General features: G+C 38.6%; 2 protein-coding genes across 8 annotated transcripts; both read left to right on the forward strand.

Annotated features, from left to right (window-relative positions):
• Positions 1-7,233: 7,233 nt before the first annotated feature.
• Positions 7,234-13,090, forward strand: LOC110684566 (ras-related protein RABE1c-like). The gene is made up of 9 exons (XM_021861006.1): positions 7,234-7,366; positions 7,449-7,575; positions 9,668-9,740; positions 9,820-9,920; positions 11,211-11,276; positions 11,489-11,586; positions 11,674-11,736; positions 11,817-11,912; positions 12,549-13,090. The coding sequence occupies exons 2-9, from the start codon at positions 7,503-7,505 to the stop codon at positions 12,630-12,632; spliced, it is 654 nt and encodes a 217-aa protein (XP_021716698.1). The 5' UTR covers positions 7,234-7,366; positions 7,449-7,502; the 3' UTR covers positions 12,633-13,090.
• A 28,441-nt stretch (positions 13,091-41,531) lies between these two features.
• LOC110684567 lies at positions 41,532-50,969 on the forward strand. Of its 7 annotated transcripts, none has more exons than XR_002503778.1 (3): positions 41,532-43,095; positions 43,169-43,262; positions 50,531-50,969. XR_002503778.1 is itself a non-coding variant. In XM_021861010.1 (3 exons), exons 1-2 carry the CDS (start codon positions 42,449-42,451, stop codon positions 43,006-43,008), a joined length of 471 nt encoding a protein of 156 aa, XP_021716702.1. In that variant the 5' UTR covers positions 41,532-42,448; the 3' UTR covers positions 43,009-43,262; positions 50,531-50,969. The 7 variants fall into 7 exon arrangements, 4 of the variants coding, with proteins under 4 accessions (XP_021716702.1, XP_021716700.1, XP_021716701.1 ...); XR_002503779.1 differs by having other exon boundaries at positions 43,173-43,262; XR_002503780.1 differs by having other exon boundaries at positions 41,532-41,766; positions 41,985-43,262.
• The last annotated feature ends 21,120 nt before the right edge of the window (positions 50,970-72,089 follow it).

Raw genomic sequence — 72,089 nt, forward strand, 5'->3', positions numbered from 1 at the left:
TCCTAATTGCATTAGGAATGATAAATCCATATTAGGCCCTCCTCTAGATCATTGGGCCGCATATAAGGCTCAAACCGGGCCCAGTTCAGTAATTTGGCCATAACTTCCTCAATATTCATCGGAATTGGGCTTATAATATATCGTTGAAAAGGTCTTTTCAAGCCCTATCCATCTACATTACTATTGAACCCATATCATGGACCAACCAAACTAGAATGCACGTTTTCTTAAAATAGGTTTTCAAAAACAGAGAGAAGAGAAAAGAAATTAAAACTATCCGCAACACTAAACTTTACACACTTTCACTTTATTCGATTATGATTCGACGCTAAAGGTAATCATCACTGAGTTTGGTTTTGGGGAGACACAAATGGGTGTCTACACAAAGTATAACCATTTATCAAGTAAATACATAATAAGTTTGAAAATTAAAAGGTATTCATGCAAATCTTCAATCTTATTAAACGTCTTATCCACACATTAAAATTGTCCCCATTTGGCGAGAATAAGTCGATTCCAAGATCCAAAGAAACAAAAAGTGGTTAAGCATGCTTTGGCTTGTCTTAACCCTCAATCTCCTAAGGTGCAACGCTTTGCTAATGGCTCCAAGCCACTCTTGGTTGAATAAATCGTCGCATCTAATGCTCTCTCAACAATTTATTCACTTTGCCACGACATGTTAGGACTCCATTACTCATATAGTTAAGTACAACCAAAACCAACTTGCATACCCGGTATGCCTTACGTTCCTTGGAGAAGTAGTGATGCCTCGCTTTGGCGTAGCCCACCACTACCCTCGTTCGGTTGGTAAGTGTTGTTTTGGAATGACAAGTTTTACTCAATATTTAGGGACCTAGGGTTTCTATGTTGGTTGATTTAAGTGAACTTAATTAATCATCACAACATTCAAAATCCTAAACATGCATCTAACATATAATTCATATACATGAACATATATATATCGAAAAACATAAATAGAGATGCATTTGGCAACTAGCATGACCCCTTTAGATCTTCAAATCTTCAAAAGGTCTTCATTTGCAACTTCATGGCTTCAACTTCCAAGACTTGACCAAAATAAATGCAACTACTAGTATCTACGATTTTGACTAATCTAAATATTAAGGTATTGTTCGCGTCGTTCGAAGTGCGCCTACGTTAAAGCATGTGGTGAATATGCTTGGCACTCATAGGAAGTGGGAATTAACATAATACGATAAGGGACACGAGTAGGGACAAGGAAAGTAGGGAGCCGCCAACAAGTTTTTAAGGAACTTGTAAACCGTTCACGGATCATAAAAGGCAACCACGAATAAGGGACAAAGATAGGCAACAACGATTGACCCGTGAAGGTTACACCCCATTCATAATCCATGAGATTACTAAATCCATATGGTTCGGAACCACGAAAGGAGGATCGGGGATGATGGTACGAAGTGAGTCATGGAGTCACATTCGTCCGTACTGGCCTCTACTCAATTCTTATAGTGAAAAGTGATTCATGCGATCTCAAAGGCATGCAAACAAAATATTCAATTTGCTCCAAACTATTATTAGGCTAAATTGGTTGAATATTAATGCAACATATAATTCTAAAATATTTGTGATCACTTGAATTAAATAACAAGATTAAAAAGGAACCTAAACCGGTTGTCCAAATTATCTTATTAGGCGTGATTTTCAATTACATATTCCTTTTAAACATGTAATACAGTGATCAATAATAACAATAGAATAAACATTAATATTGGAAGCAATTTAACCATAATATCATTAGTCAAATAAAATATAAAATAACCTAATCATGATGCTAGCAATATTAAAATAAAATAAGAGTAATTAAATTAATTAATTACTCACATTCCGCGCGTACCTTTAAATTGCTACATCATGAATAAACTGTTAGTAACTTCAATAAAAATATAAAGCAAATTAAAATTAAATTAAATTAAAATAGATTTGATTTGTTCCAAACCCTCAGTTAATTAATATAACTTTCACGCCTTGGTTTAAGGACAAAACCTCGGGTATTGTATGGACTCCTTGGAGTGCTTAAAGGAAGGAATACTAAAAGAATAGGGAGGCTAGTTTTTAGGCTAAAGAGGGAGAAGAGAATGATTTTATGATCAAGCTTGTTGATCATTGAAAAAGGGGTGATATGACCTCTATTTATAGAGAAAAAAGAGGGGTCAAAGAATTAAGATAAGATCCAAATTAAATCGGAATAAAACTCGATAGACAGCAGTTTTTGCGGTTTTTGTTTTTATCATATCTTTTGATCCAGAAATCGGAATAAGATATCGTTGGAAAGCTCTTGAAGTCTACTTTCTAACCCAATTAGAATCAGATTAAAATATTTTTTATAATAAAAGATATGGCCGAAATAGTGAGACGATGTCGGTTTTGGATAGAGTTTGACATTTTATTCATATCTTTTTCGTTATAGCTCGGAATTGATATTATAATATATGATTGGAAATATAATTTCAAGGGCTATCCAATAATATAAAATTTGGATAAAAACTATGACGCACAAAAAAAATATCTGTCTATCTTTGAACGTCTTTCAATTCGGATAGAAATAGGATTTTCAAAAAGAAAAGTTTTATTCAATTTCAAACTATTTAATCTTATCTTTTCAAAAAGGATAATTAAGATCTTTTAGAAACTTATAGAAGCTTCCAATTAATCCTAATTGGTTTAGGAATGGGATCAAATAATTTGGACCCTCCACATGATCATTGGGTCGTAGGTAAGGTGGGCTTAGGTTCGGTTTGGGCTCGGTTTAATATTTTGGCCATAACTTATTCGTTATAACTCGGATTTGGGCTTATAATATATCGTTGGAAAGCTATTTTCAAACTCCATCCAACTATTCAATCATTGGACCCAGATTATGGACCAAAATAAACTGGATCAAACGTTTTTATAAAAAGGACACGAAATGAATGATTTTAAAGGACACGAAATGAATTATTTTGGGTTTAATGGCACAAAAAGAGGAAAATAAGTTATGGTTTGGGGAAATAGTCTAGGAATTGGGTTGGTTTATGAAATGGAAATATGGATTTAAGCACTCCAAGATTAAATACTCAACCCGACCAATAATGGCGGTGAAAGGTTGTTCATCATTGGGTTTGGTTTTGGGGAGACATTTTTAGGTTTCTACAGGTACAAAAATACTCAACGGTACGCAGACCGTATTTAGATTTACAAAAATACATCACGGATCACAGCCCGTATTTTCTATCCTAATCGGGCCCCACTAGTTGACATTTCATAAAACCTGTGAGAGAATATACATTCCATTCATCCATTCACTATCTGTGAATGGCCCATGCATTTTACAACGATAAACAAGTAACAGTGCATAAACACGCGAGAATTAGTAAGTAATCTAGGTGGTTAATCCAATTAACACACCTAATTAAAACTAGTCAAAGTTATTTTAACCGATTATGTAAATAATCGCAATTAATATTTGAAGCTCCCACTAAATTCCGCATCCAACTCAATTAATCCAATTAATTAAGCCGGTAAAACCCAAAATTTGTCAAAATAAATTTTGCTAATACCGCTCAAAACCCGAGGCCTAGCCTCCAAAATTTATTAAAATAATTAAAACCAAATTAGATTAATAAAATAATTAAAACGGCAAAATAATCAAACACGAAGCCAACCGTACTCAAGTGGTTCACGCACTACATACGTGCCACATGAAAGTCAAGGTTGTCTAACAACCCGCACTATGCGGCTTGGCGCACGTGCCTTCACCACCCCACGTAGCACTAGCTAGGTAAACCCTAGTAGCGTTTGCTACGGGTTACAAGGTGCTAGACACGAGGCCACGGCTGCTTGCCCCTTTACACGAAGTATGCACCAAGCCCAAGCACACCATACTCGTGCACCACACCCGCGCCGCAGCAGCCCTTACACCACGCACCACAGCACGCACGCACACACCATCAAGGCAGCGTGCTGCTGCTGTGATGCTGCGCACCAACCACGGCTTAGTTGCACGCACCATCAAGGCAGCCCCTTGGCAGCCGCATGTGGGCTGCTATGCAGCCCGACTAGCGAAGGGTGCTTACACCTGGATTTGCATGTCATAGCCACGGGACTTTGATCCCAAAATTTCTGTGACATTATTATTAATTCTAAATTAATTTTAGAACTAATTCATTGAGCAAAATGAAAATTTAAACAAGTCTAACTTAAATAAAAAAATCATCCAAGTGCATGTAACCAAAATTATTTCCAAGAACCATTCTTTAATAAAATTGGTTTAACTTGGTGCAACAAAAAATAAGAGGGCAATTACTCACTATCAATTTAATTAATTTAAATTAATCTTGAGTTTTTGACAAAATAAAAGGGAGTTGGAAAAAATGATCATAAGTTCAATAAAGATTCCAACTTTAATACTTGTGAATCCTTGAAAAATTATATCTTCCAATATGAAGATAAACAAATTTCTATCACAAGTTTCAAACTTTATGATTCCAATCAACTAAAAAATGATTAAATTAATAAAGTTCAACAAAAATTCATGGAATTTAGTAAGTCAAAGTTTCAATCACTTAACATAATTAAAGATTGAATCTTTAGTACTTGGAAGCCTCAAAGAACAACAATTTCACACTTAATGCAATTAGTTTGCAATTATGTGAAAAATAAAACCAAACTTTCAAACACAAATTACCACAAGAATCATGCCTAAAGAGGTTTAAAATTGCATATAAATTATGTATTGAACCAATTACATAACCACCATAAACATGCAATTAATTTTTAAGGTTAGAAAGACTTAAAAATTTTTCCAAAACAAAAAGTTCTTCGAAAGTGCATTTTTGGTCGTTTTTTTGGCTAAAAACCAAGTCCTACAAGGGTAAAACCATTTCCAGAACGCCTTTTCCACCCAAAATTCACTATTTTTGGGTCGAAATCTGGGTTCGGGAGCTGAAGACAGCTCTAATACGAGGTTAAAATAAATAATACGAGCTACTAATCTAATTAGCAACTTAATACCAGAAAAATTAAGCCATAAAAAACACCTTGAAAAATATTATGATTTTAAAAATAAACGAGCGAGACTCCGATACTGTTGTTGGGGTTTGGTGAGTCCGACTCACTGCGAAAACAAACCCAAAAACAAGACCGCACTCGCAATAAATAAAACCATAAACATAATTAAATTAATCACATGATTAAGACAAGACAATTACCTTTGGAGCGTTCTTCGCCCAACCGGAAAGGACTCTTACTTCGAAAGCAAGCATCGAAATTACGACGGCCTCCAACGATAATCCACCCACAACTCGACCGCCGAAAACGGTTAAATGCCCTGGGTTAGCAAGGCCCGACCAAAACCCGAGTGATTAATGAGTTCAAAGGTTTTCACAATGGTGATGCCTTTTTCAACTCTCACTCAAGTGATTTTCCCAATACCCCAACTTGGGTATTTAGAGAGTGAAAAGCTCTCCCATCAATGTGGGAGAATTTGATTTTCCCATTTTATATTAAAGCTAAAATAAAATTAATAATCAAACTAGTAATAAATCAACAAGTGGCAAGCTCATGTGAGAGGTTAGGTGAGGACCGTTTGGAAGAGGGGGAGACCAAACTTGCTCCCCACTCCCACTCCCAAAACCGGCCAACACAACACCTCACACACCTCTCACCATGCGCCACATGGCACCCACCCTTGGGCATCAAGGCACCCAAGGTGGGTTGCCTTGTCCGTGGCTACCACGCCCAGCAGGCCCAGCATAAGCGTGCGGGCTGCTTACACTGCCAGCCAGCAAGCCCAACATGCTTGTGTGGGCTGCTTGCGCTCTCAGCCAGCGAGCCACACACCAAGGATGCGGGCTGCTGCTGAGAGCTGCGGCTGGCCTTGCGCCTTGGCCCAGCAGTGCTAGGTAGCACGCATTGGCCCAACCATGCTGATGCTAGCTGCTGTGGTTGGCGCGGCTAGCCTTGCGATGCTAGCATTGGTGTGGTAGCACGCACCAGCCAGCCTAGGCTCGGTTTGGTGCGCATGCTAGCCACCATGCTAGGTCATATGCCCCTAGCACTCGGTTTGCTCGGGGCATTCCGATGCTAGGGGTAATTTGGTCTTTGTTGATTTATTACTATTTTCATGTCTCGTCTTTTACTATTTTTCGACTCGACTTCCGACGTTCGATTTCGACGCTCTAAGCTCGAATTCCCGACGTCTAAATGTTAATTACTCGGTTGACTTATTAATTCCTTCCGGATTAATTCGTCGCTTCGGTTCGTTAGTTGCTTGGGTGTGACCCGAAGGGTTTAGTCACGATTAAGCTGTAATATTAATTATGCAATAATATTACTGATCGGAAGCAGCCTCCACCCAGGCATTACGATCACTTGACCTTACTGAATATATTAGCTTTCTAATAATTTTGAACCCACTAACGGAATAGTACACTTGTTCGAAGGACACCATTCCTTTCAAGTAAAACAATAATAATTCATTAATACACTAAACTTTTATAATCTACATTACTTCGTAATAAACTAGTAAGATCAGTATGACTAAAGTTGAAAATAACATGATATGTATTTTTAAAATCGATGAGAATTTGTATATAATATAATGCCTAATGCCTAAGTATGAAGTGATGAAGTCTCGGCTTGATATAAAACTTGTTAACCTGCAAAAGGTTAGCAAGTACTATGAAATTTCAAACCAAAATCGTTTAACTGCCCAAATCCAAACGACCCGATTAAAAACCGACTTTTTGAAATAAAAAACGGTTCCGAACCATAATTTAGTAAACATGAAATAGAACTGATCCGAATAACGTTAAAACGTATAAAAGGCGAACCCATTAACAAACCGAACCAAAATAAAACTGAACCGAAAAAGAACCGAACCGTTTCTAACTCGAAACCGTTTCCAACCCGCAACTGTTTGAACCGGTATAAAAACCGTTTACACCGAACCATTAACAAACCGTAACCCGTCTGCACCGAACCGTTTACTTCCCGAACCGTTTACAACACGAACCGAATTAAAACCGCTCAACAATAAACCGAAACCGAATCGAACCGATAACTATTTCAACCGAACTGAAACCAACCCGCGAGACATTTAACCGATTTCAAACCGACCCGATTTAATACCGAACCGATTTTAAACTGAACCGAACCGAACCCGAACTTTCAAACCGTTTTGAGAGTGGTCGTATAATCCATATTTTGAATTGATACAAAGTTTTTAGCTTGAAGCAAAATATCTTGGGCGGTGTGACGTCCTCTTTTGTTAGTTTCCCCAGCAAGCCAGCATAATACAAGTATTAGATCGCTCCCTCATTTTCCTTTTTCCATCTTTTGCTTCGATCCGGTAAATTTCTCCACTTTTCCTTCTATAAAATTAGACTCTTTTTTCAAAAATTGCGTAACTTCATTATTTTTTAATTTTCTAGGGTTCTTCGTGCTCGTCAATTGAATTTTATTAGAGGTCGAAGAAGATCAAATCAATGGCTGCTCCACCTGCTAGGGCTAGAGCCGATTATGATTATCTCATTAAACTTCTCTTGATCGGTGATAGCGGTAATTTTCCTGATTTCTAGGTTTTCGTTTTTAGTATTGATTTTTTGTATTTGGAATTGATTTGTTTTTTGTTCATTCAGATCAAGCCATTTTTATTGCAGATTTAGGAATTTGATTGGCCAATTTTAATTTTTGTATGCTTTATTGATGAATTTATTTGGGCATTTTTGATATATGATGAGAACATTTTAGCTTATGGTTTGTTGAGGATTTCTACATTGGTGGTAGATTATTGGGGTTCGAGTTTCGATTTTGTGATGCCCACATTGCATTATGTGATCATTTTGGTATGCATTATTGTAAAAGTTTTAGTAATTGTGCTTAATTGGATGTGTATTTGACCTGAGAAGAGTTCTAAGAAGAATGTAAGTTGTGAAGAAGAGGTTGCTAAATTTGTTTTCACAATGGCTAATACATAGGGAACTTGTGTCCTAATGTTATCGAGTATTACTATGCTTCGTAAGGATTCATGAGCTTGGCTTTCCTGCTTTAAGCAATGGGTATGGCGTAGCTAATATGTCATTCATTTTGAATAAAATGTACTTGCTTGACTTTAAGAATTCCGGAGTAGTATTAATGTGTCCTCTTGTACGATGGTAGATACTGCATGAGGCTTTAGTTGTGTTATTATTGAAAATTCACTTAAATATTTGATATTGTCACAAAATTTATTAAATTGTTACTTGTATATTTTAATAATCACCCAAATACGATTTTTTAGTTTTTTGGTCTGGAATTACCTCGTTATGTAACATTTTAAGAAAACTTAGATGGCGCTAATGGTCATTCCTAAATGACAGCTAAAATACACTCCATTAGTTGTTAATTGAGACATACTATTGTACTGAAGTAACTATTCTTATAAACGATAACATAAGGTCTTAGGAACGTCCATGGTGTAGCTATTTCAAGGGTCTTTGCAGGACAGTTAATTCCAATTAAAAATTGTGCAAATAGTTAGTGTTTAAGTTGTTTGATGGATAATTAAGCGAATTTGATATGTTCAGAGATGTGAATGACTGTTAATCCAAAACATCTTCATCTAATATGGTTGCCAACTTGCCATGCTGGACTAATTTACCTCCCCTTTGCCGCTCTTTTTATTTTATTTTTTTCATCTTTGTATCACCAAGGATTTTATTAGTAATCAACTTAAAAATGCTCGAACTAATTGGACCTAAAATTAAATAATGCTGCATTTCAAGGTGCCCAATTTGATGGGTTTTCTGAGTCAGTATTTTAAGAAATGTTGGTACCTATGCGCTTAATTGCTCACATCTATTGAGGTATAGTTAAATGTATTGATTTTTCATAAGAATAATTGATGGTCATTTTGACAATTACATTTGTGTGTGTGTGTGTTTTTTTTTTTTTTTTTTTATAAATTATCTATGCAGGTGCGTTGAATTCTGGTTTTATACGGCCATTTGTCAAGGCTGTCATTTTTTCTCTTTCCTCATAATTGTGCTTGAGAAGACTGATGTCTTGTTTAGCAAAAGTAATTGTTATAGCTGATAGCTGTCTATTGTGGTTGTTAGCTCTGTTACAATAGTTCAATGTTTTCTATTACAATTACTAGCTGTTTGATTTGTAAGAGTACAACAATTGAAAATTTTGTTTATTCTGCCTATGAATGTGCTGCCTCTTAACTTATATTGGTTTCTCAAGGGTATTACTTGATTAAAGCAATGTTTGTATAAGTCAACTGTGTCTGTTATCACATGTTTCTGTCATCTTTTTTCTGATTCATAATGAATCAATTCTTTTGGCAGAAGAAATTGTGTTTGTTCATTTGCTCAAAATTTTTAGTTTCTATATTTTAAATCTGGGCATGGAGCAGGCTGTCAATTGTTAGAGCTGAATTGGTTAGGCTGGGATATTTTTATTAGCTTCAGTCAGCCACTCAGCCCTGAGCTTTAGTTGGGGGCAATGAGCTAATGAGAATCATTTCATGCAAAGGCTTAGTATTGGCAATTGTATTACCTATGCTCTCCATTTGTATTGTTATGTGCTCTCTATATTTATTAAGTTTTTAGATTGTTAAATGAAATTCTGCTTGGTGTTAATTGTTTGTTTGTGACATATCTGTTAGGTGTGGGTAAGAGTTGCCTTTTGCTGCGTTTTTCTGATGGATCTTTCACCACAAGTTTCATAACAACCATTGGGTAGTTTGCTTTGGACTTGGCTATAAAAGTTTTTATATTCATTATATGCTTTGCTTTAACATAAGGCCTCTTTCCACAGCATTGATTTTAAGATACGAACCATAGAACTTGATGGAAAACGGATCAAACTTCAAATTTGGGATACAGCTGGTCAGGAACGCTTCCGAACAATTACTACTGGTAATTTTATATTTCTCCCTAGTGTTTTTATGTTTTTTTTTCTTTTTCGCACGTCTTACCTTTTCCCTCTGAGAAATTAAAGTAAGAAAGTACAGCTTAGAAATTAAATTTCAAATTAGTGTAAGAGAAAATTAATCTAAAAATAGACTATCTTCTAACCCTTCTTTGGTATAAAGGAAGCATCATTTATAGGCCTTTATGCTATTGTGGGGAGATTTTTTTTTTTTTTTCAAGATGATAGGATCTCTGTTTGCCCCATGGTTTTCCTGTCTTTTCTTTGAGGATAGGGGATGTAGTTTGGTGGCTTGGGGAAAAGTAGAGTTGGTATAGAATCATCTGGTATGTAGGCTTTTTTTTTTTTTTTTTTTTTTTTTTTTTTTTTTTCAACTTTTGGATACTGTGGTTGACTGGTTGTGGAATTGGAAATTCTGTCAAGGTCTACTTCAAAACTTTTTGTTTTTCGATTATTGTTTTTTTAAAATTTATTTAGTGTCCTCATAAGCTGCTTTCCTTGAGATATGGCCCGGATAGAAAACATTATTTTACATTTTGGATGATTGTGTTTTCAGTCTCTAAAAGAGTAGAGTCAGCATTTGACCATTTGTTTTTCTCACAACAAGATGGCAAGTTGTATTATTTCCATCCTTGTAATTCTGGTAGACGATTATCTTGTACTATTTTTGCTCAAGCTTCATAAACTCTTCTGAAATAAGTATTTGATGAAGCTCATACCCTACTATTTTGGCATGAAAACAACACCTAGTTGGCGATAAGATTTCTGAAAACACCATCAAAATACAATCCTTTGCCATCATGCTTCTTTAAGGACGAGCTTGGAATTCCAAAAAGGGGATCTTGAACTTTATATATATGATGAAGATACTTATATGGAGAAGACCATATCACCTTTTTTGTGTTTGTCTGATTTTGTTCTTAATCTGGTTTTGGTCACGTAATTGAATTGATTTGGAATATTGGTTAGAGCTCTATCAATTAGGATGCTGTAGAAGCTCATGTTTTTAACTTAATGTAACAGAGCAGGCTATAGACTTCTTTAATGAACATTTGTGGTAAAGTCTTCAATAGTTATATAACATATACTACATCATATGGAGTTCTTTTTTTCTGGTATATACCCTTTTTAATTCTCTTATACATGGCTTTTTGCTTGTGGTTTAAATTGCCTGATCAATGTTATTAATTATTGCTTTGTTATTGGATTTGAACATTATATAAGTTGTACTAGTATGAAACTTTGACTAACCTCTCACCTCGTCATGTTTTGTGCAGCTTATTACCGTGGAGCCATGGGCATTTTGCTGGTGTATGATGTTACTGATGAGTCATCTTTTAACAGTAATATCTTTATTTCATTTATACATTTGACTTTTGTTTTTCCTTTACTGATAGTTTTGTCTACTAAAACTGTGGGCACTCTTTGATATGGAAAAATGTTGTGAGCACTTTTGTTTTCATCTATGTATCGACTTTTCTTGTCACCTTTAATCGTAGTGTTTTGATTGGCTCTTTGGATGGTGGGAATACTAACATAGCATCTGTATACACAGATATAAGGAATTGGATCCGAAATATTGAGCAACATGCTTCAGACAATGTCAACAAGATTCTGGTTGGCAACAAGGCAGACATGGATGAGAGCAAAAGGGTAATTCTTTGTCCCCCCCCCCCCCCCCTCCCTTCTCAGTTTGCTTATAATATGCGTTTGGTACTGATTTAAGAGTTTCATTTACAGGCTGTTCCCACTTCAAAGGGGCAAGCTTTGGCTGATGAGTATGGAATCAAATTCTTTGAAACAGTTGAGTAATTTCTTGCAGGTGGTCAGTTTTTTTAGGTTTTAGTTTATCTGTCATGCTTGCTGAAGTTATTATGTAACAGAGTGCTAAGACGAATTTGAATGTGGAGGAGGTCTTCTTTTCAATAGCAAGGGATATCAAACAGAGACTTGCAGAATCTGATTCCAAGGCTGAGACTGTAAGACCTCTAATCGATTTCATTTTATCTGCCTTGTAAAAGAAAATCTCAAGGCTCTTTTCTATAAAACAACTTGTCTGAAATCTTATCTGAACTTTTTTTGTCTTAAAATTAAAATTATCTGTGTATGTAATTGTTCGGGGAAAAAATTACTTATTTTGTCTAAACAAAGCTTATTTGTTGTATTTTTTTACCATATATTTTTATAAAATTATCTAAAAATATTGTTTGAACTTCTGTTGTCTAATTAGTCTTTTGAACAACCCATTTTCTCTTAAACAAGTAAAAATAAGTTAAATAGCCTAAGTGTCAAATTGATGATGCTGGTGAAGTGGTGAGCAGAGTAATTCTGCCATCGTAGGGGTTCTGGTCATTTTAATCTTGTACTTTGTTAGTAGAAAAGATTCATCTACCTGATGTCTGGGTGATGAGCCTTTATATTGATTTTGAAGTATCTGTTGAAATATCTTCTGCTGTAAACTTAGTTTGATCCTGATATGCCTCTTGCAGTCTTGCTGTTTGGTAAGTTTGATTGTTGTTGGACAACTTGAGACAGTTTATTGGATAATTGTTTTAACTGGTTATCATAAAGTTTCTGCAATTAAGGTTTGATATGTTATTGTGTTTGACATGCAGCCTGGTGGCGGACTCAAGATCAGTGCAACAGACTCAGGTGCCCCAGCCCCAGCCGCTCCCAAATCCGCTTGCTGTGGTTCTTAAGCTAGTTAAAAAAAAATTGGCACAGGATGTGAAGGAGTTCGCCTGAAAAACTATTTATGATGCAGTATCGCGGTTGCCTTTAGCTCTCCTAACCATTAATTTTCTGCTATCATTTCCAGTGTTAATGGTAGTTCACTTGTATGCAAAATTTATTATGATATCTTTCTCTTTACTTTATTGTCCACCCTTCAGACCTCACTGAGAAAATTTCCTGCTTATTCATGTAGAAAGTAAAAGCCACATGTTTAAAAATGTTTTGGAAACTAATGATGGATCCTGGCTTCCTCGGGAGCTCTTGTTTTTCGTTTATGGATCCTTAAGCTGTTTAAGGTTTTCTTGTAATTATTTTGAAGGCACTAGTCTTTCTGAAGGCTGATGTTTCTAGTTTGGTTAAAAAGAAATTGTGTGTAATTCGTAAGGCATTACATGTATATTCATCATTGTTTTCAGTTGATACATATCTTGAGTTAAATATTAGATGCTTCTAGGTGATGAATGATACAAATCGTGACATGCATTGTGTCAAGAGAATTGCTAATTGATGATCTATACAGAGGCAACACCTCAACAATGACTAGTATAAGAAAAAATGGTTGTGAATGTGTTATTAGTGGCAAAATTAAGACTTGATGTTGAGTTAGGTTTGATATCTAAAAACAAAATACTAATTAGCTCGTCATGTGTGTGGTTGGCGGCCACTTATAAAAGAATAAAGTAACCCTTATAACACTGACCATGTAACCCATATTGCTCGAGCAACCCTTATAACACTGACCAAGTAATCCTATAAAACTAATAAAGTAACCCCTTTAACATTGACCAAAATTTCCCTATTACACTAACGAAGTAATCCCTTTAACAGTGACCAAATAATCCATTTTACACTAACAAAATAATTTCTTTAATGGCTGGTCACACGGTGTGGCCATTGGCCAGCCACATGTCAGAATATATGTGATTAAAACCTTGAAGTGTGAAAGGAGAACTTTTTTTTTTTTTGTTTGGTATTTGGGGGCGAGTGTTCACCCACTGATTAGTCTTTGCCTTTGGGTAACAAAAAGTGTCTACCCCTTAAATTGCCAAACTACGACGAGAGTTTCGCCTTTTCTAACAAGCAAGCAAGTAGAAAGTACCTTTTGAAGCGCCACAAAACGAAGCAAATGTATCAAGGAAGCGGAAAGAAGTCGTGAGCGCCCCTGCGCGAGCCTTAGTTAATTTAAAAAGTAAAGCTTTGGCTCTCTAAACAAAAGACTTAAGAAATGGAAAAAAAAAGAGTGGTGGGGGGGGGGGACTTCCGCAATGGGCTATTCCACCCAAACCAACTGAGGGAGCGAGTTGATTAAACCGCGGAATGCAAACATGGAAAATGCACACTTTTACATTGTACACTTGTCGTCCCGTCCGTAGTAGGTACTGTAAAAGAGCCTCGAGTGCTATGTGTTTTGTGCTCTCTTTCTTCTGTCATGTCTTTTCTATTCCTACAGTAAACAACAAGCAGTCTGCTAGCCCAGAGTTGAGGAGAGAGATCCAATTATCTTACTTTGAACTCTTCTTATCCGAGTAGTTCCTATCCCAGTAGGTAGTAGGAAGCCAACCAGGAAGGTTTGGATTTTTCAATCTTATGTCGTGAGGGATGTGATCTATGTTAGGTCTATAAGATACCACAACTTTTAGTGTCAAGGAAAGAACGATGCCTACAATAAATCAATTGATTCGTCATGGTAGAGAAGAAAAACGGTGCACAGACTGTACTCGAGCTTCGGACCAATGTCCCCAGAAGCAAGGAGTAAGCTCGCGTAGCAAACAAAGCAGAAATAGTTTGCAACAACAACTATCGATTAGTCAACAACCGGGACAACAGAAACTGCTGCTAAATTCTTTAAGAAACGGGAACCAACAAATTAAAGTTGCATTGACGAAGAATCAGAATTGGAGGAAGCACGCCGCAACCATTTCGAGGCTGCCTAATCAGCAGGAACATTCACAACAACAGGTTATAGACTTATAAGTGTGAATGAATAACTCAGAATGACAAGACGGCAATGGTTGTGTAGTTGATGATTTACCAGCCCTTTCAGAACCAACTTACGAATTAACTAAAAGGCCCTTTGAGAACCGCTACCTATTGGAAAGCGAGGGCTTTAGCTAGGGATTGGGGTAATTCGAAGGCTACATGTGAAAGGATTCTTTTGATGTATGTTGCCAAGCTTTCCTATTCAAGACATACTATCAATTCCTTTGAAGTTACTACCACTACCGAAGCCGGCTTGCTTCTTTTGGTTACCAGTTGGGTTTTTGGCATTCAATCTCATATTGCAAAAAATCCAAGAATTTTTTGGGGCTCTAGCACAAGCAAAAATGGTAGAAAAGTCTACTGTTTGAAAGAGAGTAAAAAAAACCCGAAATCCCAAGAGCTAATCCAAAATCACCTATTCAATTGACAAGCATAGCTTTTATAGCTGCTTTATCTGCCTGAAGTCGTGTAAACCAAAAATGAATTAACAAATATGAAGAAAGACCTACTCCCTCCCATCCCAAGAATAATTGAAGTTGTGGATCTAAAACCAGGAAACATCCTCTTGTGTGCTATAAGTAAGGTATGCAAAAGTCTCCTCTTTTGCCAATTCCAATTCCCGAAATTCTACGAAATGCAGCACTACAGTTCACTTTCTAACATCTGCTTCTGATTCTTCCTAACAACCTATTTTAGAATGACAAGACGACAATGGTTGTGTAGCCGATGATTTACCGACCCTTTCAGAACCAACTCACGAATCAACTAAAAGCCCCTTCGTATATATAGGATACACCTGTATGAAAACCTTTTCTCAAGATATCTTCCTAACTCTTGGGATCCTTGCTTTGGATGTTTTTCCCCCCGGAGTGAAAGCAGTTGATTTCGTAGTTTTAGAATTATGCTGTTCCCAAGCACTCCATACCTAGGATTGAGAGAATTAGACATGGTTGTTAGAGTTACCTTTGATACCAATGACAAATTGTTTTGTGCTTATATTGAAATGAAACTAGCTGATAAAGTTAGTTGTTAGTTACAAAAATGAGCATTAATAAATATTTTATGGCTCTAAAGTGAAGAAAAGTATAAACACATATCACTAGAGTGAAATTACCAAGTACCAACCATAGGGCGCCATAGTGAAGCAACGTTTAAAAAGTCTGGGCACTAAAATGGAAGTGTTGAAAATATAAAAGACCAAAGTGGAATTATGTAAAATCCGAAAGTACCAAAGTGAAAATTTCTCAAAAATAAAATAAAAAAGTTGTTGTAGGGAATATTTTAAGCATCCCACATTTGAGCCCCACTGTGATCATACAATTAAGCATGGTGGCGTCCAAAGGAAAGGAAGCTAGAGTAAAAGAGTCGCCAACAAGTTTTAGGAACTTGTAAACCGTTCATAGGGTGAAGGTTACACCCTTCACAATCCATGAGATCGCTAACTCCATAGTGGTCTGGAACCATGACTGGATATTTGGGGACGAAGGTACAAATCCAACCTAAAAGAGATTGAACCTGCCCTAATAATAGGTCTTTACTTTATTCTTCTCATATTCATGTGCGCTTTCTGACTAACATGCAATCAATAAATTAACCCTAAACCTATTTAATTTATGTTGGTTGAATATTAATGCACAACAAACCTATTATTGGCGATCACTTGAATTATAATCATATTAGCCTAAACAAGATTATTAATTATCTTATTAAACGTGATTACAAGTAAAGTTCTCTTTAAACATGCATAAAAGGTGTGATCAAGCAATAACAATAATAACATATCAAGCAACATGATAACAACAACAATCATCATCATAACAATAATCTCAATCTCATCAAAGCATAATAATATTATTAGCAAGATCGTAGGCATGATAATAACAAGATTAATAACAAATCCTAGCATGTCACTAAACAATAAAGATAAATGTTTTAGCCCTAACATGATACTAACACAATATTAGGAAAGAATAGGAAGCATACATGATATTAGAAATCTTAGTTAATACCCTAAAAATGATACTAGGAAGCAATAAAACATCCTAACACGATACTAGGAATTAAAATAATCAAAGCATGATTTCGATATCAAAATAATAACAATTAAATTACTTACTTGGATGCCTCATATCTCTTTCTAATAACAAAATACACGCGTTAGTAACTCCAAGGAAAATATTAAATCAAACAATTAAAGTAAATAATTGAAAAAGGGATTTGGGACCAAACCCTCAGAAATTATCAACTTTTCACGTCTAGGGCGAAGGCAACTTTGAACTTGGCTAGGTGTGTCTAGAACTTGTGAATGTGGAATTTTGTAAGAGGGAAGGTTTAGAAAAAGAATCGAGAGAGAGTAAGCTTCTAGCTTTAGAGAGAAGAGAGATTGTTAATGATTGTGAATGAATATAAACAGGGAGATACAACCCCTATTTATTGAAAAATAGTCCGAAAATCGATCGAAAACAAATCAAGTACCATTCGGAATAAAAGACCTCATGTCGCGAACGACAAGAGTTAGCGCCAGACGACAGCTATTAGCGCCAGGCGACAAGCTTGTCGTCTTGCGCTGAGTCAGAAATAAGACGCGCTTTGCACGCGTAATCCTCTTCTTAATATGATTAAGCAGTAAATTCCGCGTATATCGAATTAAAATCAGGTTTATCATAAACACTTATTTTATCCCAAATAAAACTCTTTAAAAATATAATTATCAACACTAATTCTATTAGAATTTAAAAGAACCTTCTAGATTATTTTAGAAGATTAAAATCACTCCTAATAAATTTAGGAATAATAATTAATAGGCCCTCCTCTAGATCATTGGGCCGCATATAAAATTCATTTCGGGCCCAATTTAGTATTTTGGCCATAATTTCCTCATTATTCATCGGAATTCGGCTTATGATATATCGTTGGAAAGCTCTTTTTGAGCCCAATCCAACTACACTATTATTGGACCCTTATAATGGACCAAACTAAATTTGACTTGATATTTTCATAAATAGAGTATATTTTCAAAAACAGAAAGAGAGATATTTTAATAAAAAACAACCGCATCACTAGATTTTTCACACTTTGACTTTGTTCAATAATCAAATGACGTGAAAGGTATTCATCACTGGGTTTGTTTTTGGGGAGACACATTTGGGTGTCTACAGAAGCCCCCACTTTGACTAAGTTTGAAGAAACGCAAGTTTCGAAAACAAAAGTCAAAGTAGTGATAGGGACGGAGAATGATTCAGAATGTTCTGCGATTCTAAATCATTCTTATAACGCCGATACCTAAAAACTAATGTTAGTTAAACAGATAAAAGAGTTATGAAACACGTTTCTTGCACCGTCAAGCACGTCTCTGGAGTAACCGAATTTTTCGCTGCATTTTTGTGTTGTGACAACCTCCACAGTTGCTCGTGAACGCCATCGTCGAAGACCGTTGCTTCTAACCATCTTCAACTACTTATGACAATCTTCCACATCCTAGGGAACATCGTCAAAGGTGACTGCTTGTAGCCATCTTTAGGGTTGCTGTGACAATCTTCCACATCCTAGGGAACACCGTCTATCATTGCTGCTACATCTCGAGCTATTTTCTTGAATCATCGTGACAACCTTCTCAATCATAGCAAATGTCGTCGAAGACCGCCCATCTTGTGCCATCTTCTCAAATCTGGGTGACAACCTCCACAATCTTAGCGAACGTCGTCGAAGACCGCCCATCTCGTGCCATCTTCTTAAATCTTGGTGACAACCTCCACAATCTTAGCGAACGTCGTCGAAGACCGCCCATATCGTGCCATCTTCTCAAATCTAGGTGACAGCCTCCACAATCTTAGCGAAAGCCATCAAAAACCGCTTCATCTCGAATCGTTATTTTCTCAAATCAAATAATAACCTCCCCACCACTACTACAAAAATGCTCAAAGAGAACATAAGTAAGAGGCCCATTAATTAAATAAATGGTCTCTTTGTTTCAAGAGACCTAATATTTCAAATAAATAGTCTCTCAGATACAATCTGAGAAAATGAAAATGAAGGAGAGATCACTTTTCTTGAATAAATGGTATCTCCTTTTTTAATTATTTAATTAATATAAAGGAGAGGCCACTTCTCTAAAATATATGATCTCTCCTTTTTTTTTTTGTAATTTATTCAATTAAAAAAATAGAGATACCACTTCTCTAAAATATATGATCTCTTTTAACTAAGGGTCTTTTCTTTTGTTACAGAGTAGAATTAAAAAAAAAACCTTTTGATCTGATCACACGGATCACCAACGTGTCAAAAGATCAACCCTCTCTTCCCTCAAACCCTAAATCTCCAATAACCCCCTCCCTCTCTCTTCTCTCTATACCGCCCCCTTCTCTCTCCTCTCCTCCATTAATCCTTACTAGAGTGTACCCGTGCAAAATGCACGGGATATATAAGAAAAAATATATTTAAAATATGAAAAGCTGATTTTGATATTGTAATTTATGAGCTGTAATGGTCGGTTTTGGACTAGTCGGTTATGTTGAACCCTAATTAACTTTGTTGTACTAAGTATTAATAATCATATTAATAATGTGATGACACCTGCTGTGCTATGCTGAAATATGATATTCTATGCTTTAATTGCTTAGAAGCTAAAAAAAAGGGTCTTACTCTTTTATGTTAGTGGTCACGCAATGCTATTTTGAAGTTTACTTTTTCAAAGTTATAGAGGTTACTCGTTCAGTGTTATAGGGGTTACTCGTGTTACTGGGTAAGTGTCATATGAGTTGGTGTCTTGCTTTAGGAGTTACATACTTTGTTTAGTTGCAAGTAGTTATTCGCTGAGGCCAGTTCCACAAAAAAAGTGTTGTACATTTTTTTTTTGCTTTTAATGATTAAAGAAACGGAAAATGTTTGGAGGATAATCCCTAAAAAAATGCATATAATTGAAGGGTTGGGGATTTATAATACTATAGTGAATGGTTGATAACGAAACTGTATACTCGTGGTAATGCATGACATATATTATACTATGTACCAAAAAATACTCTTAAAACAAAGTGAAATTTTAGTACGTAGTGTTCAAAAAAAGTGATATGTTGGGGATTTTGAGTGCTACAGTGAATTGTATGTGGAGATATATATTGTATTGTAAAATAGTAAAAGTGAAAGTGAATTATTTATTTATTTATTTTTATCTAAAATTTAGAGAATTAAAAGTTATTGCCAAAAAAAAAAAAGATAAAGGTAGTTATTTTCCTCTGAAAAAAAATAAAAATAGTGAAAGTTGGAGAGGAAGTTATCCAAAAATAAATAAATTAGAATGCACATAATTGCTCCATTCAAGAATTAGAGTGCTGTGAATGAAAGTTGAAAAAACAACTCTACAATTATATATTAGATTTTGCTTTCTCCTCTTCTCTATTTCTCTTTTATCCTTCATTAAACATTTTGCTTCTAATTCAGGTCTTCATCTCATCAATTAATAAATGATTTTCCCAGAATTCTAATCAAATTATTTAATCATTCAAGAATTTTTTTATTGTTTTGTTGAGATGGAGAAGCGGAGGCCGGACGGTAGATGAGCTACCAACATTGGCTAAAGAAGTTGCGAGAGTAGAGATGGTGCACAATTCTGTGCAAAATTATGACAGAGTATCGTTTGTATTCCTCACTGTTTTTATTAATTTAAATTTTATGAAGTTTAATTACAATGCAATTCATATACTATGTGTGTGTTATTTTTAAGGTGAGCTTCTGATTTGAATTTCGTGATGAAAATCACGCCGATTCAGAACCCGATTCAAGGCCTTTGTGTTGCTGCTAACTTTCCTAAGAAGGTTCTTCAATTTGTTGGGATTGAAGATGTTTTTACTTCTTCTCGTGGACCTACTAAGGGTGTGTTCGGCGCTAGCTTTTGAGTAGCTTTTAGGTAGCTTTTAGTAGTTTTACCACTACTCAACAAAAAATGTGAGTCTTTGGCAAAGTAATGGTTCAAGTAGCTTTTAGTGGTGGAGGTAGGCCAATTGACCAGATTGGTAAATAAAAAAGACCCTTAGCGACAAGTTGGTAATAAAACTTACTCCGGCGACAATTTGGTAAAAAAAATTAACCTTAAGCGACAATTTGGTAAATAAAATAATCTCAGGCGACAATTAACCCAAGAAATACAAAAATTTCCGATAAATTACTCGCGAAAGCTTAATATAGTTTGTTTTTCTTGTTATTTTACAAACCTTTTTTTACTGAAATAATAATTTGAAGAAAAACAACGTTAAGTATCAATTTTCACTTAAGTTTCATACCCCTTATTAACGAAATTTTTTTAAAAAGGGTATGGGTGAAAGTAATTCGGATAACAACCGAACCGAACCGAACCGAAAACCAAACCGAATTAGTAATTCGGTTTGGATTTTTTTTTTTTTTTTTTTAATTCGGATTGGATCGGTTTAGGAAAATTAAAATATATGGATTACGGATTGGATTCGGTTTGGGGTTTTAAAAAATCGAAAACCGAATTTCGACCCATTACTTTAAGCCCAATTTTCTTTTTGAAAGTATCCAACCACTTTCCCCTTTTATATATAAACTAAAGAAAACCACTACTTCTCAATTTTCCTTTCTCAATATTGTAATCTCTCACAAAGAATGTAGTTAACATGAAAAGGTTGAGTGATTGTAGGAATTTTCCGGGTGAAGCTCCGACTTCGGGTTTGAATGTTGCAAAAAAAAAAAAAAAAAAAAAAAAAACGAATTTCGGTTTGGATTGGATTCTATTTTGAAAAACCGAATTAATTCGGTTTGGTTTGGATTGGATTGAATCTTAATTCGGTTTGGTTTCAGATTGAGATTTTCGAAACCGAATTAATTCGGATTGGATTTGGTTTTGGCTATAATCCAAACCGCAAACCGAACTTTCACCCCTAAAAAAGGGGTTGGAAATAAAAAGGGATGACATGTAAATTCAAAATTTTAAATGGAAAAAATAAATTTAAGAACACAAAAAAAATTAAAATAGGAATTTCAAAGAGTTTGTTGGGAAAAAATAGATTTTTTGGTCTAAATGTTGCCGGAGTTTATTATTTTTACCAAATTGTCGCATATTGTTAGCTTTTTTTACCAAACTGTCGCCAGAATAAGTTTTTTTACCAAATTGTCGTTAGAGGTCTTTTTTATTTACCAATCTGGTCAATTGGCCGGTGGGGGTAGCTTTTATTAAAAGCTAGGATTATTAGCTTTTGAAATTAGAGGTAGCTTTTGAAGTAACTTTTGAAAATTTAATGTATACTTTTAAAAATAAAATATTGATTCTTAAATGTAACAGCTAGTCAACCACTACTTTAGCGAACAATCATACCTAAATTATCTTTTTTTCACAGCTAACAGCTTGTTGACAGCTAACAGCTATCTCCACAGCTCACAGCTATCTCAACAACTACAGCTACCTTCACAGCTATATTTTGCCGAACATGCCCTAAGACTCTTTGTAACTTTGTTAAGGTATAATTTCATTGCTTTTTTTTTCTTAATTTAATTACTTTCTTATATTGTTATTTGATTTTTTTGGTTAATATATATATATATATATATATATATATATATATATATATATATATTAAATGATTTATAACTAATCTGTGATATATGATTATACTTGAAATGATTTTTAATATGATGTGTATTTTGGTTGGTTAGAGTAATCGAATTTTCCTAAGAGCCTGGTTATAGGAATATATGGTTTTGTTCTCCATGAACAATGTTATTTTATTTATTTAATTAAGCTTTTAAATGAATGTTATTTTATTTAGGGATATTCCCATTGATACACTCTAGGTTTTGACTTTTTTCAATGGTACCACATTTTTTTTTACTTCCTGCTGATACACCCAAGGTTTTGACTTTATAATTCACGTACCTAAGTCTGTTAATCAGACGTTAATAACTTGATAAATTAACATCTTAGGCTTAGTAAAAGATGAAATGACTAATATACCCCTTTTTTTAATCCATTCCCTCCAAATTTTTCCCCTTAAATTGTCTGTTATTTCCCTCCAACTTCTCAAACCCTATTCCCTCCCTAAAAAAAGCCATTTTCCCCTCTTCTATTCTCCATTAAAGTTCTCTTCCATTGTTACAAAATTATCTCATCTCCATTAAAGCTCCCTTGTTGCAAACTTATCTTCTCTTCTAACATTGCTGCAAACTTATCATTGACTGTGTATGTTTAATATTGAGATCAACTAAAATAGACAAAGTAACTAAAATGTGGGACAAATTGAAATAGACAAAATGGCATCAGTTGCCAACATTCATTAATATATATAGGTTATTTGGGAACATTGCAAAAATCCAACTTTCAATAGTAAAGTTGTCTACTAAATTACCAAATAACAACAACAAAAATCATCCCAAATGACAAAAAAAAACAGAGTTAACTACAAGTTTTGACTTTCTATAAAATTATCAAAATGCATATGCCACTATACTGCAGAACAAAAGACTTAGGAGCTTGGAGAATTTGATTTTCATTGAGACATAGGCACTAGTTGGCTAGGCAACTGTGAAGCTGTCAGTACTGTTGCTTCCTCAGCTGAGGGTCTGCCCTTCTGTCCCTTTGCTTGTTTAGCTGAAGCTGCAGACTGAGATCCAACTTCTTCAGATTTCTTTGCTGCCTTAGCTGCCTTTGCTGCATTACTTTGGTCTCTGACCCTAGGATTTTTTATGACAACAGGCTCATTTGACTTCAGTTCTTTCCCAGTTAACCCTCCCTTACAAGTTGTCTTATTATGGCCAAAGCAACCACATTTGCTACATTTGACTGTTTTGGACCTTTTTCCAGGTTGCTCTTCACCTTCCTCCCTCTTTCTATTCCTACTTGGTCTTCCAATTCCCCTCTTCATCTTAGGAGGCATGATGATTGTACCTGACTCATCTGCAGGCCATTGCTGTGTGTCAGGAATTGGGTTAATGCAAACACTATAAGCTTACTTAGGGATAGACTCATATCATAGCAAAACAATCAAAAAATTGAAACACAAAGAGGAAAGTACTTGCCTTTTGCCTATCAGAAATAATGGTCCAATGCTCCCTTGATGAGTCTTTCACAATGTTCAACAAATGCCAAAAGAAGTATGTCCATGATTGCTTGTCTTATTGGCCAACTACAACATATGCAATGGGGAAGATCTCATTATTTCCATCTATTCCCACAGCAGAGAGCAATACCCCCCCCCCCCCGTAGTTACCTTTGAGATGGGTCCCATCTACACCAATTAAAGGTCTAACACCTCTTAACAGACCTTTCCATTGTCCAGTGAAGGAGATAAAGATGCTTATAAATTGCAGCTGTTTAGGGATAGACTCAGTTTCATTCCATGCACAAAAAGCTTTTGACTCTGGGTTTGTTTCTATGCACATCTTAGCATATTGTGGCAGCATTCCATATGACTCATCATGTCCTCCAAACAACTGCTCAATCACATAGCTCTTTAACCTGTACAAGGTTGACTGCCTCACGTAGATGCCATATCTCTGAAAAAGAAGTTCATTGAGTGCTTTCCCAGGAATGTCTGGGTTAGCCCAGATGTCTTCCATGACTTTTTGTGATGCCCATTTTACATTGCATATGGGGTTGTAAGTCTCTAAGCCCCTGCAAGTGTGTACATTAGGCCATATTTTCTTGATTGCCCAAGTTCTGCCATCTGACAGTCTACTGGCATGCAATCTCCAATCACAGCATTCAGATTGGCAAACTGCACTGTACCTTTTGTTGTCAGCATACTCTACATTGATGGCAAATCTTTCTTGAACAGCAAAATCCTTCAAAGTGTCCTTAAAGTGAGCTTTGTCAGTAAAAATCATCCAAGGCCTGAGTGTTATTTTACCAAAATAAGCATCCTCATACATTTCTCCATTCTTATACAATCTCTGAAAATAATCTTCATCATCTTCATCATCAAAGAAGTCAAACCATTTTGTTGGTTTCTAGGTGTCCTTCACTTTTGGAATCCTATTAAGCTGCTCTTGCTCATCTTCTGGAATATCACCTGTTGGTGCAACTTCTCCATCAGAGTCTTCTTCAGCTTCATTATAACCACCTGATCTCTCAGTCTCCATAGACTCAGAGCTTTGGACAACAAATTGCATCTTTCTTCTCACCCTAGAACCAGAAGAACTGCCCTACACCTGACTCAAATTCACCCCTGAAGAACTGCCCTGCACCTGACTCAAATTCACCCCTGAAGAACTGCCCTCAGTCACAGTCACATTCACCCTAGAAGTTGATCCATGAATCTGACTCACAGTGTCACCAACACCTAGCATCCTTTTCACACTCACAGTGTCACCAACACCTAGCATCCTTCTCTCACTCACAGTTGAACCTATCCTTAACCCCTTTCTTATAGCTGTGGACCTAGGAATCTTTCTTCTAAATACAGAGGTATGAGTTAATGGTTCAGCATCAGAAGTTTTAGGTGTCTCAGTGACTGCCAAAGGTGAGAATCTAGGACTCCTTCTTAGTGTTAAACCCTTGAAAACAGTAGTTGGTGACCTAGGAGATGGTGGTTGCATTGGGGTTGTTTTGGTGGTACTACTCTTTTTATTCTTTGTAGCCTTAACCTTCTTAGACTTTTGTATCCTGTCCATAGCTTTCTCAAACTCTATTCTACCCTTGGTATACTCAGAAGCAGATTAAGGATTATTTGTTTCTTCTTGGGGTGAATCATAACCCTCATTATACCTAGGTGGAGCGGACTCATTATTTAGGATTATCTCATTAATAGAAGGTTGTTTATCAATTTGGGAAGGGTCAAATTGGAATGGTTTTGTTTGGGTTGTTTCATTTTGAGTGGGTTGATCTGTTTGGAGTGTTTCATTCTGAGGGGGTGGATTAGTTGGTGGTACAGTTTGGGAAAGTTCATCATTATGGGGTGGTACAGTTTGGGAAGGTGCATCAATTGGTTGTGCAGATTTGGATTTGTTCCTTAACCTGTTGATCATTCTATTCAAGGCACTTGGTTTCTTGGAAAACCCAACCCAAATATGATACATCTCACAGTCACCTAGGGTATGAATCATCTTTAAAAAATCAGCATCATATAGTAAAGGGTGATTCTTTTCATTGTGACCATAACCAAAGGTAGGGTTGATTAAGGGATACTCAGTGTCTAATGCAACATTGTCCTCAAAATCCATAATCAAGTCCATCAAATTACATCTATCTAAGTCAACATCAATATCAACATGTTTATCCCAGTAATGAAACCTTATCACAACATCACCCATTCTGCAAAATAAGGTAAACAATGCACACACTTACAACATGCAAATCAATTCCAATTCAATTATCCAACAATCAATCAAACATGATCATGGCATTTCATTCAATATAATTCCATATTCTAAACCAATAATTGAAAAAACATAAGCCCCCACCTAATATACATGAAAGAACCCTAAAATCGCACAAATATACATCATTAAAATCATGAATTAAACCTAAAATCGCATATAAAAATAGAACATCAAACAAATGCACCAAATCATGCATAAATGAACAGTAGTAGTGATAAAGTACCTGAATTATCCAAGATTTCCCTCTAATGGCTTTGTAGACCAACGAAATTAGCAAATTTTCCCTTGAAAACCCTTCGTGAATTCAATAGAGAGCAGAGGAGAGAGAGATGAAATTTGAAAGTGAGTTTGGTTTATGTCAAATCGACATAAATGGAAGGGGAAGGGTTTTTGATCGTTGGAGGGAAGGGTTTAAAAGGGGGTAAATTAGTCTTTTTTTTTTTACAAAATTATATTTTAACCTAGATTTACTAACTTATTAACGTCTGATTAACAGACTTAATCACGTGAGTTAGTAAGTCATAAACTTGGGTGTATCATTAGGAAGTAAAAAAAAAAATGTGGTACCGCTGGGAAAAGTCAAAACCTGAAGTGTATCAATAGGAATTTCCCTTTTATTTATTTATTTAGTTAAGCTTTTAAATTAAATGTTAGTCATTTTTCTCCCATGTACTCTGATTTTGATCGGTAGGGGTGAGATTGAAGCACATGACTTGCTTAGAAGTCCTTGATTGTAACATTGTGGAGTACAAGTATTTTTTTTCTAGTATTGGTTTGTTTAATTTATTCAAGAATATTGATTGTAGTAATAAGAGTATATATATTTTTAGTATGGATTTTATATAATTTTTTATAAAATTATTGATTGTACTTCGTAATATTTATGAATATTCAAGTATAAACTAGTTGTCTTTCGTTGTAAATGCTAGATGTATTTTTGAACAATTAAAAGTATATATATTGCGTTACGAATAATTTTTTTTTTTTTAAAAAAAAAAGGAGTAAAAAGAGACCGTCTATTTGAAATAGGTGGTCTCAGTTTTTCAACAAAGACCATCTATTTTAAATAGGCGGTTTCAATTGTTCCAAAAGAGAGATCATTTATTTTAATTAAGTGGTCTTAATTTTTCAAAAATTGAGACCATCTATTTAAAATAAATGGTCTCTTTTTTTGAATTAAGAGACCACTTTTGACGGAGTGGTCTCTTACGCCAAAGAGACCTCTTAGCTAGAGACCACACCTAAAATGGTCTCTTTGGCCATTTTGAGATGATCTCTTTGGGCAATTTTAATCATAGTGAAAGCTATCGAAGGTCGTTTCATCTCAAACTGTCCTTCTCAAATCTAAGCGAGAGACTCTTTTGGAGCCTCCTGTTGAAAGCTTCTTCATTTTGAATCTTCAAATCTTCGTGTCCTTACTTTTAGGAGTAATCGACCTTTCTGGCTTTGGGAAGAACCCAATCTTAAGATTCTTCGATCTTCAAGTCAATCTCTGTAGAAATCTCCATCCTAAGGATCCTTTGTGATTATAATCAATCACTACTCAAATTAGTTTTTAAATTCGCTTAATCAATATGCAATCGATAATTTGGTCGTCATGATCATCAATCAAGACCGTAATCGGGCCGACTACTAATCAAATATCTATCAATTGCTCAAATGTTCTTAAAAAAGACTCAAAATCAAAGTCGTGAGACCATCGAAGGCTGGCGCAAAAAAATCAAAGTCGTCGCGCAACGACAGGTCTGTCGCGCCACGTCAGAGAGTATTGTGATGCGCCAAGGTGTATCGTCCTGCACCAGGGGTGTAGACACCTAAAAATGTCTCCCCAAAACCAAACCCGATGATGAACAACCTTTCACTGTCAATATCGGTCGGGTTCAGTATTTAATCCCGAGAGTGCTTAAAACATCGTATTTAATTAAATTCAATTTTTGAATAGTCCATGGATCAGTCTTGATGTTTAGTCAAAGCATAGTTTTTAATTTCAGCCCAAACCCTTTTTATTTTATTATTTATTTTGGCCCAAACCTTTTATTTACTTATTTTCTTTTTTTTAGCCCAAATAATAATAATAAATCAGAAATGGCCCGAAATTATCAATCGACACTTAAAATGCTGAACGAAATTAGGGTTAAAAATGAATTTAGACGGAAAAAACGGACCACAGACTCCCGCGTCATGGGAGCTGTCCACCGTGTCATGGGAACCTGTCCCGTCAGACGGTGGGAATCCCCGTGACACAGGGCACCTGCTGTGACACGGGAGTTTTCGTGTCCTTTCCGCGTAAACCCTTAACGCGTTTTCTCCCCCGTTTACTAAATATTTTCCGCGTCACACAACAAGTACACCGTGTCACGAGAATGTTTCTCATCTGACGGTGGGGTTTCTCGTGTCACGATATACTTTGTCGTGTTGCGGCATAGTTTTTTAGGGTTTCTATCTTTTTAGGGTTCCGTGTGTTCCCTCAGCACATTTTTTCTATAAATACCACCTCATTTATGATGTATGGGGCATCAATTAATTCTCTATTTTCTCTCTTCTGTGTTCTAGCCTAAACACTAGCCTACCCTTCTTCTTTCATAATTCCTTCTTCAAGCACTCCAAGGAGTCCATACTTTATTCGTAGTTCTGTCCTTAAGCCAAGGCGTGAAAGGTAGAAGTGTTTGAGGGTTTGGCCCCAAATCAATTCTATATAATTTAATTTAATTTGATTATCGTTTTATTATTATTTCCTTGAAGTTACTAACTCGTTTATTATTTTATAGTTGCAAGCAAACAGAATCAAAGTAAGAATTATGTTCCTTTTATTTCTATTATTTTTCTAACGATTTTATATTGTTGGAATCATTGTTAAATTGCTTCCAATATTAATGTTTATTCTGTTATATTTTATTGATCACCATATTGCATGTTTTTAAAGGGAATATGTAATTGAAAATCACGCCTATTAAGATAATTTGGACAATTGGTTTAGGTTCCTTTTTAATCTTGTTATTAATTCAAGTGATCATAAATACTTTAGAATTATGTGTTGCATAAATATTTAACCAATTTAGCCTAGTAATAGTTTAGAGCAAATTGAATATTTTGTTTGTATGCCTTTGAGATCGCAGGAATCACTTTTCACTATAAGAATCGAGTAGAGGCCAATACGGGCGAATGTGACTCCATGACTCACTTCGTACACTCATCCCCGATCCTCCTTTCGTGGTTCCGAACCATATGGAGTTAGTAATCTCATGGATTATGAATGAGGTGTAACCTTCACGGGTCAATCGTTGTTGCCTATCGTTGTCCCTTAATCGTGGTTGCCTTTTGTGATCCGTGAACGGTTTACAAGTTCCTTAAAAACTTGTTGGCGACTCCCTACTTTCCTTGTCCTTAATCGTATACGTCAATTCCCACTTCATAAGAGTGTCAAGCATATTCACCACATGCTTTAACGTAGGCGCACTTCAAGCGACGCCTACAGGGGTGCATCCTGCTGCATTGTGCTTTAATCCAAGTCCGAGCTTTTTTGCTCATTCATTTATGCTCAATCCAATTGCTTGTGATTGTACCTGCATCTGTATTCTTGAACTATAGGACTTTGCTCATGTTTGTAATTATCTTAGGGTTGACCTAAGGCTCGGTGTTACTCAACTTAATGTGCAAGACCACATATGACTTGGCATGACTCAAGGTGATTGACACGTGTGTTAGACTCAAATTGATGTGATATGACATGACATGACTCAATGTGCATGACTTATGTGTGCATTGTATTGTGATGTGCTTGACTTAAAATGCAGAAAAGCAAAAATTTTCTGTCATTTCTGTGGAGGGTACCGACTTTCTCCCAAAAAATAAAGACACAAAAAGGAAAAAAAACGAAGTGTTTGAAGGTACATGTTGAATGAGCTTAGTCAAGTGTATGTGCCGAGGTTGTATCTCGTAGTGCAAAGGATTTTAACGTCCTAGACTATCCTTGTTGACTCGATAATGAAAGTATTTAGGTAACTTAGGCACGGAAGCACTACAAGAAAAATATTTATTTGCTGCTATTTATTGTAATTCGCTGCAAAATAATTGACAAATTTTCCTATTAATTGGAACTATTAATTTGCAGGGGTTATACTTGTAAAACCGCAACAAATCAATCATCTCTCCTTTACATCTAAACCCTTAGACCCTTACCTAAAAAATGCATTTGTCTAACACTTCTCTCAACCTCATTGTCCTCTATTATATCCTTCACTCGCTCTCACCGCCTTTTTGATTACCCTCACAGCGCTGCTTTGAGGATCGCACTCACCATCATCCCCACCGTCGATGCTTCACCTTTTCTCCACCACCATCGTCATTTTTCACCGTCGCGTTGGTCACCCTCATGGAGTCATGGCTTCATGTCACTTCCTCTTTCAAATCCTTCATTTGTAAAGCCCTTCTTTATGGTTCTGGTCTAAGTAACCTCTTTTTCTCTCGCTTGCTAACGATTCATTTAGATTTGCTTATGTTTGAAATTCTAAGGTTAATTAATGATTCTAACTAAAGCTAATTGATTATTAATTGATTGTTCATTATCATTATTAGTAGATCTGGTGCCATTTATGATCTTAGAGTTGCTAATTGATTTATAATTTTCTCATGTTTGAAGTTTTATTTGATTATTAAGATTTATTTGTGCTATTCTTGATCTTAGTGTTGTTAATTATGTTGTTTGTCCTGAATTTTTTGCTAAATATATGTATTATGATTAATGATTATAGAGAATTTATAGTTAAGAATTTTTTGGGTTGTATCTTATATTTTGAGCAAGATTGAATCGGAATATCATAAAGGACTAGCTTGTCACCTCTTTTGTTATGGTTTCTTATTTCAGGTAAGCTTTTGTGCTATTGTTGGACCTAATCGCTTGATGAAACTGTTTGGTATTGAGATTTCATTGTACCTCAATTGATGAAGTTAGTAGGTATTGTTTCTGGAAACAGAATGCTCCTGGGAGTCTTAGGGTAGTAAGATATCAATATGTCCTAAAGCTATGTCCAATGAATGTCCGAATTTCCCTCCGCTATGCCTTGCTGTCCGAGAGCTAGGCCTGCAAAAAAGAAAGAAGGTTAACTGCCCTGGGGGTGTGACCCGGGAAATCCCCTCCGATGCTTAAGTCAGCGAATGTACTTTCTAGAGATAGAAAGTAGAGAGAGAAAGAGTACTTTAGAGAGAGAAAGTAGAGAGAGAAGATTAGAGAATTAGGAAAAAGTTACCATCATTAATGATTGGAGAGCTATTTATAGATGTACTTTTAGGTGGCAGAAGTTGTATTTAATTGGACAGATTAGGGGTAAATCCGTACTTTGCTTTGACTAATGATGAGATGGATCATGGAGGGGTATTTTCGTAATTCCAGGTCAATGGGCTTAGGACAATGGACTTGGCCCAAACATTTAGCCCCACGCGTGATGTGGGAACGAGATTGCATGAAGTTCGGACGTTACGCGGAATAAGGATGAGAGAAGCTGTCACATATGCCGGAGTAAATCCCGAGGCATTCCGAGGGCTAAAAATGAGCCCCAAGAGTATATGAGGGCTAAAAATGAGCCCTAAGCGAATTGCAAGGGTGAAAACCAGCCCCAAGCAATGCATTGAAGGTACCTTAATTCAGATGATTGAGCAATTTGAAGAGTTAAGCTTGATGATGGCTTAGGGATAACTGATGAATTTTCCATTTTCAGAATATTTTCTTCAAGCCGAGCCCCATGTATCTTGATGAAGGCATGTCTTGTCTCCATTTTTCATTAAGCTTGGGATTTTTAGAGATAAGCTTGGGAATGAGTATAATTGAAGTTGTCATATGAGCTGGAAGGGCTTTTTAAGCGTACCCAAGGGCTAAAATGAGCCCCAAGTGTACCTGAGGGCTAAAAAGAGTCCCAAGCGTCTTGCAAGGGTGAAGACCGGCCCCAAGCAATGCCTTAGAAATATTTTAGCTACTAAATTTAAAGCCAAATTTTTGTGAAATAGTCTGAAGAGTATGCATAATGATATATGACAACTTGTAGGCAATTGAGAGCTAAGCTTTATGCCTAGCCGAGAGCATGATTTGTCTTGATAATATTCTGAGACATAAGCTCCATGCCTAGCGGAGAGCATGACTTGTTCCCTTTTTTTAGCTAAGCTTAACACCGAATGATAAATGATGAATGATAAATACTTACTAGCTTGTAAAGTAAGCTTAACTTGCTATTAAAAGACCATTGGGCCTATTTGAAAATTGAGCCCACTTGGATGCCACCTTTCTTCCACTTCTTTTACTTGTAACCCACGTGCCTCATTTGTCTTAGGCAAATAATTAATATTGTTCATGGAATGCTTGAGTTTGAGGGAGTGACGAGCTGACAGTCCAAGAGGACTTACAAGCCGAGGGGTTTGGCTGCCAGATCGAAGGCTTAAATGCGGCCATGCTGAGGGATGTGAGAAAAACCGAGGGGGTGAATGGTGTGCAAGGCCGACAACTTTAGAAAGGCTGGGCGCTCGGATAGCCATCGAGTGACTTGATGAGATTTTTGCGAGCTAAGCGGGGGTGAGTGATAACTTTTTGGTTAAGGTAATCTGGGGGACTTAAGAGAGAGAAATGTGGGGCGGAGCGGAGGGTCTGACTAGCTGAGTTGAGAGACGAGAGCATGGGGTATGAACTAGGTAGCAAGGCCTAGCGGAGGGAGACTTTATTACCCCGGGCGGAGATACCTTTAGAAAACCCAAAAAAGCGTTTTTACCCCAAAGGAAAAAGTTATGCATTCTGATGTAGCATCAGTTAGGCTTGTGCGAGACCAATTATGTCGAGAGAGTGATGTAAGAGATGAGAGAATTGCCAAGCGAAGGGAGTTTTCTTTCTTTTATGCGGATAGACTGAGAGCTTAGGTGCTGAAGGAGAGAGAGCCAAGAGCCTTTATACCCCGCGGTACTTTGACAATAAAACCAAGTGCATTAAACCCCCAGGCGGAGGTACCTTAAGAGATAAACCAAATGTTTTATACCCCAGGGGAGGTATTTTAAGAAATAAACCAAGTACTTTATACCCCTAGGCGAAGGTACCTTGAGAAATAAACCAAGTATCTTATACCCTAAGCCGAGGTACTTTTAAGAATAAAATCAAGTGACTTATACCCCAGGAGGAGGTACTTTGAGAAATAAACCAAGTGACCTATACTCCAGGCGGGAGTACCTTGAGAAATAAACCAAGTAACTTATACCCCCAGGCGGGAGTACTTTGAGAAATAAAAAGTCAAGAAGCTTAATACCCCGAGCTGAGGTACTTTTGAGAATAAAATCAAGTGACTTATACTCCCAGGCGGAGGTACTTTGAGAAATAAACCAAGTAACTTATACCCCCAGGCGGGAGTACTTTGAGAAATAAAAAGTCAAGAAGCTTTATACCCCGAGCCAAGATACTCTTTAACCCCAAGAACTTTATACCTCGGGCGGAGGGAGGCGATGCTGAGAGAGTGATCGAATAGGTCGAGCGAAGGGAGGCCAAGCTGAGAGAGTGATGAATATGCCGAGCGGAGGGAGGCCAAGCTGAGAGAATGATGAATAGGCCCAGCGGAGGGATGCTAAGCTAAAAGAGTAACTCAATAGGCCGAATGTAGGGAGGCTAAGCCGAGAGAGTCTATTGAATAGGCCGAGCGAAGGGAGGCCAAGCTGAGAGGGTTACTTGAGTAGGAAAAACGGAGGGAGCTAAAGGCCAACTCTAGGCTCAGAGATGTTGAGGTTTTTGCTTGTCATGCTGAGGGCCAAGCTCATTCTAGGCCAAGGGCCTTGCTTAAAGTACCAACAGCGTGCTCAAGCTGGGCTGATTAGCCAAGAGATCGGCATGCATTGTCATGTTAAAAATGACCCAAGGTTGAGGGGTGACATAGATAAGCTGGAAGCTGAGCCTATGATAACGATGCTAAGAGCCTGGGGCATGCCTAGCTTTTGAGCTTATCACAACACCATGAGATTTTTCTTATGATGAATGTTTTGTTGGCTTGGCTTGATGGTTATTCCTAACTTTTGAATTTTGTTGATGGTGTAGAAGCTTGTCCCTAAGGTGCGCGTGACTTGCATTGAGGAGATCTTTCGGCCTTAATATTTTAGCATTTAAACTTCTTGCGAGAGCAGATTCTTGCTTCATCTCAAATATTGAGATGAGCTAAGGGTTAAACGAGCCCCAAAGTTATAATAATATATGAACGATACACTATCTCCATCATTGAGGCTGAAGGCTAAATGAGCCTGATGTTATGATAATGAGTGAATGGTACACTATCCCAAATCTTGAGATAGGCTGAGAGTTGAATGAGTCCCTAAGTTAAAATAATGAATAAATAGTACGCTTTCCCAAACATTGAGATAGGCTGAGGGCTAAACAAGCTTCTTGTTATAGATGTATGAGCGATAGAATATCCCAATATTTGGGATAAACTGAGGGCTAAACGACCCACAAGTCATATGTATGAGAGTTAGGCTATCCCAACTTTTGGATAGGATAGGCCGAGGGTTGAACGAACCCTAAGTTATAGATGTATAAGAGGTAGGCTATCCCAAATTTTAGGATCGGATAGGATGAGGGGCTAATTGAGCTCAAAGTTAGATATGTATGAGAGCTAGGCTATCCCATCTTTTGGGATACGCTGAGGGCTAAACGAGCCCTATGTTATTCAAGCGATTTGCCAGGACACTATCTCAAATATTGAGTATAGGCTAGCATCTTGCCCCAAACATTGGAACAAATTTTTTATTGATAATGTTATTTAGCGACCCGGGGTGTCTTGAACGAAGGAAGGCCCGGTGCTTTTTAAGAAGATAATAAATTCCCGAGATTTTAGAGCTTTAGGCAGCTACGTAGATAACCAACCCGAAAAATGAAAATGATGCGCTATTAAAAGAAATATCTTCTAGTATAAGATCTTATGCCCCTAGGGCATCATTGTCATTTGAGAAGTTGCTCAGACACAACAACGTCTTAAGTCCGCATTACAAGCATATCGGTTGCAGGCTCCACCTTGTAGATATTCATGATAGATGGGGAAGGATAGCTGAGGGCCTTGCTACTTGGAACTTGTGAGTGGAAGACCCTCGAGTAAATTACATCCTTGATCTTGTAAAGTTCATCTTCCAGAGGGATGCTTGCAACTTAGCATTACCCTTAGCTAGGCATGTTAAGTCAGCTTGGCATGCTGAGGGCTTGATAGAAGCATATCCCTCGGCTAGGCATGCCGAGGGGTTTATAGATGCATATCCCTCGGCTAAGCATGCTGAGGAGATAATGGAAGCATAGCCTTCAATGGCGGTTGATAGAAGCATATCCCTAGGCTAGAGGGCCTTGCTATTTGGAACTTGTGAGTGGAAAACCCTCGAGTAAATGACCTCCTTGATCTTGTAAAGTTCATCTTCCAGAGGGATGCTTGCACCTTAGAATTACCCTTAGCTAGGCATGTTAAGTCGGCTTGGCATGCCGAGGGCTTGATAGAAGCATATCCCTCGGCTAGGCATGCCGAGGGGTTGATAGATGCATATCCCTCGGCTAGGCATGATGAAAATATGACAGAATCTTGCCGAGGAGATAATAGAAGCATAGCCCTCGGCTAGGTATGCCAAGGAGACGATTAGGCATAGCCCTCGGCTAGGCATACCGAGGAGGTTGATAGAAGAATAGCCCCCGGCTAAGCATGCTGAGGAGATAATGGAAGCATAGCCTTCAACGACGGTTGATATAAGAATATCCCTAGTCTAGGAATGCCGAGGAGATGATAGAGGCATAGCCCTCGGCTAGGCATGCCGAGAAGGCCGAGGAGATGATAGAGGCATAACCCTTGACTAGGCATGCCGAGATGGTTAATAGAAGCATATCCCCCGGCTAGGCATACCAAGGAGATGATAGAGGCATAGCCCTCGGCTAGGCATGCCGAGAAGGCCGAGAAGATGATAGAGGCATAACCCTCGACTAGGCATGCCGAGGAGGTTGGTAGATGCATATCGCTCAGCTAAGCATGCTGAAGAGATAATGGAAGCTGTAGACACCTAAAAATGTCTCCCCAAAACCAAATCCATTGATGAACACCTTTCACCGCCATTATTGGTCGAGTTGAGTATTTAATATTTGGAGTGCTTAAATCCATGTTCTATCCAATATATTTCATGAACCAATCCAATTTCTAGCTCATTTCCCTAAACCATAACCTATTTTCCACTTTTCGTGTCCACATTGCAAAACTGAGAGAAACTGATTTTATGGATATAAAATTTTGATCCAATTATTATTTTTTTGGATAGGCCTTTAAATAAGCTTTCCAATCATATATCATAAGCCCAATTCCGAGCTATAACGAAAAAGATATGAGCAAAACACTAAACTCGGCCTAAAACCGACACCCCTTCCACTAAAACAACCATATCTCAAAATTAAAAATTATTTTTACTTAATTCAAATTGGGTTGGAAAGTAGACTTGATAATATTTCCAATGATATATTATATGCCTTATTCCGAGTTACGGATCAAAAGTTGTGATTATTTTAAAAACGGGTAAAAAAACTGAAATTACCGCGCAGCAGCAAAAATGCCGTGACGCGGCAAAAGCTGACGTGTCACGGGGCTTATTCCCATGACACGGTGCCCATTTTTGTAATTCTGAAAAATTTTCTCCCGTGTCATGGGATTTTGCACCGTGTCATGGTGCAATTTCCCGTGACACGGTGCCCATTCCGTGACACGGGGATATTCCGTGTAATTTCCGCATACTTTTTACACCGTGACACGGCATATTGCAATGTGCCACGGTGGACAATGCCGTGTCAAGGAATTTCTTCCCGTGTCACGGTGCACATCCCGTGCCACGGAATTGCTCCTTGTTTTCTCCTCGTAATCCTTAAACGCGTTCTCACTTTCCGTAACCTAATTATTTCCCGCGTCACTCAGTTTTTTCCCGTGTCACGGGATCTTCCCCCGTCTGACGGTACCTGTCACCGTGTCACGGTGCTCTTTGCCGTGACACGGTATTTTTTTAGGGTTTTTTTTTTTTTTATCTTTTTAGGGTTCCGCGTGTTCCCTCTGCTCATTTTCCCTATAAATAGGACCCCCTTTCTGCAGTTCGGGGCACCAATAATCATTCTCTTTCACCTTGCACCAAAAATCATTATCTTCTCCCTCTTTAACCTAATTTCTAGCCTCCTTATTATTCCATAATAATTCCCCTAAGCACTCCAAGGAGTCTATACTAAACCCGTGGTTCCGTCCTTAAACCAAGGCGTGAAAGGTATAAATAACTGAGGGTTTGGACCAAATCAACTCTACTTTTTATTTAATTTAATTTCCATTAGATTTATATTTTTATTGAATTTACTAACAATTTATTCATGATGTAGCAATTTAAAGGAACGCGCGGAATGTAAGTAATTAATTAAATTAATTACTCTTATTTTATTTTATATTGCTAGTATCATGATTAGGTTATTTTACATTTGATTTGACTAACAATTTATTGTTGAATTGCTTCCAATATTAATGTTTATTCTATTATTATTTATTGATCACTATATTGCATGTTTAAAGGGAATATGTAAATGAAAATCACGCCTAATAAGATAATTTGGATAACCGGTTTAGGATCCTTTTTAATCTTGTTATTAATTCAAGTGATCACAAATATTTTAGAATTATGTGTTGCATTAATATTCAACCAATTTAGCTTAATAATAGTTTGGAGCAAATTGAATCTTTGTATGTATGCCTTTGAGATCGCAGGAATCACTTTTCACTATACGAATCGAGTAGAGGCCAATACGGGCGAATGTGACTCCATGACTCACTTCGTACCATCATCCCCGATCCTCCTTTCGTGGTTCCGAACCATATGGAGTTAGTATTCTCATGGATTATGAATGGGGTGTAACCTTCACGGGTCAATCGTTGTTGCCTATCATTGTCCCTTTATTCGTGGTTGCCTTAAATGATCCGTGAACGGTTTACATGTTCCTTAAAAACTTGTTGGCGGCTCCCTAATTTCCTTGTCGCTAATCGTATATGTCAATTCCTACTTCCTAAGAGTGCCAAGAATATTAACACATGCTTTTAACGTAGGCGCACTTCGAGCGACGCCTACAGAAGCATAGCCTTCAACGGTGGTTGATAGAAGCATATCCCTAGGCTAGGCATGCCGAGGAGATGATAGAGGCATAGCCTTTGGCTAGGCATGCCGAGGAGATGATAGAAGCATATCCCTCAACTAGGCATGCCGAGATGGTTAATAGAAGCATATCCCCCGGCTAGGCATACCGAGGAGATGATAAAGTCATAACCCTCGGCTAGGCATGTCGAGAAGGCCGAGGAGATGATAGAGGCATAACCCTCAACTAGGCATGCCGAGATGGTTAATAGAAGCATATCCCCCGATTGGGCATATCGAGGAGATGATAGAGGCATAGCCCTCGGCTAGGCATGCCGAGGCGGTTGATAGAAGCATGAAATTTGGCTAGGTATGCTGAGGGGGTAGCCAGACAAGGCGAGGGGATATGCTGGCAGGCCGAGGAGTAGCCAGGCAGGCCAAGGGGGTATCCTGGCAGGCTCTAGGGGGTATGCTGGCAGGCCGAGGGGGTATGCTGGCTGGTCGAGGGGGTATGCTGGCAGGCCGAGGGGGTAGCCAGGTAGGCCGAGAGGGTATGCTGGCAGGCCGAGGGGGTAGCCCAGCACATGCCGAGGGGGTATGCTGGCAGGCCGAGGGGGTAGCCAGGCAGGTCGAGGTGGGTAGCCAGGCAGGCCGAGGGGGTATGCCAGGCAAGCCGAGGGGGTATGCTAGCAGGCCAAGGGGGTAACCAAGCAGGTCGAGGGGGTATGCTGGCAGGCCGGTGGGGTAGCCAGGCAGACCGAGGGGGTATGCTGGCAGGCTGAGGGGGTATGCTGGCAGGCCGAGGGGGTAGCCAGGAAGACCAAGGGGGTAGCAAGGCAAGCCGAGGGGGTAGCCAGGCAGGCCAAAGGGGGTATGCTGGCAGGCCAAAGGGGGTATGCTGGCAGGCCTAAATGCCGATGGCCTTGATGTTCGGTGGGGCATGCCGAGAGCCTATTGTAGACTAGCTGGGGGCTCGGCTTGCCCATGATTCTTGAATTGTTCATTTCATTTGAGTGAGTTGTAAAATGATGAGATCTCAGCTTGTATAAGAGTTTGCCTCTAATATTTTCCTCGACTTCATGCTTATGCCAAGATGAGAGATTCAGAGCTACTCTAGTATCATCTTGATATGTGCTGTGGGGACGCCTAGTGTTCACCATGACTTCTTGTTAGCCTCCCCACAAACGGCGCGACCTGTTTCTGGAAACAGAATGCTCCTGGGAGTCTTAGGGTAGTAAGATATCAAGATGTCCTAAAGTTATGTCCAATGAATGTCCGAATTTCCCTCCGTTATGCCTTGCTGTCCGAGAGCTAGGCCTGCAAAAGAGAAAGAAGGTTAACTGCCCCGGGGGTGTGACCCGGGAAAGCCCCTCCGATGCTTAAGTCAGCAAATGTACTTTCTAGGGATAGAAAGTAGAGAGAGAAAGAGTACTTTAGAGAGAGAAAGAGTACTTTAGAGAGAGAGAAAGTAGAGAGAGAAGATTAGAGAATTAGGAAAAAGTTACAATCATTAATGATTGGAGAGCTATTTATAGATGTACTTTCAGGTGGCAGAAGTTGTACTTAATTGGACCGATTAGGGGTAAATCCGTACTTTGCTCTGACTAATGATGGGATGGATCATGGAGGGGTATTTTCGTAATTCCAGGTCAATGGGTTTAGGACAATGGACTTGGCCCAAACATGCTTGTTTTTTCTATGTTGTACAATTATAAGTTTATAACATAATTTTTTTTTTTAATACTTTAGTTTGTGAATGGTATTGGTACTGGTGTGTTTTCTAATTATGCTACATGTTCAATAGTATTCTGTTTTTTTTTTTTTTCCTCTGTATGGTACTTGGTAACTATAAAAACTTGAGAATTAAATTTTTAGAGCTCTTCAACTAGTGTCAGCTTGAAACATTGAATGCCATAAGGATTTGAAATTTTATGCTAAGCTCTTTATTTGCACTCTTGTTACTAGGCTAATATGCAAATATAAATCATTGTTTTTCTCTGTAGAAAAGGACTTGTTGTCCCTTTGCTCAAATTGTATTAATTTCCCTCGATGTAAGTATCTTTTACCAGAGATGCATTCTTTAATTGATGTTTTCTTTATATGTATTTGCTCAAGTAGTATTGATTGACTTTTGTTTTAAATTGTTTGCTTTCATTCATGAATGAGCACTACAATCTATATATTTGAATGTATGCCTATTTTTCTAAATTTATTTATCTACACTTGTTTATTTTCCTATTTTTCGTTAAAATAATCCATCTATTTGTATGGACACTAATTTTGAATAATTAAGTGTGGGAAGTATAAAGTTGGAGGATTTATATGTGTCTCCCATTTTAAATGAAGACAAGTTTATATCTATTTTCCTATTCCGAAAAAATAGTCATTCCACTCCAACCAAAGTAGGCATAGGAGACCAAAGAGGCTGACTTCTAGTGTGTTCTCACCTTATTCCTTTTAAACCAAAGTGTTTAATCCATAAGTTCCTTCAAACTGGGATTTCCTGGTAGATGAACCCACCTCAGGTAATCCATATCACTAATTGACATTGCATAAATATATAGAAGGGGTACGATAGATTTCTATATAACCTCTATTTGTAATCAACTTCTTAACTATTTTTTTGAGGTGATATATTTCATTTAATCTCTATTTGTAATCAACTTCTTAACTATTTTTTGGTTATCTTATCCTTGACAGGATATCTGCTGGGACAATTGTACAACTTAGGGAACAATAACTAGCATACAACGCCATGACGGGGTCTGACTTTTAACACCTCTATTCCTTACGAAACTTGTAAACATTCATAATGCCATGCTAGCTACTACTCGTGCTACTTTTGCTAGTGCTTATGTTGTTGTTGCTGCCTATGGGACGATGTTCTTGTTGCTGCTTGCTCAACACCACTTCTGTTGCTGCCTCCTATTCTTTGGACATGCGATCTCCAAGTTTGTAATTTGGTTTGTTGATGATATATGTTACTACCTTGTTGAGCTTGTGCGGCTTGTGTACATGCAATATGTTGATTTGCTTCCAATTGTATTCTTATTTTTTTTGTTACAAAAAGTGTAATTTTACAGAAGTTTATTAATGGAAACATTTAAGATTATATGTTAATAAGTCTTTGCGTAGCAATTTCTAGTTCAATTTCTCTACAAATGCAAGTTATTTGTGGTTGGATAGAAGCAGTTTAGACTCACTACTACAAAAGTGACATTAGGTAACACTAAATGGTAACACTTTTAAAGTTATAAAGTTATTTGATGTATAAGTAACACATGTGTAACACTTTGGTTTTATGTAACACTTGATTGTAACACTTCTATATTAGGTAGCACTTGAGTGTAATACTTTGATTTTATGTAGCATTTGGTTGTAACACTAATATTAGTGACAGATGTTTAAAAAAAATAAAAACGTTCTTTTGACTTCTTTCTTTTTTTCTCCTTTTACTTTCCCAATTCCCTCTCTTAAAAACTCAATTTGTCAGTCATCGCCCCACGAGCCACTCCATGGTGATGCCCACCCAAGCCACTAGCCAACGAAGGTGGTTACCATACGGGTTGAGTGACGAATTGATGATCCATTTGTTCGCCGTTCGTCATTCGTCATCGGTCGTCTATTGTCTAGCGATCTAGCACGGATTGGGTCGGAGTTATTTCGTTTCAGGTAATCTGTAAAAAATTTTGTTTATTCTTTGTTGGTTTATTGATTTGTTTCTCAAATCTAGGGTTATTTGATTTTTTTCCTTGTTCCAATTGTTATGTGAATAATTTGAAATTAATTACTAATTAAGATTTTCAATTGTTAAATTGTATTTTTTTTTGGATACTCCAAATGAACTTTGGATTCTGTGTGAGTTTTGGTTTTGGATTTTGGGGTTTCAGGATGTGTTTGTAAGGTGTTTGATAAAATCCTTGACCGGAAATTTGGGGGGCTGGCGTTGAATTTTAATGATAACATTTGTATGGTTTTTTTTTTTACTGTCTACGCTCACTCAATCTGGAAGAAAATCTGGAAAATTCAAGTTCTACCACGCATTAAAATATTTGCTTGGAGAGCGTTGCAGAATGTTCTTCCAACTCGGCACAACATACACTATCGTGTTAAAGAGCAGGACCCGGACTGCAGCATTTGCCTAAGGGACTATGAGACTACTGTCCATGCCCTTAGGGACTGCAAGCTTGCTAAATCCGTTTGGGCTGGAAGTAATTTCACAATTGTTGCTGAGTCTCGTACCAATAGTGTCATTGATTGGTGGGAAGGGTGCCTATCTGAATTTGATGAGGTTGAAGTTGCTACTATTATCAATCTATGTTGGGCAATTTAGAGTGCTAGAAATGCTTATATTATGGAAGGTGATACCCCAAACCCCAAGAATATTGTTAGATATGCAATGAAGACTTGTGGGAAGGTGTGTGATGATCTGAATGGCTCTCTGGTTAGGCATAATAATGCTGGTGTGATATGGCCTGATAAGTGGTGCCCTCCTGCTGCTGGGTCCTTCAAAGTGAATACTGATGCAGGGTGTATGCGTGGCTTAGGGGCTGGTTTGGGTGATGTGCTTAGGGACGATCAGGGGGCAGTTTGTGTGTGTATAGTGTCTCAATCTCCTGACAATTGGGAACCAAATATTGCAGAGGCGAGGGCTGTGCTTGAAGGCATGAAGCTTGCGAAAAGTTATGGGGTGCAATATCTTATTGTGGAGAGCGATTGTTTGGCTATCATCCAAGCTTTGCGTGATAGAGTGAGTGGCTCGGGGTACCTTCATTTGATAGTGGATGACATACTAGATTTCTGTAAGCATTTTGTTTCCGTTAATTGGTCTTTTGTGAAGAAAGGGGGGAACAAAATTTCTCATTGTTTGGCTCATTTTCAACCATGGAAGGTTGGCCAAAGAGTGTGGCATGATGCAATCCCTTCTCGTGTGATGGAACTTGCTATTGCTGATTTAATCTAATGTTCTTTCCCCGTTGTGGATTTTTTTCAGAAAAAAAGGTAAGATTTTGTTGTAATACCCTTGCTACTTAGATAATCTAACAAACTAATCTAGACTTTGTTTTATGTGAAGTTAGGTGATCATGTGCTCGAATATGCGTTCAGGTGGGATCATAATTGTCTGCCTATCAAAGATATTAAGCTCTTAAACCCGTATCCAAATCACTGTAAGTGGCCAAGAGTGGTCCTATTACATACATACTTCTGCAGAACAAAAGTCAATGCATAGATTTGTGACTTCTTCATCATCAATAAACAAATAGATTTAATGAGAAAACGACTGGAATAACGGCAGCATTTTATAAAGCATTTTATAATGCATCTGATCCATGTAGGGAGAAAACCTTAAGTTTGAACATACATAAGTCACAATTCTCACAAAATTTTATATGATGCATGTGTTGCACTGTCAAAGACTGATTTTTGCGCACTATAATTGTAATTAATTAACAGTAATCTTGGTGGTAAGCTTGAGTACTTTGATTAATAATTGAACTAAGGGTTACAAGATAACAATAGCTTTAGGCTATTAATCTCAAGCAACTTTAGGCTACAACTCTCATGAGGTTAATCTCAACAATTTTCTGGACAAGTGGCTACTACATTCAACATTACTATTTATACTCAAGCACTAATATAACCTAAAACTAATAATAGTTGACCTCCACAGCTTAGGGAACACAATCTTTTTGCCATTGTTACTGAAGTAGTGAATCCTCCTTTTCGAACTTGTCTTCTTTCCTGAATTAGCTTTCTTGACAAAAGCTAACGCTCCTCCTGTTCCTCCAATTGTATCTCAGCTTCTGTCTTTTCTCTTTGGTTACCGTTGGTGTTGACTTGCCCATGAGCCTGACCCACATTACTCATCTTGGCCCTTCGTTGATAGACCTAAATGGGTTGGCCCAAATACGGATCCATCACATTACCCGCCGCCTCGAGATTCACCTTGTCCTCAAGGTGGAAGGACGGAAAACGCTCCGCTAAGGTGGCTGCATCTTCCCAAGTGGCTTCGAACTGAGGGAGCCCCTGCCATTTGATTAACACCTCTGGCTTTCGCATCCTGCCCTACCTCTCTAGCTTCCAACACGGCCTCGGGCACCACCACCAACTCCATCTCAGCTGTGAGTTGGGGAGGTATGGTCAGATTCACCGGAGTGTCTCCAATTGCGCGCTTGAGTTGCAAAATATGGAACACTGGGTGAATGTTGCAAGTGGGAGGCAGAGCTAAGCGGTACGCCACCTTCCCAATTCTCTCCTCCACCTGAAATGGGCCATAGCAGCGCCCCCCCAACTTCTCATTAGGGCGGATGGCTAATGAACGCTGCCGATACGGCTGGAGTTTGAGGAATACCCTGTCGCCGACCTCGAATTGCTCATCTCGCCTCTTATTGTCAACGTACTCCTTCATTAATTGTTGGGCTTTGAACAAATTAACCCTCAACTCATCGAGCATCTCATCCCTTTCCTTCAACGTCTCCTCCACCTGGTCCACCGGGGTCTGCCCTCGCCCCAAACGCCACAACTTGGGCGGATCCCGCCCATACACCACCTTAAACGGGGTGAGTTTGGTGGAGGTATGAGGGGAAGTATTGTAGGCGTATTCGGCCCAATGCAGCCAATACGCCCATTTCTTAGGTTGATCGGAGATGAAACACCGCAAATACGTCTCCAGTCCCTTGTTTACAATTTCTGTCTGGCCATCCGATCGGGGATGGTAAGACGTACTTCGCTTAATATGGGTGCCCTGTAACCGGAACAACTTTCGCCAGAAAATACTCATGAACACCCGATCTCGATTGGAGACGATCGTGGAAGGAAATCCGTGCAGCCGCACCACTTCCCGAACAAAGTGGTCAGCCACCTTGAGTGCACTGTAGGGGTGCTTCAACCCTATGAAATGGCTATACTTTGATAACCGGTCAACCACTACGAGCACTGAATTGATACCCTTAGAGAGCGGTAGCCCCTCCACGAAGTCCATAGATATATCCTCCCAAATAGCCTCCGGAATTGATAAGGGTTGCAACAACCCCAACGGACTCCGCTGAACCGCCTTACTCCGTTGGCAAGTCTCACACTTCCGCATATAGTCACCCACTGCCCGTCACATCCCCACCCAGAACCAATCGGCGGCGAGACGGAGGTAAGTCTTGACCTCCCCGTCGTGGCCGCCGGAAGCCGTGTCATGATACTCGTGAAGTAGAACTGGGATAAATATGGAAGACTTAGGCAACACTAACCTCCCCTTGAACATGACCCTCTTCCCATCTAAATGGAAGCCTATTGGGCTCTCTTCACCCCTCAGCAGGCCGTTTTGATTTGGGCCAGCCATACGTATTTCTCAATTTCCCCTTCCAATTCCTTCCAATCCACCACTTGAGAATGAACCATTACACTCAATTGCACACTTCCCTGATCTCTTCGTGATAGAGCATCGGCAACACAGTTAGATGCTCCCGGCCGATATTGCACCTCAAAATCGAACCCCACTAGCTTTCTCATCCACTTTTGATACTCACCCCCTACCTCTCTTTGTTGCGTGATGTACCGAAGACTTTGTCGATCGGTCCGAACTACGATGTGTCTACCAAGGAGGTAGTGTTTCCACCTTACAATAGCCAAGCATATTTCCATGAGTTCTTTCTCGTAGATTGATTTCTCCCTAGCCCTCACCCCTAACAACTTGCTAAAATACGCTATGCGTCTTCCATCTTGCATCATAACCGCTCCCACTCCGAAACCCGAGGCATCGGTTTCCACCACAAAATCCTTGGCGAAATCGGGCATGGCAAGGACGGGGCCATAACCATGGCTTCCTTAAGGCTCTCAAATGCGTGAGTGGCTTCCAAGGACCACCCAAAACAATCTTTCTTCAATTGTGAGGTGAGTGGTGCCGCAATTTGGGCATAATTTGCCACAAATTTGCGGTAATACCCGATTAATCCTAAAAATCCCCTTAATTCCCTCAAATTTTTAGGAGTTTCCCACTTCATAATGGCTTCAATCTTCTCTCCGTCCATTGCCACTCCATGGGCCGAAATTATATGGCCAAGGTAGGCCACCTTCTTTTGCCCTAAATCACATTTCTTGAGGTTAGCATAGAGGCTATTTTCGGCCAACCTCTCTAGCACCAACCTCACGTGCTCCTCATGATCTTCCTCACTCTTGCTATAGATCAATATATCATCAAATAACACCAAGACAAATTTCCTCAAAAACGGTCGAAACACATCGTTCATTAACTATTGGAAAGTAGCCGGCGTGTTAGTCAACCCAAAGGGCATCATCAAAAACTCGTAGTGACCCTCATGAGTTCTAAACGCGGTCTTGTGGGTATCTTCGGGTCTCACCCGAATTTGATGGTATCCGGGCTTCAAGTCCAACTTTGAGAAAACCACCGCTCCATGTAGCTCATCAATCACCGGTATCGGGTACTTATCCGGCACCGTTTCCTTGTTCAAAGCACGGTAGTCGACTTAAAAGCGCCAAGACCCATCCCTCTTCTTTACTAGCAAGACCAGTCTACTAAACTAGTAGATGGTCGAATTATGCCGGCATCCATCATCTCTTTGATCAATTTTTCAATTTCATCTTTTTGTGCTTGCGGGTACCGGTAGAGTCTAACACTCACCGGGTTGCTACCTCCTTTGAGGGTTATGGCATGTTCATGGTTGCGGTGGGGTGGTAACCCGGAAGGCATGTTGAACACCCCCTCAATTTTCTCAATGACCCCCCTTAGAAATCGTGGTACCTCACTCCCCCCTTGTACCTCACCTTGATCCTCCACCCGATTCACCTTCACGAGAACACCCCTCTTATTCTTGCAAAGGGTGCGTATCATAGCTTTGAGAGACACGCGGGTCCTCTCTAGATTAGGATCCCCAACTATCATGGTTGGCACACTCGCCACCTTGAAGCTCATAACATGAGTCTTCCAATTTGTCGTCACCGCCCCTAGCTTCTCTAACCATTGTACCTCGAGAATTACATCAACATTGCCCAAGCCCAATGGCAAAAAATCCTCCACTATTGTCACTCCCCCCCTCAAGCTCAACTTAACACCTCTACACACGCCTCTTCCTCTCACGGTCTCCCCATTTCCCAAGCACACTTCAAATTCCCCTCTCTTCTCCAGGGGCACCTTTGTTGCCTCCACCAACCCAAGTGACAAGAAGTTGTGGGTTTCCCCCGGGTCGATCATGACTAGCACCTCTCTCCCCAAGATCCTCCCTTTAAGCTTCATAGTTTTTGGGTTGGTCAACCCCACTACGGAGCACAAGCTAAGGATGCTTCCACCACCTCTTCCTCCCCTTCATACTCCTCGTCTTCCACCTCTTCTGGCCCTTCGGCCACCATCAAAACACTCAGCCCTTTTCTATTACACCGATGCCCAACTCCTCACCGTTCATCGCATCGAAAGCACAACCCCTTAGCCCATCGTTCTTGTAGTTCGGCTTCTGTGAGTCTTCGTGGCTCAGTTACTGATTTGGTGGAATGACTCACATTGGGCTTGTTTAAGCTTACAGACCCATGAGACTCACTCCCCTTGGGCCAACTCTTGCTTGGGTTCGGACTGGTTGGAAGCCCATAGGTAGAAATAAGGCCTCCACCCAACTTGCTGCTGGATCCCCCGAACCCGGACCCATTTGGGTTAGATCCTCCCCGCCAGGACCCGACACTTGTCTTTCCCTTACTGACCCGATCCCGCTTTTCTATCTCCCAGCCAAATCCATGGCCCGATCCAAAGTTGTTGGGCCCAACATTCGGATCTCGGCCTTAATATTCTCTTTAGCCTATTGATGAATTGGCCCTTCATAATTTCTTGTGGTATGTCTTCAAGGGGAAATGCCATCTCAATAAATTTCCTCCTGTATTCTTCCACCGTCCCCGTCTGACTGCTCCTGCAACGTGCCGGAGTTGGGTGGCCGGAACTCCTTCAATAGTCTACATCGCAGATCTGTCCAATGGGTAAAGGGTCGCCTGCGATTTTCCCAATGATACCATTGCAAGGCGGGACCATCCATCGCAACCACCGCGGCGGTAACGCGTTCCTCGTCGGAAAGTTGGTGAACGTCGAAATACATCTTCGCCCGCAACACCCAATTGTCCGGGTCCTTACCCTCGAACACCGGCATGTCTAGTTTCCGAGGTCTCCATCGGGCATCGCCACCACCACGCTCGTCGTTCCACTCTCGTGGGTCCCTATTCCTCCACCCTGGCATTCCGAACACCCCATTGAGTGGAGTGCGCACCTCATTCTCGCCGTTAGCTTGGCTGTTCTCGCCAGCCTCTAATGGCCTCTAATGGGATTACTGGTGGTCGATTTCTGGGCACCGTAGCCGCGGCGGCTATGGCTGCCTTCACCTCCTCTCGAAATTTCTCGTTATCCCTGGCCACCATGGAGGTTTGGAGTTCCTGATCCCTTCGGAGACGGTTAGTCCGGCCTTCCAACCGAATTCTATCTTCCTCCTGCCGCTTCTTCTCCGTCTCGAACAACGCCGCGAAATTATTTGTGATGACCTTTTGAGTGTCCATCATGGCTTTACTCACCGCCTCGGCCATCGCACGCCCGATAGAGGCTTCTTGGTCAGCGAATTTCTCTTCAATCGACTTCAGCCGTGACTCGACTGCTTCCAACCTCTCATCCGCCGCGTCAACTCGCTGACTCAAGGACGGTCCTCCGGCCATGATCGTCCTGCTCTGATACCAAGTTGTCAAAGACTGATTTTTGCGCACTATAATTGTAATTAATTAACAGTAATCTTGGTGGTAAGATTGAGTACTTTGATTAATAATTGAACTAAGGGTTACAAGATAACAATAGCTTTAGGCTATTAATCTCAAGCACCTTTAGGCTACAACTCTCATGAGGTTAATCTCAACAATTTTCTGGATAAGTGGCTACTACATTCAACATCACTATTTATACTCAAGCACTAACATAACCTAAAACTAATAATAGTTGACCTCCACAGCTTACGGAATACAATCTTTTTGCCATTGTTACTAAAGTAGTGAATCCTCCTTTTCGATCTTGTCTTCTTTCCTGAATTAGCTTCCTTGACAAAAGCTAACGCTCCTCCTGTTCCTCCAATTGTATCTCAGCTTCTGTTTTTTCTCTTTGGTTACCGTTGGTGTTGACTTGCCCATGAGCCTGACCCACATTACTCATCTTGGCCCTTCGTTGATAGACCTTAATGGGCTGGCCCAAATACGGATCCATCACACGCACACTCTCACACACACACAATTCCACTCTTTTATGCTTCTGACTTGTCAGCATTACGCACCATATTAGTATTGTTAAAATTTTAAGGTTTAAAAGCTAGTTATATTTATCCTAGATACTTCTGTTCTGTATGTGGAATTATTCTTGGGTTTGACATTCTTGTGATCGACTATCAAAATACGTATACTACTTTAAGTATGGTGAAAATTTTGACACAATTGATTTGATTTGGAGCATTTTGGCGGTATTTCAGTATGCCACTTCTTTAGTTTTGAAATTGTAATTGGATTTATTTCTTTTTCTTAATTACTCTACATCAAAATGTCAAATATCTATCTAGAGATAGGAAAGTAACTAGTGGTTTCATAACTTTGATCCTCTGATTTCCTGTAGTTTTAATTTACAAATTGATCACCTGTGAAGAACCATGTCCTCATCAGTCATCCGTACAAGTTATTAATACAAAGGAAAGTGATAGTCATAAAATTAGCTGCTACGTCTTGCTTTCTTTCTTTGCGGATGTTTGTATCTTTCTTTTAGTAGGACTGTAGTAATAAATTATACCCTCGGTTAAATGAATTAAAAGTTCTTTCCTTTTTAATCTTCCTGTTGAGGAGGGGGTTGTCGGGGATGGGTTTAAACTCAATATTTTAAGAAATTTCACTGAGCAATTTCCATTTTTAAACCTAGATACTCCAATATAAGTATAATTTTGATTCTAAGAAAGTTTGATGCATTGTGACACGCACTTAGTGTTTACATTACATTAGACTCCATATATTTTGAAAGACTGCCTTAAAATTCAATCAAATATCATCACATAAATAGTTAAGGAGTTTCATAGACAGTGAAGTAGGCACATTGTACACTTGACCTATTTGCACAGTACACTAGTGTCCAACCCTATACGCTAGATCACTATGAATCACAGCCCACCACCTGTTGTACTCAAATACATGCAGTAGGAACTAACCTATGCCTATAAAAATGTTTTCAATTGCTAGACTAAGCTAGCAATAGTGTCACATGTTACTTCCTATTCATGGTTTCTATTTCTTCATGACTTAGAATAGAGCACTAACTCTAATTTTTGCATTATTTCATTATTAATGGCTTAGAATAGAGCGAGCACTAACTCATATTTTTGCATTATTTCATTTTTGTTATAGTTCTTGTCTAATGTATGATGCTTTCACACATATATAGGATCAAATGGATGAAGACGAAAGATTAGGATAACAAGTAGTGATGAGACTAAATCGTGACCGAGATAAAGTTTGAAGCTTTTGGCTAAATGCTATCGCTGCTGCTGTCACTTATTGTTACTACTGTTTTGCTGCTACTACTGCAATCTGCTACGTTCTGCTGCTATTGTTGTTTGTTGTTGACTGCTGCTACTGCTGTTTGCTGCTACATACTACTGGTATTGATGTTTGTAGCTGCTGTTACTGTTGCTGCTGTTCTGCTAGTTAGCTGCTGGCCTGCTGCTATCATATTACTTCAGCATTGACTATTGTTTGAGATTTTTATTATTTCCTCACTTTTTCTAAGCTAGAGACTGAACCTAACTTTCTTTTTGTGAATTTATATTTAGGAAAATTGATGTTTATGGATGTTTTTTGTAAGAATTATGAAATTATTTCAATTAAAATTATTGTCTTTGATATATGTTAATTTCTCGTTCATGGTTTTGTTGTACATATTAATATTATTTTTATACTTAAAAAAATAATTAAATAATAATTATAATATAAAGGTGTTACATTAGTTTGCAAATAGTGATACATAATGTCTAATAAAGTGCTACTTTATGTCAAATGATAATTGAAAAATGTTTCTAAATAATCAGCAAGATGTTATATTAGTTCGAATAAGTGAAACATAACGTTGGATAAAGTGTTACTATATCATTGAAAAATGTTACTAAAGATAAGTAAGTGTTACATAAGAAATAAAAAGTAACACTTTAAAAATGATACCAATAATATAAAAAGTGTTACGTAAGAGGGTTTATAGTAACATTTTTGAAAGTGTTACCATACGTTATCCAAAGTGTTACATAAGACCTAAGAGAACATGGGCGGAAGTATCACCCCATAAAGTGTTACCTATTATCTATAATAACACTTTTACCACTTTATGTAACACTTTTTGGGTGATACTTAAGGTTAGTTTTGTACTAGTGACTAAAAATAAGCAGCATTATTTATTTATTATTTAATTATAAAAAAAATGTAAATTAGCAGCGGTTAAATGGGCATAACTGCGCTGCAAATCAATTGATTGATTTGTGCGGTTGTAACCGCCGCAAATTAATAGATTGATTTGCTGCCCTGGCATTTGCTACCACTCCAAAAATGTAGAAAATAAATATTTTTTAACCGCTGCAAATCAATGTTTTTCTACTAGTGAGGCTAAGTACTTCATACTTTGTAATTAAATGATGATTATGATTAGTGTTGATATGAAAAGGCATGCTTCAACGTCATGTTAAGATTTCATGACAAAGGGTTCCTAAGGGAAGGATTTTTTAGTCAAGTATCTGTGATGTGTGTGAAAGTGATACTAAAGTTAGGCTGCAAAGGCTAACGGTATGGAAAAATATTATTTCAAAAAGATTCAAATGATGGTGATTCTTAGGCTAGGTAAGCTTATGATGTAGGGATCAAGCCCCCAAGTCTAGCTCTAAATGGATAGGGATAAGCATCGGAGATCTCTTGATATGATCAATTATGAATGTAAATATGAATGCATTTTTTATTACGGCCGCACCTCGATGTGAGGTTGCCTACGTATCCGTTAGGAATCAGGACAAACGTAGCTTTAGCCAAACCTCGCACAAGTATGTGTATACCTCAAAGAGGTCTTTTGAGGGTTGTGGTTAGGCTAAAGGTTGAAGAAGAAGAGGATAAAGGCTCAAGACCCTAGATAAGCCCCCAAGGTGTGCAACCTTGTTTGTGAATCTTTGTATTATTATGCTTGAGGTTTCTCTCTTTTGAACTCTTTGCTTTTTTATTTTTGCTCTCTCTTTTTTTGCTTTATCTTTTAATTAATTTTTATAAGTGTGGGCAATCCCGATCATGCGGTCTATCACTCACCTAGAATTCATGTTTCTCAGGCACTGTACCTAGAACTCGATAAGAGACGCAATCTGAGACATGTTCTTATCAAAGATATATTCATATCAAAGACATTGGAACACTTGCCCTTTTACACACTTTTATTGTTTTTGCTTATTTTAATATTGAAATTACTCAAGCTTTTGTTCTTTTAAAATTGCATAAGTTGTACACCATCTTATCCCAAGGTTAGATAGATGTGGGTCGAAGAAAGAAAGGTATATCGTTAGATGAGGCTTAAAGTGGTCTATCAAGAAATGATTGTATATTTGAAGGGTGAAATGTAATATGATATGGCTACAAGGGGTGCCTCTAATCATACATATACCTTGTGCTTAGATCGACATGGATTTTTTTTAATGCAATATAATGCGATGATCATATGTAAAAAAATAAATGCTCATTTTATTAAAAGGAAAAGAAAGATCCTACAAAATAAATCGAATGGAAAATAAAAGGTGCCTATGCTAGACTTAATGGAGATAGGAAAGGAAAGATGGAATAAGAGGTCACAAAATCTTGTCATTGAAGCTCGCCTCTTGTCTTGTGCTTTATCATCACTTGCTCTTTTTTCCAGATGGAGGTATGGGAAGCTTGTTATTATCGATCAAATATTGGATGGTCTCATTTAGCTTTCAACAGCTCTCATTAGTATGACCCCTACCTTGATGGTACTTACAATGAGCGCCAGCATTCTAGTTAGGTGACCTATTTTCGAGTACTGGATCTTGAAGAGGTCTAATAGGAGTGATGAGTCCTTTGGCATGGAGTCGATCAAAAGCGGTATCGTAGTTCATCCCTATGGGGGTGAACTATTTCCTTATTTGTTTCTTAGGTCCCTGACTATCCATGGCTAAGACTTCATTGAGGTCAAAGGTAATAACATTGTTACTAGAGTGGGCGTTTTTGGAAGGATAAGGATTGTCGTTTTTCTTTCCTTTCCAGCCACTGTTGTTGCTATTGTTAGTAGCTTTCTGTTTTGCAAGGTCATCCTCAATTTCAATACCTATGTCATAGACGGTCTTGAAATTTATTCAAATTATGTTGATATTTCAAATGTTTCGAATACTTTTCTTGAAGGTTTTTGATGAACATCCTTACAGACTCCTTTTTCAGTAGGAACTTCAACCACATTAGTGGAAGTTTCCTTCCACTTGTTGAAGAAAGAGGTGAACCCTTCATTTTCCTTTTGCTTTAGCATCTCAAGTTGTCTATGGTCAGTTTCAACTTGAATGTTTCACTTATATCTATCAATGAAAGCATTTATTATTCTATCCCAACTAGAGGTTTTCTCTTTATCAAGAGAAAAGAACCAATGTTGACAAAAGGTTTCAAGAGATAGTGAGAACAGAGAATGAAAAACCTTCCTATCAATCCCTTTAATGTTAATTATGGTTTCAAAAGCCCTTAAGTGAAAATAAGGATTATCAGCTGGCTTAAACTTAGGGATGTCATTGGCATTGCACTTCTGTGGAAGAATCTCCCTGTCCGCCGAGGCCACTTGTGAGCTAATGCCCTGGAACCTATAGTCATTGGAGAGCTTGCTCAAGCTTTCTTGCATTCGGTCCATTTGTTGTTGTTTCACAGGGTCATTGATTTGAAGGACCATAGCCTTAATCATTTTAGTCATGTTAGCCACATCCTTCCTAAGTTCGTTGACTTCATCTTGAGACGCCATTATCTTCTTAGATTTTCTCTTTTGTCGAATCGGTTTATCAAAAAGTAGTAATTGGACAAAAGTGTTATCCTTGATTAAAACGCCCTTCTCTCCTTGACCAAGTGCTGTGGAAAGGGAAATTGGGGGTAAATTTTTATTTTTGACTCAAGATCTATTCAACATGAAATAAATGAGAAGAGATGGTGGAAGAAAAAGGAATGATATTGGTGAAAAACTGATGTTGATAGAGAAATATGAGAGAATGAATTAGGAATAGAATAGGCCCCGAACTCAAATGACGGAAAAACGACTCATGCATGAACCTAAAACATGGTCATGATGACATATATACAAAGTGTGTGCTAAGACTAGTGAGTTTAGATGACATGTTTAACTCGTGTCATGACCATGTGACTAGACTATGTGACTAGACGTAAACAAAGACTAAGTTAAGACTTCACGTATGTGCACTAAACCGGACAGGCTGTAGTATTTTAGTCATAACATTTGATCTGTGAATTTGAATTGGATGAAACCAACTCAAAATGAAAGATAAAACTCGGGGCTACATATCCATAGGTTATAAGACTCGTAATTCATTCTAGAACTCTGGATATGACCAAAACAAGTTGACGTTTGTGCAATATACGGGAATAAAAATCTGGGTTGACTCAAAGGAACTATGAATCAATTTTAGACATATTTATTAGCTCAAATTAATTAAGAAAAGTCATTAAGTCCTTTCTTAGTTTATTTAAGCATATTTATAATTACAAGTCAAACCAAACAATAAGTGTAATCACATGTAGGTCATACACAAGCAAGGAATGCACAAGTAGTTAAGTAAGCACAATATGATGCAATGAGTTTGCAACCTAACCATGGTTCTAGTTCTCTAAAGTTAAAGGATAATGGTTAGTTAAAGAGGGTCCATGGTTATGAGTCCGGATGCATCGCGCAAAAGCCTTACCTTTAGAAGGGTTGGCGTGTGTGGATGGGACCCGGCGAGTTATACTTGCTTCCACGGTTTGGTGAATTCAACAAACTCAGATGTACCATTCTCTTCCATGAGCGTTTGATTGGGTAGATAGAGCGTAAATTCCCAGAGGGTTATGGCCATATATAGAACACATATGGGTTCAGAAAAGAGGAAAAAAAATCAATCACGAAGTAAAACCGAGCAAATAGTACTAGAATTGGTCGAAACAAGAAGGTAGATTTCTGTCTTGGTATTGGAAGAGCTCGGCGCGAGACTACAGTGCCCGCCGCCAGACTATGAATCTGTCACCAGACGAAAATTACTGTTTCCAGGCAACAGAGCCATCACATTGCGATGGCATTGTTTTCTCAGCGCCAGTTCCTACATGCCTCAGCAGCTTTTGTTCTTGAATTTTCCAGTTTTTCGAAACGTTATTTCGATTCTAGTTGTGAAAGATATTTCCCTAATTTCCTACGTGTAAAAATCTTATTTTTTGACGCATTACGGATGGTCTTTTCAATGCGAATATTTTTTATGCTTATGCCAATAATGTTAATCAAAATTACGCACATGAAATACTTAGAACTTTTCGAGTCTCATCCACTCATTCTAAATTATTGCCAAAATAAGTTTTAGGAATTAAAATAGAAATTGTAGGGAATATTTCAAGAATCCCACACTTGAGCCCCACTGTGATCATACACTTAAGCATGGTGTCGTCCAAAGGGAAGAAAACTAGAGTAAAAAAAGAGTCGCCAACAAGTTTTAGGAACTTGTAAACCGTTCACAGGGTGAAGGTTACACCCCTTCACGATCCATGAGATCGCTAAATCCATAGTGGTCTGGAACCATGACTGGATATTCGGGGATGAAGTTACAAATCCAACTTAAAAGATATTGAACCTGCCCTGATGATAGGCCTCTACTTTATTCTTCTCATATTCATGTGCGATTTCTGACTAACATGCTGATGAGCGTCATTTATGGCGCTCAAAAGAATAAGATTTAGACCCTTTTTCTTTATTTTTTTTTATATTTTCATATAATTTTCTTAGTTTTCCTTGTTTTTCCATTTTAATAACTCATTTTGGGTTTTGATTAGTTTTTACTAGTTTTTCATGATTTTAGTCCGTAACTCATAGTTTTAGTTTTATTTCTTTTATTTTCACTTTATTTATTTCCATTTTATTTATTTTATTTTATTTGTCTTCTTTTTCGGTTGTTCGTGTAGGTGATTGCTCGGGACAAGACACTATTCAAATTGTCATATTCGAAGTTTCAATGTTCAAGCTTGATGTTAAGAGGTCTTAGATTCAAAATCAATGAAGTGTTGCAATGATATCAAGCCAACAAGTCTATCCCATAAAGCAGCCACCCCAACGCGGCAGCATAGGTAGCCGCGGACGCGGGTCTACAAGCCGCGAGCGTGGGTTTTGTTTCACCAAAACAGCAAAAACCGACCAGGAAGTCACCGCGGGTGCGGCCCCAAACCCGCGCGGCCCAGCCCGCGGCGCGGCCGTCGTGCCCTGTTCCAGCTAACTCTCATTCACGCACTTCTCCTGCTCCACTTTTCAACTCCAACAACACACAGCAGCAACAACCCCAACAACAGCTCCAATTACACACTCTCATCACCACGCATCTGCCTCCCGCATCAAGCAGCAGCTCCTCCGCCTTCACCACCAATATCCTGCTACAATCAGCCACCTTCCAGCCGCAACTAGCCACCCTTATTCCGCCACTAATTTCCGCCAATAATAGATGCGCAGCAGCCATAATCGTAGCCCCAACAGACCACCAATTACTCCAATTAACAGCCACCCTTCGCAGCCTCTGCTCTAGCCGCAGCGAACCCGCAACCACCAGCCACCAATCGCAGCCTCCCCTGCTTTCCCCTACTTCAGTCTCAGCAAACCCGCAACCACCACGCATCACCAACAGCAATTAACCAACAACAGCAGCCGCGCTCACACCTCACTCAACGCGGCCGCGCTCGCAATCTTCGCAGCCGCGGGTTTATGGGTTTGATTTGTGTTGTGCGAAACATGGGATTATTTCCCATCCTTGAAGAGCAAATTTCGACCATCTGACTTCAATTTGGGGGATATTTTTATTATTCTTTTTTTTTTTAATTATTTTCTATTTCTTTTTCCTTTTATTATTTTATTTTATTTTATTTTCTTTTATTTTTTCTTTTATTTTCTTTTAACCTTGTAATTATAAATACCCATTTTTGGGGTTAGATTTAAGGGAAGTAGAATTAGAATTAGAATTACAATTACAATTAGAGAATTAGAATTAGACCACATTTTCTTAGCTTAGTTGAGAGCTTCTCTCTCTAGTTCTAGGGTTAGTTTAGGAGTAGTTTAGAGAGAGAAAGTGAAGGATTTCAATGGTGATTGAGAGATTGAAGATACAAGGGTGACAATTGTGTTCAAGATCTTCTCTATTATCAATGAGCATTCTTAACTCTATCTCACCTTATTGCTTTGTTTAATTTCATGTTTGTTTGGATTGGTCTTGATGTTTGATGCTTGATTAGTGTAGTTGTTCTTAATATATTGTTGATTCTTGATTTCCTTTAGTTGATTGTTGATAGATGATGATATTTGAGTAGTTGTTTGCTAGGAATTGGGTGAAACTTGTATATTTGATTAATTGTGATTAATTTGGGGATTATGTTGATTAATTTTTGAGATTAATGTAAGTTTGCATGGTGTAATTCGATTAGGCCTTGAGAATTATGCTAGATTGCATTGTAATTGCTAATGACACGAACAATTGACTTAGGGATTGCAATTATTGATTGGTTTTGATTGAGATTCTCTTGATTTGTTATTCATAGTGAACCCTAGCTTAACAATTAGGAGAGAGCTCTTTGATTCCAATTGATTGCTCTTATCATTAGTCCTCATAACCTTTGATTGGCATGCTCTTCCAAGTTGTTACAATTGACATGATTACTTGTTGATCTCCGTTCCTAGTGTTTTATTTCCTTGGCTACTTGTTTTGTTAGTTGTTAGTATTCTCTCTCACCTTCGTCTTCGACCTAGCTTAGGCGCATAATTGAAAGTGCTTGAACATTATCGTTCCTTTGGATTCGACCCTTGAGCTCTATACTCGTATTAGGGTTTGTTAAGTGTTTATAAATTTAGTTTGACCGAGGGAAGATTAGATAACAACCTAGTTTTCCACTCGTCAAAATGGCGCCGTTGCCGGGGATCGGTGTCTATGTTTGAGTGTTTTTGATTGCTTGAGTCTAGGTCTTTGTGTATACTTTTCTTTTATTTGATTTTTGTTTGTTTTGTATAAAATGGAAAATACCTCATTTCCTCAATTAGATGATGAACCATTTTCGGTGTACTTTAATAGACTAGAGAGCTTCATTAGTTACCATGGTTGTGATATTTGGGAGGCTTGCGAGATTTGTTATCATAATTTGAATGAGTAAACTAGATACATTGTTGAAAGCATGTTTATTGGTGGATTTCGGGCATAGTCAATCGATGATGCTTGGGACTTTTATTTATGGTTTGCTAGAGATAGTTGTGATCGTGGTCATGGTTATTCAAATGCTTCCATTAATGATTGTTATGGTCCATGTTCCATGAATGATGAACCTTGCATGCGTACTTGTGCCCCCATTCCCCAATTTGATGATGCCACTCATATCTCTAATGTTGATCCTTGCATGCTTGCACATAATTCTTTCCCCCATGATGCTCCTCAATTCTCTTCATCTTTCTAATCTTTAGATCCTACCTTTGAGTCTTCTTATAATCAAATTGGTGGTTCTTTGAGAAAATTGGAGATGAATTCTAATTTGGAACCAAATGAAATGAGATATTTGGAGATTGTGAGAAGCCAAATGGAAATGTTGAAAAAGTTGGAAGAGAGTAATGAGGGTGTTTTTAGGAAGAATGAGGAGATGAAGAGTCAATTGTCATCAATATTGAATGTAAATGAAGTTTATACCACATTGGTAGGTATGGAAGACGATGATGATGATTGTTTTGAGAGCTCCAAAGTATGTGAGAAGGATGTTAGAGAGCTCATGAGTGAGGAAAAGGGTGCAGAGATGGATGTTCCTAAAGAGAGTTTGCATTTTGAACCTCCTTCCAAATTTGAATTTCGTTCCATTGAGCCTTTAGATGGAGTTGAAGAGAAACTAAAAATGTCGGCTTCTCTTAATTTTGAGGAAATGGTAATCCAAGTTATGAAGGATGAGACATTGCAATTTTTGAAGCGTGAAGAAGTTGTGAGGAAAGAGTAAGGACGAGGAGGATGAAGTAGTCTCCATGGGAGATTGGATGTTTGAGGGTGATGAGGACCAAGAGGTTTTGAGTGTTGAAAAACCAATTGGTGAGTCAATTCTCCCACCCACCTCCCTTGATTGTGATTTCATTCCTCCACTCCTTAATTTGAAAACCAACCTTCTTCCACCCCATCTCCTTTGATTAATAACCATGGTTGCTTTGAGGGTGAGGCCTTGAGCTTAGACGATTTTGGTGAAGAAAAGGTCCCTTATGATAAGGTTGAGGAGGTAGAGCCTACTTTTGATGATTATGAAGATGAGAGTGAAGTGTTTGGCGAGGTTGAGTCTCCAACTCCTATCTCAAATCTTAAACCATTTCTTTCTCCTTTCACCTTTGATGATCCTTTCTCTTCTACATTTTCCACCATTGAGAATGGTGAGGCCTTTTTAGAGGAAGATTGTACTTCTCATGTTTATTTTGAGATACCTCCCAAGTTTGACCCTCAACCTTTTGATGAGCTTCCTTTGAACCTTGATGATGATTTGAAGCTTTTGAGAGCTCATTTAGGGTGTGAAGTTTATGAGGAGGGTGTGATTGAGAATGAGCTAAATTTGAATAATGACGAGTTGGAGAAGAGCCCTTTGGATGTGAGTTCATTGGATGAGAGAGCTTGTGTTTCAATAGATAGTGGTGTAAGTGAACAACTAATTCCTATTTCCTTACCTTGCACCTCATTTTCAAGAAAGATTGATCTTATTCCCTCCTATCTCATGTCATTACCTTCTTTTCTCATATCCCCTCCTCTTGAAAAGCCTTTAGTCCCCCAAGTGCCTCATTTGATGACTTTTGAGGACAATGGTGGGATTTCCAACAAAAAATATTTTGTTGAGAAGAGTATGCCTTCTTCCTTTTCTTTTATTTCTTTTCCTTTTTCTTATATTCTTGTTTTTCCCTTCTCTCTTTTTTCTTCTTGGCATACTTCTTCTCAACTCCATAAGTGTGCACTAAGCTTGTTTCATGCCTTTATTTTGTCATGTGCATACTTATTTTGTCATTTGACAAGCTCTTGCATGCGTTGAATTATTATTTTCTAGAGCGGTCAAGCTTGGACCTTAAGCAAGCCCTTTCTTGGGAAGTAACCCGTGCTCTGGATTAGATTTTATTTTCTTTTTAGATTAGATTTTCTCTCATGGAAATGTTTGTGTGCCTTTTGCTAGGTACATGACTTGATATACTTTGGTGCTTCGATTTGGATCAAGAATCAAGGAAGCTTGACACCTATTTTTGCTAGCATATCGAAATAAGGTTCAATTCTTGAGAATTTTGCTTTGAAAGGTCTAATTGGGTCATTTGCGGGTATTTACACCCACCTAAAATCCGGTAATATCCTTCCTTGCTCTTTCTCTAATGGTTGATGCCATGTTGGACATATGTTGGTTGATGGATTGATCTCCTTGTTTTCCCCTCCCATGGATTATTTGATTTATGTTTGAGTGTTGAAAGGAATGGGTCCTTCGAACAAGTGTATTATTCTGATAGCGGGTTCAAAATTATTAGAAAGCTAATATATTTAGTAAGGTCAAGTGATCAGAATGCCTGGGTGGAGGCCGCTTCCGATCAGTAATATTAATATAACTAATATTACAGGGACTGAACCCTTCGGGTCACACCCAAGCAAAATATACGAACCGACTCGACGAATTAATTCAGAAGAAATTAATTCGTCGCCCGAGTGTTAAATATTTAGACGTCGGTAATTCGAGCTTGGAGCGTCGAAACCGATCGTCGGAAGTCGAGTAAAAAATAATAAAAAGATGAGACGCGCAAAATAATAATAAATCGACCATATTCCCAAAATACCCCTAGCATCGGAATGCCCCGAGCATCCGAATGCTAGGGGCAAAAATGTCCAAGCATAAGTGTCTAGCAAGCGCACCAAGCCGAGCCTAGCATGGCTGGCTCGGTGCGTGCTAGCGCACCGTACTAGCAGCCACGCACAGCAGCAGCTAGTAGCCGCGTGCACGTGGTGCGTGCAGCAGCTAGCTGCCGCAAGCTAGGCGTGCTAGCAGCGCACGCACTAGCAGCAAGCCCGCACCAAGTGCGTGGCTTGCGCGCACAACAGCAGCCCGCATCTTGGTGCGGGGCTGGGCTCGTGGCTGGGCCATAGGGCCGGTCACTATGGGGAAGCTTGAGGAATATGGGAGCAAGTTGGTAAGGACATGTGGCACAAGGAGAATAATGAGTGGGGAGCAAGTATGGTCCCCTACTCTCCATGTGTTCCTCACCAACCCATTTCACATGGTAATGCCACTTGTAGATTTATTGTTAGTTTGCAATTTTAATTTAATTTAGCTTTACATTAATTTGTGGAATTTCATAATCCCACATTGATGGGATTGAAATTCCCACTCATACTTCCTCTATAAAAACCAACATTGGGATTTGGAGTAAAGTGCTTGAGTGGGAGTTAGAAAGAACATTCCATATTTTGGGAAAAACTCTTAAACTCCATTAATACTTGGGTTTTGGTCGGACCTTGCTAACTTCAAGGTAGCGGACCTAAAAAGTCGTGTTCGTCCTTTGTGGGTGGAGTCCGTTGGAGGCACGACATTTGCGGTGCTCAAGGCTTTCAAGTAAGAGCCCGTTTTGAGAAGGCGAAGCTTGCTTCAAGAGTATGATTCGTTCTTCTTTTCTTGTGCTTATTTATTTATACTTTATGGTTTTATTAATTACGAGTGGTTCCTTGGGTCGGGGTTGTTTCCGCGGTGAGTCGGACTCACCAAACCCCAACAGCGGTATCGGAGCCCCGCTCGTTTATTTTTATAATCATGTTTTTCAAGGTTTATTTTTGCTTATTTTTCTGGTTTAAGTTGCTAACTAGATTAGTAGCTCGGTTTTATTTATTTTAATCCCGTTTTTAGTGTCGAATTTGGCCCAGAACCCAGATTTTCGCTCAAAAGTAGTGAATTTTGGGTGGAAAAGGTGTTCTGGAAAGGTTTATATTCCCAAAGGGGCTGTGATTTTTGCCAAATTCTGACCAGAAATGCCTTTTTCGAGGGATTTTTCATTTTTGACGAAAAGTTTTAAGTCTTTTCTAACCTTGAAATTAATGGAATAACTTGTTGATTATATGGTTGATTATTTGCATTATTTTCTGCATTTTTAAGTCCCCTTAAAGCACACTTACTTGGCAGTATTTGACGCTTAAAGGTTGATTTATTTTCACATAATTGCAAACTATTTGCTTTTTAGTGTGAAAATTTTTGTTTTGAGGCTTCCTAAGTGTTAAAGATTCAATATTTATTTGTGATAAGTGATTGAAACTTTAAAAACCACTAAATTCCATGTTATTTTGTGTTAAACTTTGTTGTTTTAATCATTTTGAGTTGATTGGAAACATAAAGTTTCAATTTTTGTGATAGAAATTTAGTTATCTTCATGTTGGAAGATATAATTTTCAAGGATTCACAAAATTTAGATGTTGGAATTTTCATTTGAACATTAAAGTTCATATTTTTCCAACTTCCCCTTACTTTGTCAAATTCCCAAGTTTAATTTAAATTGATTAAATTAAAAGTTAGAAATTGCCTCAACTTTGTTATTGCACCAAGCTAAACCAATTTAATTAAGAATGGTTCTTGAAATTATTTTGGTTATTTGCACTTTGAAATTTTATTAAGTTAGACTTGTTTAAAATTTTATTTTTTGTGCTCATTGAGTTAGTTCTAAAATTAATTTAGAATTAATTAATTATGTCTCGCGAATTGGGATCAAATCCCGAGGCCATGGCACGCAAAACGAGGCAAAGAACCACCCTTGGCTAGTCGGGCTGCATAGCAGCCCGCATGTGGCCGGTTGCCCTGCCTTGCGTGCGGCCACACGCGCAACAGCAGCACACGGCCGCAGCAGCCACGCACCAGCAGCCATGGCTGTGTGTGCGGCAGTGGCAGCAGCCCATGGCTGCTTGCCGCGAGCTGTGTGTGCGGAGTTTTTTGTGTGTGCATATGCTTGGTGCGGTGAGGTGAATAGCGGTAGTAATGCTTGGTTTGCATGAGCCGCGATTATTCGAGTTTCCTTGGCAAAACGCTTAAAGCGAAAGCCACTTGAAATGCGGTTGGCTTAATATTGCTTATTTTGCCGTTTTATTTATTTTAATTAATTTTGTTTATTTTAATTAAAATTTTGGGAGGCTAGGCCTCGGTTTTGAGCGGCATTGGCAAAAATTTTATTTTGACAAGTTTGGGTGCTACGGACTTAATTAATTGGATTAATTAAGGGAAATGCGGAATTTAGTGGGAGCTTCAATTAATTAATGACGTCAAATTACATAATCGGTTAAACAACTTTGACTAGTTTTAATTAGGCGTGTTAATCGGATTAACCACCTAGATTAGTTACTAGTGCGCGCGTTGTTTAAATGCATTTTACTCGTTTGATATTGTAAATTGCATGGGCCATTCACAAATAGTGAATGGATGAATGGAATATATACTCTCTCACAGGTTTTATGAAATGGCAACTAGTGGGACCCGATTAGGATAGAAAATACGGACTACGTGCCGTTATGTATTTTTGTAAATCTAAATACGGTCTACGCACTGTTAAGTATTTTTGTACCTTAATATTTAGATTATTCCTAGTCGTAGACACTAGTATTTGCATAGTTTGGTTAAGTCTTGAAGACGGCGTATCTTGGAAGACAAAGCCTTGAATTGCAAATGAAGACCTTTTGAAGATTTGAAGAATTCAAGGGGTCATGCTAGTTACCAATATGCATCTATAATTTTGCTTTATATTTTATGCTTATATATACATGTGAATTATTTGTTAGATGCATGTTTAGGTTTTCTTTATGTTGCGATGATTAGTTAAGTTCACTTAAATCAACCAACATAGAAATCCTAGGTCCTTAATAATATTGAGTCAAACTTGCCTTTCCAAAACAACACTTACCAACCGAACGAGGGTGATGGTAGGCTACGCCAAAGCGAGGTGCCATCACTTCTCCAAGGCTCATAAGGCACACCGGGTGTGCACGTTGGTTTTGGTTTAACTCATCGGTATGAGTGAGGAGTCCTCACATACCGTGGCAAAAGAGATACATCGTCAAAGATGCATTAGATGCGACGATTGTCTAACCAAGAGTGGCTTAGAGCCATTAGCAAGGCAATGCTTACACTAGAAGATTGAGTGTTAAGACAAGCCAAAGCATGCTTAACCACTCTTTGTTTCTTCGGATCTTGGAATCGCCTTATTTTCACAAAATAGGGACAATTTTACGTGTAAATAAGACGTTAAATAAGTATTGAAAATTTGCATGAATAAAATTCAATCTTATTTAAGTAATTTTGAATGGTTTTTCATTAAAATTCTTTCAATTGTAGAATCATGTCTTCAACCTCAAACAACCAGTTTCATTACACTCAATTCTCGACAAGTAGAAGTTGAGTGGTACCAATTTCCTTGATTGCAAAGGAATTTGCGCATCGTTCTTATGCAAGAACAGAAAGAGTATGTCCTTGATGAGGAAATGCCCGAGGCTCCCAATGAGGAGGTAACTCAAGCAGCCCTTAACCGATGGCAAGTAGCTGATCGGGATGTCAAGTGCGTAATGCTAGCCATTATGTCTCTTGAACTTCAGAAAACCTTCTTCGAGAAGGAATCGACCTATGAGATCATTTCTGAGTTACAGAATATGTTTCAAGAACAGGCTCGAACTGAAAGGTTTGAAACCCACAGGCAGATCCTTAAGACTATGCTCAAGAAAGGAGAGTCAGTCAGCCCACATGTGCTCAAAATGATCGGATTATTTGAGAACATGGGAAGGCTTGATACGGGGTATTCAACTGAAATGGCTATTGACATCATTCTCCATTCCCTTCACAAAGGCTATGACCAGTTCAAGATGAACTACAACATGCATAGCATAGAGAAAACCCTCACCGAGCTTCATGGGATGTTGAAGCAAGCTGAGCAGACGCTCAAGGATGAGGGAAGGCATGATATGCTAATGATTAAGAAGGGCAAGCCATTCAAAAGGGCGGGCAAAAAGAAGAAGGGCTTCAAGGGGAAAGGAAAGAAGAACTTTCCGCCTAAGCCGAAAACTACCAAAGACAACAAGGAGAAAAAGGTAGCATCTTCTAAGTTTGATTCCGAATGCTTCTATTATAAGAAGAAAGGACATTGGAAGAGAGACTGCCTCAAATTCAAGGAAGATAAGAAGAACGGAACCGTTGCTTCTACATCAGGTATTTACGTTATAGACTTTAACTTCGCTAGCTCGGCTTCATGGGTATTAGATACCGGATGTGGCTCACACCTTTGTTCCGGTTCACAGGCACTAAGGAACACTAGGAGGCTAGCGTAGGGAGAGATCGAGTCCGGGTAGGAAATGGAGCAAGGATCGGTGCTATATCCGTAGGATCTCTTAGTTTGTCTTTGCCCACGGGGCTAGTTTTGGAACTTAACAATGTTTATTGTGTTCCCAACATTACCAAAAACATCATTTTAATTTCGGCGTTGGACGCCAAAGGTTTTGAATTTCGAGTTAAGGACCAATCATGTTCATTTTATCTCGATAATGTTTTATATGGTACGGCACATTCAGAAAATGGTCTTTATGTGTTATCTATAGACAAAGAAATTTATAACGTTAATAATCATGCAAAGAAAGCTAAGACTACACCGTCTAGTCAAACTTACTTGTGGCATTGTCGTCTTGGCCACATTAACATCAAACGCATCAAGAAGCTTCTTCAAGAAGGTATTCTTGACTCATTTGATTTAGAATCCTTTGAGAATTGCGAAGGATGTTTATTAGGCAAGATGATAAAGCAACCATTCTCCAAGTTGGGAGAAAGGGCCGGTGACTTGTTGGGACTAATACACACCGATGTATGTGGGCCAATGAGTACACCCGCAAGGAGTGGTTATCGGTATTTCATAACCTTCACGGACGACTATAGTAGATATGGTTATGTCTATCTAATGTCACACAAATCTGAATCGTTTGATAACTTCAAGGAATTTCAGAACGAAGTTGAAAACCAACTCAGCAAGAAAATCAAAGCACTTCGATCAGATCGAGGTGGCGAATATTTGAGCCAAGAATTCGATGACCATCTGAAAGAACATGGAATACTTTCAGAGTTGACACCTCCGGGAACTCCTCAATGGAATGGAGTATCTGAAAGGAGGAATCGAACCCTGTTAGACATGGTCCGATCGACTATGGGTCTTAGTGAACTTCCAATCTCTTTCTGGGGACATGCACTTTTAACTGCGGCACTTACACTGAATCGTGCTCCGTCAAAGGCAGTGAAAAAGACTCCATATGAATTATGGACAAATAAACCTCCAAGGTTGTCTTTTATCAAGATTTGGGGATGCAAAGCATATGTCAAGAAACTCATTTCTAACAAACTTCATCTGAAATCTGACAAGGTTTACTTTTGGGTTATCCAAAAGAAACCAAAGGGTATTACTTCTACAACAAATCCAAGAACAAAGTGTTTGTTGCTCGTGATGGTGTCTTTTTGGAGAAGGAGCATCTCTCCAAAATGACAAGTGGGAGGAAAATCGAACTCGACGAAGTTCGAGAGGACGAGAAACAAGGACAAGTTGACAATCAAAGTGCTCACGAAGCATCTGTTGACATTGGTCAAAGTCAAAATATGCAAAGTCAAACCGACAATGCAAATGCTCAGTCCATTACCCTACGTAGTTCAACTCGTCCAAGATCTCAACCTGACAGATATCTCGGTGTTGTATTAACCGAAGATCAGGACATCCTAGTAGTGGATGGAGATGAGCCGACAACCTACAAGCAAGCTATGACGAGCCCCGACTCTGCAAAATGGCAAGAGGCCATGAAATCCGAAATGGACTCCATGTTTGAAAATCAAGTATGGGACTTGGTTGATTTACCCGTAGGTTACACACCTATTAGATGTAAATGGATTTTCAAGATGAAAACCGACAAAGATGGAAATGTATTCATTTACAAAGCAAGGCTGGTAGCAAAAGGTTACAGGCAAATTCACGGCGTTGATTAAGATGAAACCTTTTCTCCAGTAGCTATGCTTAAGTCCGTTCGAATTCTTCTAGTGATTGCTGCATATTACAATTATGAAATATGGAAGATAGACGTCAAAACCGCCTTCCTCAATGGAATTTTGGAAGAAACTGTGTACATGACACAGCCTGAAGGTTTTGTCGACCAGAACAATCCTAAGAAGGTATGCAAGCTTAAGAAGTCCATTTATGGATTAAAGCAAGCAAGCAGAAGTTGGAATCTGCGATGTGATGAAGCCATTAGTAAGCTTGGTTTTATCAAGAATCCAGATGAGTCTTGTGTTTACAAGAAGGTCAGTGGGAGTGACATCTCCTTCCTAGTCTTATATGTCGATTACATTTTGCTCATTGGAAATAGCATTCCGTTGTTAGAGTCTGTAAAGGCTTGGCTCGGGAAATGTTTTTCAATGAAAGACTTGGGAGAGGCTCAGTACATACTAGGCATCAAGATCTATAGGGATAGATCAAAGAGGATGATAGGAATGAGTCAAAGTACTTACATCGATAAGGTACTAGCTCAATTCCAAATGGAAGGAGCCAAGAGCGGGCACCTACCCATGTCACATGGCATAACCTTAAGCAAGAAGTAGTGTCCAAAGACACATGATGAGCGACAAAGGATGAGTCGTATTCCATATGCTTCGCTTATTGGATCGATCATGTATGTCATGATGTGTACTAGGCCGGATGTATCGTATGCCTTGAGTGCTACGAGCCGATACCAATCAGACCCAGGAGAGGCGCATTGGACTGCGGCCAAGAATATTCTGAAGTACCTGAAAAGGAACAAGGATAAATTCCTGGTCTATGGCGGTAAAGATGAATTGGTTGTTGAGGGATATACCGACGCAAGCTTCCAGACAGACAGAGACGACTCCAAGTCACAATCCGGATACATATTCTGTCTCAATGGAGGAGCGTTTAGTTGGAAGAGTGCAAAGCAAAGCACAACCGCTGATTCTACAACTAAAGTCGAGTACTTGGCAGCGTCTGAGGCAGCCAAGGAGGCAGTTTGGATTCGCAAGTTCATTGATGAACTTGGTGTTGTACCCTCCATCAAGGGTCCAATAGACCTCCATTGTGACAACAATGGAGCTATTGCTCAGGCTAGAGAGCCACGAGAACATTAGAAGGTCAAACATGTCAAGAGGCGATTTCACATGATTCGAGAATGGAAGACAGAGGGTGAAATCAGAATTCGCAAAGTGGGAACGGATGACAATGTAGCCGATCCACTTTCTAAACCTTTGTCTCAAGTGAAGCACAACAAACACATTGAGGCAACGGGAATCAAGCATGTCGCAAACTGGCTTTGATTTCCATTATAGTGTTTTAATTAAATTTTGGACAATGTTAATGTAAAGCACTATGATGAACCATTCAGTTTTTGGAGTAATTAAAATTTTTCATGCAATTTAATTCACTCCATCTCTATTTAATTGTGATTTAGAATTAAATAATGAGTCCATTCGATTTTAATAAATATTCAAAATAGGGTATCAAGTCAATGGCTTGGATAAAGAAACACCTATTAAGTGAACATTGAATATTTTAATCGAAAATTATCCCTAATCAAAGTCATATTTTTGTGGACGATTAATGACCATTAGAGATTAGTGTGTAGTATGATTTATATCACCGTTTCTTGTGCTATGAGGATATAAATCATTTGCACAAGTATTGGTTTAGAACCATACTGGATCGACCTATGAGAATACTTTAAGAGATTTAAAAATCGTCATAAGTATTTTTCTCATTATTACTATCGGAACTCTTTTCCTTGACCATGAGTAGTGGGAGGTCTCTTATTTGAGTACTAGTCCGCTTTGGTATCCGCCAAATGTCTGCAGTAACTGGGGATTATAACGACAGATATCGGGTGGCTAGGTCCTCTTAGTAAGAGAAGCAACATTACAAGACTGGAAATGTCCCCCTACTAACAATAGGGAACATGTCTTGTAGTTTACAAGGCCTCTCGAACAGCGAGACTGTGAAAATGCATGACCGTGCTCAAATGGATTTTAGAAATCATCTTCTTATTGACCTTCAAACTCGGATTTCGAGAAACACTTCTGGACGTAACAGAGATGACGAGTAATCTTACTTTGTAGTTCATGAAGAGACATAGGAAAGGGGCTATACACTAAATGCACATATGTCCGGAAGGACAAGTGGGAGATTGAAAGGAATAGTGTCCTTCGAACAAGTGTATTATTCTGATAGCGGGTTCAGAATTATTAGAAAGCTAATATATTCAGTAAGGTCAAGTGATCGGAATGCCTGGGTGGAGGCCGCTTCCGATCAGTAATATTAATATAATTAATATTACAGCTTAATCTTGACTGAACCCTTCAGGTCACACCCAAGCAAAATATACGAACCGACTCGACGAATTAATTCGGAAGAAATTAATTCGTCGCCCGAGTGTTAAATATTTAGACGTCGGTAATTCGAGCTTGGAGTGTCGAAATTGATCGTCGGAAGTCGAGTAAAAAATAATAAAAAGACGAGACGCGCAAAATAATAATAAATCGACCATATTCCCAAAATACCCCTAGCATCGGAATGCCCCGAGCATCCGAATGCTAGGGGCAAAAATGTCCAAGCATAGGTGGCTAGCAAGCGCACCAAGCCGAGCCTAGCATGGCTGGCTAGGTGCATTCTAGAAGCAACGCACAACAGCAGCTAGCAGCCGCGTGCACGTGGTGCGTGCAGCAGCTAGCTGCCGCAAGCTAGGCGTGCTAGCAGCGCATGCACTAGCAGCCACGCTCAGCAGCAAGCCCGCACCAAGTGCGTGGCTTGCGCGCACAGCAGCAACCCGCATCTTGGTGCGGGGCTTGGCTCGTGGCTGGGCCATAGGGCCGGTCACTATGGGGAAGCTTGAGGAATATGGGAGCAAGTGGGTAAGGACATGTGGCACAAGGAGGGTATTGAGTGGGGAGCAAGTATGGTCCCCTAATCTCCATGTGGTCCTCACCAACCCATTTCACATGGTAATGCCACTTGTAGATTTATTATTAGTTTGCAATTTTTAATTTAATTTAGCTTTAAATTAATTTGTGGAATTTCATGATCCCACATTGATGGGATAGAAATTCCCACTCATACTTTCCTCTATAAATACCAACCTTGGGATTTGGAGTAAAGTGCTTGAGTGGGAGTTAGAAAGAGCATTCCATATTTTAGGAAAAAATCTTTAACTCCATTAACACTTGGGTTTTGGTCGGACCTTGCTAACTCCAAGGTAGCGGACCTAAAAAGTCGTGTTCGTCCTTTGTGGGTGGATACCATTGGAGGCACGACATTTGCGGTGCTCAAGGATTTCATGTAAGAGCCCGTTTTGAGAGGGCGAAGCTCTCTTTAAGGGTATGATTTGTTCTTCCTTTTCTTGTGCTTATTTATTTATGCTTTATGGTTTTATTAATTACGAGTGGTTTTTTGGGTCGGGGTTGTTTCCGCGGTGAGTTGGACTCACCAAACCCCAACAAGTGTATAGTCTCATTCAAGCTTGGGGGAGGGTATTCTATCATGTTTGATGGGATGTTGATTCGTATATGCTATGCACCTTTGTATATGCTTTTCCATGTTCTTTTATTTTGAAAAACTCCAAAAAGATTTTTGTTTTTATCAAGGCAAATTTACAATGTGTTTTGTTTTGTTCTTGCTTTGGACATAATAACATTTGGACTTGTATACTTGAATGCTTTTCTTCCTAAATGGTAGTTGTGTGCACGATTTGAGATTACGTTTGGTTGATTCTAGGATAAAGCATGCTAAGGTAGTTGTCTAGAACTAGGGGGATCATGAAGCCGGATTCTACTTGTTTGTGGCATGTTTGGTAGTTTCTCCCTATCTTCGATTTGACAACCTTAGTGAGTTTTTGCTACAACCATGTGAGATTCATACTTTTTCATGCTTTCAACATATTCTTGCATGAGCGGCTTGGATCCTTGACTTTCGCAAACCTAATCTAGAATCTTAACTTATAGTTCCCAAGACCGAGACCGAACCACCTAGGGAGGACAAAGGCATCTTTTTGGGGTGGTACTTTTTCTTTTCTAGGATAGTTTTCATTTTCTTCGGTTTTTGGGTTTACATTTTCCTACTTGCTAACCCTTTGAGCCTTTTTCCCTTCCTTTCAAGCCACATCTTTAGATCTTGAGCCTTTTGTTTCATTTTCGTTTTCTTCTTTGGTTTTTGTGAAGCAAATGGTCATATTTTGGAGATTGTGGTATATACGTTTGGTTATTGGTTCAAAATGAAAGCAAGATCGTGTTTTGTGTATATTTTGTGAATAATGGCAAGTGAATAAATGAAAAATCCGTCCAAAGTAAAAAAGGCAAGGACAAAGCAACCGCAAAGTTGAAAAAGCCGTCCAAAGTCAAAAGAGGCGAGGACAAATCACTAATAAAGAAAAATGAAAAAAAAAGTGAAAAATGCAAAAATATTTTTATGTGAGTATTCTTCCTTTTTGAGCATTGAGGACAATGCTCCATTTAAGCTTGGGGGGGAAAGCGTTCTCACGCTTTTTGTGTATATGTTTGTGATCTTAGCTTTGAATAAGATTGGGAGTGTTGGTATTTTTGTTTGGTGATTACTTGGTTATGGTGTAAAGAAATGTGCAATCTTTGCTTCACAATTTAGGTTAACCACCAAATTTTAAATTTAGCCTAACCTAACC

Source organism: Chenopodium quinoa, unplaced genomic scaffold (genome assembly GCF_001683475.1).
Source record: "Chenopodium quinoa cultivar QQ74 unplaced genomic scaffold, ASM168347v1, whole genome shotgun sequence".
NCBI lineage: Eukaryota > Viridiplantae > Streptophyta > Magnoliopsida > Caryophyllales > Amaranthaceae > Chenopodium > Chenopodium quinoa.

What these genes read in the sequence shown, in the direction of transcription:
- LOC110684566 (XM_021861006.1), top strand. Translation starts at nt 7,503, where the DNA reads ATGGCTGCTCCACCTGCTAGGGCTAGAGCCGATTATGATTATCTCATT. An exon ending in CTTCCGAACAATTACTACTG is followed by an intron (nt 9,921 to 11,210) that starts GTAATTTTATAT and finishes TGTTTTGTGCAG; the next exon opens with CTTATTACCGTGGAGCCATG. An exon ending in TGATGAGTCATCTTTTAACA is followed by an intron (nt 11,277 to 11,488) that starts GTAATATCTTTA and finishes CTGTATACACAG; the next exon opens with ATATAAGGAATTGGATCCGA.
- LOC110684567 (XM_021861007.1), top strand. Translation starts at nt 42,449, where the DNA reads ATGGAAGGTGATACCCCAAACCCCAAGAATATTGTTAGATATGCAATG.